Source organism: Entelurus aequoreus, linkage group LG05 (genome assembly GCF_033978785.1).
Source record: "Entelurus aequoreus isolate RoL-2023_Sb linkage group LG05, RoL_Eaeq_v1.1, whole genome shotgun sequence".
NCBI classification, from domain to species: Eukaryota; Metazoa; Chordata; class Actinopteri; order Syngnathiformes; family Syngnathidae; genus Entelurus; species Entelurus aequoreus.
The window spans coordinates 6,509,564-6,570,553 of record NC_084735.1 but is presented as its reverse complement, the minus strand read 5'-3'; the positions used below and the strand labels follow the sequence as shown (position 1 = coordinate 6,570,553).

Sequence of the window (60,990 nt, the reverse complement as noted above, 5' to 3'; positions counted from 1 at the left end):
ATTTCACAATTGACTTATTTCAGAATTTAACAATGTATTTACTTATGTCAGGATCTAATTAGTTATTCAATAATCCAACGCTTCAATTTTTAATATTTTAATTTAATGATCTGTATAATTATTATGTATTATTATTCAATGAGTTCACGATTTAATTCATTATTTCATCATTTAAATAATTATTTCATAAATCTATAATAATGTTTTTAATTTATATTTTTGTATAATTTCATGGTTGTATTAATTATTTCATAATTTGATCACGTATTGAATTATTTCACGATTTACTTATTTAATCATTTAACCATTTATTTAATTATGTCAGGATCTAATTAGTTATTCAATAATCCAATGCTTCAATTTTGTATTATTTTAATTAAATTATCTGTTTAATTTTTATTTATTATTATTCAATGATTTCATGATTCATTATTTCACCATTTGATTAATTATTTCATTTAATAACCTATAATAATGTTTTTTTTATCTATTTTATTATTTTAATAATTTCAGGGTTGTATTCATTATTTCATAATTGATGTATTTAATTGTTTCACGATTTAATTACTTCATAATTTAAGAATGTGTTCAATTATTTCACATTTTAATTATTTCTTAATTTCACCATGTCATTATTGACACTTTAATAATTGTATGTTTTTTAATAAAGTTATTTCTTTTTTATGTAATTATCGCAATTGAATTAATCCTTTCAGTGTTCATTTAAGGATTTCACCATTTAATGAATTATTTTCTCAATGTTTTTGAACGAACGTGTGTGTCATGAATTGAGTTCATCTGTCAAACTCAGCCGTCAAAGTCAGTGGGCGGGTCCTGACGCCTGATTGGTCACTCAGAACTTCCGGTTGTAGGCGGAACTAGGACCAGAGAAGATATTCTTGGTATGAAAGTGCTGGAAAATACTCAACAACTGTATTGAAATCGTCTCCTGTACCTTCTACACGGTCTGGGTCAGCAGGTGTCAAATATATCTACCAGCAACTCCCCCCAAAAAGTCCGAGTATATCTTCCTGAGCTGCGATATTCTCAAAGAGATATTTTTTTTAACGTCTTGTCCCTCGTCGGCCACTGTACCGCTGGACACCAACTTCCGGTATGACGTCACTACCGGATTCCAAAGTACAGAACTTGTCAACTGCGTGCCACACGGCGGCTTACAATGTTTTAACTTCGTTTCGACGAGGAAAATTGGTGCTAAATGGAGGAAGTGATATTCTTTTTTCTTCTCTGCTGCCGCCTCGCATCTCCTGGTAAGAGCAACGTCGAAGTCTTGTTTCGCTCCGTTGAACTTTAGCAACATGCTAACAATAACAGTAGCTTGTGACCAGGGTTGGTTCATTTTACTTCAAAAGTCATTTTTTATATTCTTATTCTACACACTATTACGTGCGATAATATCAAATATGTTGATATTACCTTTTTTTTATAATATAACGGCAACATGGATTGGTCAATATGTCAAGTAACTTCCGGTTCCGGTTTGTGGCGATGCTAACATGCTAACAATAATAGTAGCTTGTGACCAGGGTTGGTCAATTTTACTTCAAAAGTCATTTTTTATTTTACATGCTATTACGTGCGATAACATCAAATATGTTGATATTAAATGATAAATAAATAAATATTAACTTTTTTTATAATATAATGGCAACACGGATTGGTCAATATGTCAAGTAACTTCCGGTTCCGGTTTGTGTGGTCATCAGCGACGCACTCCCTGTGGCACGTCTACACGGTGACCACCGGCATCCCCACGCTGCCCACCACGGTGGCGGTAGTGGTGGTGGACGGGATCCAAACCGACCACTACGACAGCGTCAGCAACACCGCCGGGCCGTCCCAGGACTGGATGAAGCGGATGTCAGACCTGGACCCGGACTACTGGAAGACCCAGACCGACTTCTGGGAGCGCCAAGACCACTTTGGGAGGATCAACATCGACATTCTGAGGAAGCGCTTCAACCGCACCGAAGGTGACCATTCCTGCCCCGTTAGCATTAGCATTAGCATTCGTCAGTGACGTCATTGTGATAAGAAGAATATTTACCTTTAATGTTGTACACTAATCTGGGAATTGTTGGTTTGTGGTGAAAAGAAAGTAATCATAACAATGTGAGTGAGTGAGTCAATGACTCAGCCAGGGAGTGTGTTAATGAGTGAGTGAGTCAATGATTGAGTCAATGACTGAATGACTCAATGAGCATGTGAGTGTGAGTGAGTCAATGAGTCAAAGGCTCAATCAATGAGTGAGTATGTGAGTGTAAATGAGTAAGTAAGTCGGAGTGACGAGTGAGTGAGTGAGTCAATTAATTAGTCAATGAGTCAGTAAGTGAGTCAATGAGTGAATAAATCAATGAATCAGTCACTAAGTGAGTGATTGATTCAATGAGTGAGCGAGTGAGTCAATGAGTCAGCCAGTGTGTGTTTGACTGAGTGAGTGAGTCAATAAGTGAGTCAATGAGTCAGTAAGTGAGTCAATGAGTGAATAAATCAATGAATCAGTCACTAAGTGAGTGATTGATTCAATGAGTGAGCGAGTGAGTCAATGAGTCAGCCAGTGTGTGTTTGACTGAGTGAGTGAGTCAATAATTGAGTCAATGAGTGTGTTAATGAGTCAATGACTGAGTGTCTCAATGAGCAAGTGAGTGAGTCAATGGCTCAATCAATGAGTGAGTATGTGAGTGTAAATTAGTACGTCGGAGTGATTGAGTGAGGCATTGAATGAGTGAGTGAGCGAGTGAGTCAATGAATTATTCAATGAGTCATTAAGTGAGTCAAGGAGTGAATAAGTCACTGAATGAGTGAGTCAGCCAATGAGTGAGTAAGTGAGTCAATGAATCTGTCAATAACTGAGTGAGTGAGTCAGTCAATGAGTGAGAGAGTCAATGAGTGAGTAAGTGAGTCAACGAATCAGTCAATGACTGAGAGAGTGTCAGTGAGTGAGTAAATGAGTGAGAAGATAGATGATTGAGTGAGTGAGTGAGTGAGTGAGTCAGTCAATGAGTGAGTGAACAAAGCAGTTCTCCTGGTGTGCAGGTGTGCACGTGTTCCAGGTGTTGCACGGCTGTGAGTACGATGAGGACTTGGGTGTGTTCCGGGGTTTCAACCACCACAGCTACGACGGAGAGGACACCTTGTACCTGGACATGGAGCAGCGGCGCTGGATCTCCCTGAAGCCTCCCATGGACGCCACCCAGAGGAAGTGGAACGACAACCAGGGCTGGATGGAGTTCATGGTGCACCGCCTGCTGAAAGAGTGTCCTCAGCGCCTCAATCGCACCCTGGAACTCGGCCAAAGTGTCCTGCGCAGAATCGGTAACTAGTCTCAGTCCACCGGGTGGCGCCCTTAGTCTCGGTCCACCGGGGGGCGCCCTTAGTTTCGGTCCCCCGGGGGCGCCCACCGGTGGACACTGGCCTTCTTGTCCTCTGTCCATCCAGAGCGTCCCCGGGTGTCTCTGCTCCAGACCAGTCCGTCCTCGCCGGTCACGTGCCACGCCACGGGCTTCTACCCTGACGTGGCCAACATGTTCTGGACCCGGGACCGGGTGGAGCTCCACGAGCACGTGGAGCACGGCGAGCTCCTGCCCAACCACGACAACACCTTCCAGCTCAGCGTGAGTTTGGACGTCAGCGCGCTGCCGCCACACGACTGGTCCAGGTACGCCTGCGTCTTCCGACTGTCCGGACTCCAGGAGAACATCGTGGTCGGCTTGGACGCGTCCAAGATCTTGACCAACTATGGTGAGTGCACACCGGCGCTCTTCCAGCCACTTCCTGCCAACACGCTTCTTCCCGGCTCTCCTACAGTGGAGCCTCCCAACGTCCTCGTTCCCGTCGCCGCGCTCCTCGCCGCCCTTGTGGTCCTCGCCGCTGCCGCCGCCATCGGTTTTTTTGTTTGGAAGAAGAGACAAGGTGAGCGGTTTGAAAGTTGTCATAGCAGCGTGCAAACACCTCACCCTTGTGCTTTGTTTTCTTCTGGTTTCAGCTCCAACTTTGCAGCATGGTGAGTGTGATCAGCTAGCAGTCATCAGTTAGCAGTCAGCTGCTAGCAGACAGCTGCTAGCAGATGTCAGACAGCAGCTAGCAGACAGCAGTTAGCAGACATCAGCTACGATGGTGAAGATCCTGAAGGCATACAGTATTCCCCCGAACCTACTCCGAGCAATAGAGTCCATGTACGCAAGAACAAGGGCTGGGGTGGTGACCCCAGATGGCAACAGCGAGGAGTTTGACATCCTGGCGGGAGTTATACAAGGGGATACACTAGCCCCCTTCCTCTTCATCATAGTCCTTGATCATGCGCTCAGGAAGGCAATAAATGGGCGAGAGCAGGAACTTGGCTACACGCTGACCCCAAGGAAGTCGAGTCGACAACCGGCAGTGGTCCTGACAGACCTTGACCATGCGGATGACATCAGTCTGCTCTCCAACAACGTTGAACAAGCACAAGAACTACTACACAGGGTAGAGCTACAGTGCGTCAAGGTTGGCCTTAGGCTAAATGCCAAGAAAACTGAGGTCATGACCTACAACGTTCCACCAGAACAAAAACCTCTGATAACAGCAGGAGGCACTTTGCTGAAAGAAGTTGAGGACTTCAAATACCTGGGCGCATGGGTCAAGTCAACTGAGCAAGATCTAAAAGTGAGGAAGGCACTTGCCTGGAGGGCCCTGAACGGCATGACCAGAGTATGGAACTCCAACCTCCCCCGCCAAATCAAACTCAGCTTCTTCTACGCGACAGTTGAGTCCGTTCTCCTCTATGGCAGCGAATGCTGGACCCTGAAGCCAATCCTGGAGAAGTCTCCGGATGGATGCTACACCAGGATGCTGCGTGCAGTGCTTAACATCAACAAGAGTGCGCACGTAACCAACAGAATCCTCTACAAGGGAATACCATGGGTGAGCGAGAAAGATTGCTGTAAGGAGAATGAGACTAGCAGGACACTGCCAAAGGCTTCAGGAGCTGCCAGCCAGCAAATTGGTGCTGTGGGAACCAACACGTGGGTATCAGTCAAGAGGACGTCCCACACTAACATATGTGGACGTACTCAGGAAGGATGCAGGAGCTCAGAGTACCAAGGAACTGGCTAAATGTATGGAGAATCGGGATGACTGGAAGCAACGATGGAAGGCTCGTCTGAGGACGACCTAGAGAGCTAGCAAATATTAGCTATAAGACATTAGCTAACAGACGTCAGACAGCAGTTAGCAGACATCAGCTAGCAAATATTAGCTATAAGACATTAGTTAACAGATGGCAGACAGCAGCTAGCAGACAGCAGCTAGCAGACATCAGCTAGCAGACTGCAGCTAGCAAATATTAGCTATAAGACATTTGCTAGCATATATGAGCTATCAGTCATCAGCCAGCAGACAATTAGCTCGCAGACTTTAGGTCGCTAACATTAGCTGGCAGACTTTAGCAGCAGTTATTGTGTAATACTTGTGTAGTTTGTGTGAGAGATAATCAAGTATGATTTTGCAGGCACTGAGGAGGAAGGCCAGAAGATGGCGCCATGAGGCCAATCTTGGTCACGTGACTCAGCATGAGGCCAGTCTTGGTCTTGGTCCGGTGGACAAAGCAAAACTGAATAGAAGAATAAAGTTAGTGTGGTACAAGAAGAAGGGTTAGTGTGCAAAGAGTTAGTCTGGAACAAGAAGAAGGTTTAGTGTGCAAAGAAAGCATTCAGAAGACAAAATAATTAACTTAAACCCTTCAAAAGACAAAATATGTTGATCATTCACTTAAAAAGCCAACATTAGTTGATTGTACACGTGCTAAAGTATTATGTTTATTGTTCCAAGGATGAGGAAACTCTAAGTGTTTGGACGCTAAATCTTTAATTGATAAACATCTAAACTCATTAGACATGTAAAAGTTGTATTTCCTGTCATGCTAACATCACTGTGCTAACTTTTGTTTGTGTGCAAATTTCACGCTTTTTTTTTTTGTCTAATTCCGCAGCCATACAAACTACACTACAGTCATATAACTTGTTAACTGTTAGCGTGCTAAAGTTAGCATGCTTACATTCAAGTGCTAACTTTTTTTTTTTAAAGCTATTTTACACTATTTACTCTATTTCCCCAGCTGTACACCTTAGAGTCATAACTTGGTACGTGACACAAGCTAACTGCTAACTTTAGCGTGCTTACTTTTTGTGCTACGTTTACACCAGAGTCATATAACTTGGTATGTGACACCGTTAGCGTGCTAAAGTTAGCATGCTTACATTCAAGTGCTAACTTTTTTTTAAGCTATTTTTCACTTTTTACTGTAATTCCCCAGCCGTACACCTTAGACTCATATAACTTGGTATGTGACATTTTTTTACCCATTAGCATGCAAACTATAGCATGCTAGCAAGCTAACTTACGCTTGCTAACCTTTTTCATCTAATTTTACACTTTTTTTTTTTTTTCTCTCTATCCACAGCCATACACCTTAGAGTCTTATAACTTGGTATGTGACACCGTTAGCGTGCTAAAGTTAGCATGCTTACATTCAAGTGCTAACTTTTTTTTAAGCTATTTTTCACTTTTTACTGTAATTCCCCAGCCGTACACCTTAGAGTCATATAACTTGGTATGTGACATTTTTTTACCCATTAGCATGCAAACTATAGCATGCTAGCAAGCTAACTTACGCTTGCTAACCTTTTTCATCTAATTTTACACTTTTGGTGCTAGCGGGGCGTGTAGACTGGGAGAGTTAGGGCTGCATGGGATTCTGGGTATTTGTTGTGTTGTGTTTATGTTGTGTTACGGTGCGGAGGTTCTCGAGAAATGTATTTGTCATTCTTTTTTGGTGTGGGTTCACAGTGTGGCGCATATTTGTAACGTAACAGTGTTAAAGTTGTTTTATACGTCCGCCGTCAGTGTAAGCTGTGTGGCTGCTGAACAAGTAAGCTTTGCTGTCCAAGTAAGCTTTGCTGTCATTTTCGTGTGAAAGCAGAAGATGCATTCAGCATGTGTCCGAGCAGGTACGCTGTGTAAGCAGGCTGTAGAGGGCGCTAAGGCATACTCGCCAACCCTCCCGTTTTTAGTGGGAGAATCCCGATATTCAGCGCCTCTCCCGACAACCTCCCGTCAGAGATTTTCTCCCGACAAACTCCCGGTATTCAGCCGGAGCTGGAGGCCACGCCCCCTCCAGCTCAATGCGGAGCTGAGACTGAGTGGGGACAGCCTGTTCTCACGTCCGCTTTCCCACAATAAAACAGCTTGCCTGCCCAATGACGTCATAACATCTAGGGCTTTTAGAGAGTGGAGTGCACAACTGCGCACACAACAAGGAGAGGAAGCAGAAGAACGAGGAAATTACAGACATGGCGACGCCATCGACGAGCAAGATGAAGAAATACGCTTGCAAGTTGAACAGGACAATACTGCCATCTAATGGATAGCCACTGGAACACTGAAATTCAAGTATTTCTTTTATATGTAAATAAAATAAATATATATATATATAGCTAGAATTCACTGAAAGTCAAGTATTTCATACATATATATATATATGAAATGTATATGAAATACTCGAGTTGGTGAATTCTAGCTGTAAAAAACCACGCCCCCCACCCCCTGCCCCCCGATATTGGAGGTCTCAAGGTTGGCAAGTATGCGCTAAGGGCAGTGCCATCACGCCCAAATCTCGGGTGTCTCCCGGGAAAAGTGGGAGGATTGGCAACTATGACGCTGTTGAACGCCATTCATGTGAATCTCGCGAGCCGCACTAACTTTAAACTGGGGCGCGTGTCTGAGACCCCTGGTTTAAACATAGCACAAAGCAGTAAAAAGCTTTGTATACAGTGTTATTTCATTTTAAATTTCAAAAGAGTTTTGAGGCTCCCATTGTCTTCTTTCATTTGTGAAACTCGTCAAAATGGCTCTTTGAGTGATAAAGGTTGCCGACCCTAGACTCTAGGGTTAAGTTAAGAAGGGGTTAAACAAAACAAGCTGTGAAGTTGCGCACGCAGAAACATTGGTGAGGGAGGGGCAGAGACAGAGAGCGAGAGAGCTAGTGAGTGGAGAGACAGACATGAAAACAAGAAATGCCGAAAAGTAAATGCAACTTCACGGATGATTTGCGGAAAAAGTATTTGTGTTTTTGGTCCTGGCCGTGACACATGGGAAGCAGAATGCACTGTGTGCAAAGCAGGAACGTGTATATCTGTGGCAAATAAAGATCTACAAGCCCATATCCGCACTACAAAGCGCAAAACGGCTGTGCAGGGCGAGAGCTCGTTTATGACAACCTTTTTCCAAAACGCAACATAGAATGTGAGATACAACAGGATAATGCATACATTTGTTTTCAAAACGCTTACAAAAAAGTGGTACCCCAAAAATCTACTGTGGGACCCCATTTGTATGATTTGATGGGGTCCCTGGGACCCCATTTTGAACATTCCTAGCGCCAACACTACTGTCAACATAGGAGAAAAAATGCTTTATTTAAATAAATATATTACTTATGAAGCAAGTTGGAGTATCATTGGCAAATGTTCACCTAGTCCCGGCCTTGGCGTGCTGCCCGCCTTGGCACGCATATATGTGTCCTCTTTTTGGGATTTCACAATATGGTCAGCCTACCTTTGGGACGTTTGCTGAGCAAGATGTGGGTGATATGTAACGTCACAATGAACAAACGCTGACATCAATCAACTAAACGACATAAAAGTCGACCTGTACTTTGTTTTATTTGCATGGAGGCTTGTCACGTGGTGTTGTTAAGTTAAGAAGGGGTTAAACAAAACAAGCTGTGAAGGTGCGCACGCAGAAACATTGGTGAGGGAGGGGCAGAGACAGAGAGCGAGAGAGCTAGTGAGTGGAGAGACAGACATGAAAACAAGAAATGCCGAAAAGTAAATGCAACTTCACGGATGATTTGCGGAAAAAGTATTTGTGTTTTTGGTCCTGGCCGTGACACATGGGAAGCAGAATGCACTGTGTGCAAAGCAGGAACGTGTATGTCTGTGGCAAATAAAGATCTACAAGCCCATATCCGCACTACAAAGCGCAAAACGGCTGTGCAGGGCGAGAGCTCGTTTATGACAAACCTTTTTCCAAAACGCAACATAGAATGTGAGATATAACAGGATAATGCATACATTTGTCCTTTGTTTTCAAAACGCTTACAAAAAAGTGGGACCCCATTTGTATGATTTGATGGGGTCCCTGGGACCCCATTTTGAACATTCCTAGCGCCAACACTACTGTCAACATAGGAGAAAAAATGCTTTATTTAAATAAACATATTACTTATGAAGCAAGTTGGAGTATCATTGGCAAATGTTCACCTAGTCCCGCATATATGTGTCCTCTTTTTGGGATTTCACAATATGGTCAGCCTACCTTTGGGACGTTTGCTGAGCAAGATGTGGGTGATAAGTAACGTCACAATGAACAAACGCTGACATAAATCAACTAAACGACATAAAAGTCGACCTGTACTTTGTTTGATTTGCATGGAGGCTTGTCACGTGGTGTTGTTTCGCGAGCACCAGCACCTCCGCGCCAGCAGGGGGCGCCGAAACGAGCCACCGCCCGGAATTGGCGCGGCAGACGCCCGGAAGTGGTGCGTCCCAAGCGGCCCAGTGATTCATTTTGTGCGGCACACGGGACTTTTTTGTAGAAAATGGCCAAAGTGGACATGCTGCGTCTGCTCATCAACCAGCGCATGGCCGAGGTGGCGGAGGAGATCCTGGCCGTGTTCGGCAGCACCATCGCCGAGTTGGAGCGGGAGCTGTGCTGCTCCAGGCGGGAGATCCAGCGGCAGCGGCGGCTTCTGCAAGTCTCCTTCAGCGCAGGTCTAACATTGCTTTTTTACAACACTCCCGATACTTTTAAGTCCGACTTTAAGGCTCAGTCCGACCCGAACATGTTTGATATTCCAGCTAACTTTCAGCCGGATGAACACAAACAAACATGGCGGACTCAACTTAGTCCAGTTTGACTGACAAACACGTGCGTTTTTCTTTCTGGAATACATTCTAACCAGTGAATACATGCAATAGTCCGCCTATAACACTTTACACATGCTGGAAGTATATATGTAGTGTCTAGTAACATTCATAATAACATGTAATATACATATGTAATATCTAGTAACATTCATAATAACATGTAATATACATATGTAGTGTCTAGTAACATTCATAATAACATGTAATATACATATGTAGTGTCTAGTAACATTCATAATAACATGTAATATACATATGTAGTGTCTAGTAACATTCATAATAACATGTAATATACATATGTAGTGTCTAGTAACATTCATAATAACATGTAATATACATATGTAGTGTCTAGTAACATTCATAATAACATGTAATATACATATGTAGTGTCTAGTAACATTCATAATAACATGTAATATCTAGTAACATTCATAATAACATGTAATATACATATGTAGTGTCTAGTAACATTCATAATAACATGTAATATACATATGTAGTGTCTAGTAACATTCATAATAACATGTAATATATATGTATTATCTAGTAACATTCATAAAACATGTAATATACATATGTAGTGTCTAGTAACATTCATAATAACATGTAATATACATATGTAGTGTCTAGTAACATTCATAATAACATGTAATATACATATGTAGTGTCTAGTAACATTCATAATAACATGTAATATACATATGTAGTGTCTAGTAACATTCATAATAACATGTAATATAAATATGTAGTGTCTAGTAACATCCATAATAACATGTAATATATATGTATTATCTAGTAACATTCATAAAACATGTAATATGCATATGTAGTATCTAATAACATTCATAATAACATGTAATATACATATGTAGTGTCTAGTAACATTCATAATAACATGTAATATACATATGTAGTGTCTAGTAACATTCATAATAACATGTAATATACATATGTAGTGTCTAGTAACATTCATAATAACATGTAATATACATATGTAGTGTCTAGTAACATTCATAAAACATGTAATATACATATGTAGTGTCTAGTAACATTCATAATAACATGTAATATACATATGTAGTATCTAATAACATTCATAATAACATGTAATATACATATGCAGTGTCTAGTAACATTCATAATAACATGTAATATACATATGTAGTGTCTAGTAACATTCATAATAACATGTAATATACATATGTAGTGTCTAGTAAAATTCATAATAACATGTAATATACATATGTAGTGTCTAGTAACATTCATAATAACATGTAATATACATATGTAGTGTCTAGTAACATTCATAATAACATGTAATATACATATGTAGTGTCTAGTAACATTCATAATAACATGTAATATACATATGTAGTGTCTAGTAACATTCATAATAACATGTAATATACATACGTAGTGTCTAGTAACATTCATAATAACATGTAATATACATATGTAGTGTCTAGTAACATTCATAATAACATGTAATATACATACGTAGTGTCTAGTAACATTCATAATAACATGTATTATACATACGTAGTGTCTAGTAACATTCATAATAACATGTAATATACATACGTAGTGTCTAGTAACATTCATAATAACATGTAATATACATATGTAGTGTCTAGTAAAATTCATAATAACATGTAATATACATATGTAGTGTCTAGTAACATTCATAATAACATGTAATATACATACGTAGTGTCTAGTAACATTCATAATAACATGTAATATACATACGTAGTGTCTAGTAACATTCATAATAACATGTAATATACATATGTAGTGTCTAGTAAAATTCATAATAACATGTAATATACATATGTAGTGTCTAGTAACATTCATAATAACATGTAATATACATATGTAGTGTCTAGTAACATTCATAATAACATGTAATATACATATGTAGTGTCTAGTAACATTCATAATAACATGTAATATACATATGTAGTGTCTAGTAACATTCATAATAACATGTAATATACATACGTAGTGTCTAGTAACATTCATAATAACATGTAATATACATATGTAGTGTCTAGTAACATTCATAATAACATGTAATATACATACGTAGTGTCTAGTAACATTCATAATAACATGTAATATACATACGTAGTGTCTAGTAACATTCATAATAACATGTAATATACATATGTAGTGTCTAGTAAAATTCATAATAACATGTAATATACATATGTAGTGTCTAGTAACATTCATAATAACATGTAATATACATATGTAGTGTCTAGTAACATTCATAATAACATGTAATATACATATGTAGTGTCTAGTAACATTCATAATAACATGTAATATGCATATGTAGTGTCTAGTAACATTCATAATAACATGTAATATACATATGTAGTGTCTAGTAAAATTCATAATAACATGTAATATACATATGTAGTGTCTAGTAACATTCATAATAACATGTAATATACATATGTAGTGTCTAGTAACATTCATAATAACATGTAATATACATATGTAGTGTCTAGTAACATTCATAATAACATGTAATATACATATGTAGTGTCTAGTAACATTCATAATAACATGTAATATAAATATGTAGTGTCTAGTAACATTCATAATAACATGTAATATACATATGTAGTGTCTAGTAACATTCATAATAACATGTAATATACATATGTAGTGTCTACTAACATTCATAATAACATGTAATATACATATGTAGTGTCTAGTAACATTCATAATAACATGTAATATACATATGTAGTATCTAGTAAAATTCATAACATGTAATATACACATGATGTAAGTATATATGTCATGTAGTAACATTCATAATAACATGTAATATACATATGTAGTATCTAGTAAAATTCATAACATGTAATATACACATGATGTAAGTATATATGTCATGTAGTAACATTCATAATAACATGTAATATATACATGATGTAAGTATATAAGTCATGTAGTAACATTCATAATAACATGTAATATACACATGATGTAAGTATATATGTCATGTAGTAACATTCATAATAACATGTAATATATACATGATGTAAGTATATATGTCATGTAGTAACATTCATAATAACATGTAATATACACATGATGTAAGTATATATGTCATGTAGTAACATTCATAATAACATGACATATATACATGATGTAAGTATATATGTCATGTAGTAACATTCATAATAACATGTAATATATACATGATGTAAGTATATAAGTCATGTAGTAACATTCATAATAACATGTAATATACACATGATGTAAGTATATATGTCATGTAGTAACATTCATAATAACATGTAATATATACATGATGTAAGTATATATGTCATGTAGTAACATTCATAATAACATGTAATATACACATGATTTAAGTATATGTCATGTAGTAACATTCATAACAACATGCAATATACACATGATGTAAGTACATATGTCATGTAGTAACATTCATAATAACATGTAATATACACATGATGTAAGTATATATGTCATGTAGTAACATTCATAATAACATGTAATATACACATGATGTAAGTATATATGTAGTATCTAGTAACATTCATAATAACATGTAATGTATACATAATGTAAGTATATATGTCATGTAGTAACATTCATAATAACATGTAATATATACATGATGTAAGTATATATGTCATGTAGTAACATTCATAATAACATGTAATATACACATGATGTAAGTATATATGTCATGTAGTAACATTCATAATAACATGTAATATATACATGATGTAAGTATATATGTCATGTAGTAACATTCATAATAACATGTAATATATACATGATGTAAGTATATATGTCATGTAGTAACATTCATAATAACATGTAATATATACATGATGTAAGTATATATGTCATGTAGTAACATTCATAATAACATGTAATATACACATGATGTAAGTATATATGTCATGTAGTAACATTCATAATAACATGTAATATATACATAATGTAAGTATATATGTCATGTAGTAACATTCATAATAACATGTAATGTATACATGATGTAAGTATATATGTCATGTAGTAACATTCATAATAACATGTAATATATACATGATGTAAGTATATATGTCATGTAGTAACATTCATAATAACATGTAATATACACATGATGTAAGTATATATGTCATGTAGTAACATTCATAATAACATGTAATATATACATAATGTAAGTATATATGTCATGTAGTAACATTCATAATAACATGTAATGTATACATAATGTAAGTATATATGTCATGTAGTAACATTCATAATAACATGTAATATATACATAATGTAAGTATATATGTCATGTAGTAACATTCATAATAACATGTAATGTATACATAATGTAAGTATATATGTCATGTAGTAACATTCATAATAACATGTAATATACACATGATGTAAGTATATATGTCATGTAGTAACATTCATAATAACATGTAATATACACATGATGTAAGTATATATGTAGTATCTAGTAACATTCATAATAACATGTAATGTATACATTATGTAAGTATATATGTCATGTAGTAACATTCATAATAACATGTAATGTATACATTATGTAAGTATATATGTCATGTAGTAACATTCATAATAACATGTAATATACACATGATGTAAGTATATATGTAGTATCTAGTAACATTCATAATAACATGTAATGTATACATAATGTAAGTATATATGTCATGTAGTAACATTCATAATAACATGTAATATATACATAATGTAAGTATATATGTCATGTAGTAACATTCATAATAACATGTAATGTATACATAATGTAAGTATATATGTCATGTAGTAACATTCATAATAACATGTAATATATACATAATGTAAGTATATATGTCATGTAGTAACATTCATAATAACATGTAATGTATACATAATGTAAGTATATATGTCATGTAGTAACATTCATAATAACATGTAATATATACATGATGTAAGTATATATGTCATGTAGTAACATTCATAATAACGTGTAATATACACATGATGTAAGTATATATGTCATGTAGTAACATTCATAATAACATGTAATATATACATAATGTAAGTATATATGTCATGTAGTAACATTCATAATAACATGTAATGTATACATAATGTAAGTATATATGTCATGTAGTAACATTCATAATAACATGTAATATATACATAATGTAAGTATATATGTCATGTAGTAACATTCATAATAACATGTAATGTATACATAATATAAGTATATATGTCATGTAGTAACATTCATAATAACATGTAATATATACATGATGTAAGTATATATGTCATGTAGTAACTATCATAATAACATGTAATATATACATGATGTAAGTATATATGTCATGTAGTAACATTCATAATAACATGTAATATATACATGATGTAAGTATATATGTCATGTAGTAACATTCATAATAACATGTAATATACACATGATGTAAGTATATATGTCATGTAGTAACATTCATAATAACATGTAATATATACATGATGTAAGTATATATGTCATGTAGTAACATTCATAATAACATGTAATATACACATGATGTAAGTATATAAGTCATGTAGTAACATTCATAATAACATGTAATATACACATGATGTAAGTATATATGTCATGTAGTAACATTCATAATAACATGTAATATATACATGATGTAAGTATATATGTCATGTAGTAACATTCATAATAACATGTAATATACACATGATGTAAGTATATATGTCATGTAGTAACATTCATAATAACATGTAATATATACATGATGTAAGTATATATGTCATGTAGTAACATTCATAATAACATGTAATATATACATGATGTAAGTATATATGTCATGTAGTAACATTCATAATAACATGTAATATATACATGATGTAAGTATATATGTCATGTAGTAACATTCATAATAACATGTAATATACACATGATGTAAGTATATATGTCATGTAGTAACATTCATAATAACATGTAATATATACATAATGTAAGTATATATGTCATGTAGTAACATTCATAATAACATGTAATGTATACATAATGTAAGTATATATGTCATGTAGTAACATTCATAATAACATGTAATATATACATGATGTAAGTATATATGTCATGTAGTAACATTCATAATAACATGTAATATACACATGATGTAAGTATATATGTCATGTAGTAACATTCATAATAACATGTAATATATACATAATGTAAGTATATATGTCATGTAGTAACATTCATAATAACATGTAATGTATACATAATGTAAGTATATATGTCATGTAGTAACATTCATAATAACATGTAATATATACATAATGTAAGTATATATGTCATGTAGTAACATTCATAATAACATGTAATGTATACATAATGTAAGTATATATGTCATGTAGTAACTATCATAATAACATGTAATATATACATGATGTAAGTATATATGTCATGTAGTAACATTCATAATAACATGTAATATACACATGATGTAAGTATATATGTCATGTAGTAACATTCATAATAACATGTAATATACACATGATGTAAGTATATATGTCATGTAGTAACATTCATAATAACATGTAATATACACATGATGTAAGTATATATGTAGTATCTAGTAACATTCATAATAACATGTAATGTATACATAATGTAAGTATATATGTCATGTAGTAACATTCATAATAACATGTAATATACACATGATGTAAGTATATATGTAGTATCTAGTAACATTCATAATAACATGTAATGTATACATAATGTAAGTATATATGTCATGTAGTAACATTCATATTAAAAGCGAGCACTTTAACAGCTGGTTGTAACAAAAAAAGCTGAATTAAAAAGTTCACATTGTGATGTCACTTCCTGTCAGCGCCCAGCGAGCCACATGATTGGACGGCCGGTCTGAACCTGGAAGTTCATGTCCCGCCGGCCGTCAAAGAGGAGGAGCCCCAGCAGGAAGACACTCCTCCGGGTTCCGAGCCCGAAGTCGCCGTGTTCCTGAGTGGCGACTTAGAGGAGTGGCCTGACGACGTCTGCGGTGCGTCGCCGCTCTCCGACCGCCACAACGCGGAGGACTCCGACTCAGACCCCCAGCCGGGGACATCGATGCAGGCCGCCCGCGCACGTGCCGGTCCACGCGGGCGGCGAAAACCTCGGTCCAAGGCCGTGCGGGACCACAGCATGAAGGACAAAGCTGACAAGTCGTACACGTGCGGCATCTGCGGCAAGAGACTGACCCGCTTCGACGGCTACCAGAAACACCTGCGCGTGCACACGGGGGAAAAACCGTACGGCTGTGATGATTGCGGGCGGCGCTTCAGCGACAACTCCAACTACAAGCGACACATTCGGAGACACAAAAGTCAGACGCCTCAAGACGGCGTCCTCACACACCTGCGCTACAACAAGTGACCACTAGATGGGGCTGGGTCCTCATCGTGCTACCTCAGTGACCGCCCACCTCAGACCGCACCCGGTCCGGACGCCAGGAACCCCAAATCTGCCTCCGCACCAAAATATTCAGATGCGTGCAACCTTCCCGCAATTTGGGGTGGAACCCCGCCTCACGTCACGCCCCCCACTTGACCTTATAAGGTAACGTCGCTCAGGAACCGCTAACGGAAACTGTCGGAATCATGGTGTGCTGGGACTGCACGATTCAGAGACAAGACCTAACTACCACTTTTCTCTCCAGCATTGCGATTCCATTTGGGGTTTTTGTATATTTTTTACATAGGAGTCAAGTAGTCGCCATCCAGTGGACAACATGAGTAACTCAGTTGGAAGTGTGTTTACTTGAAAATATGTGCACAGCATTAACTTATATGACCCAATCTAAACAACCTACCCTAGTCATGGCGCAGGAAAGAAAAATCAACTAATCTGGTCACACAACCTGCCCACTGAACTTTGTGGATTATAAAAATGTGACAACATGAGTAACTTAGTTTGAAGTATGTTTTCTTGAAAATGTGTGCACAGCATTTACCTATATGACCCAATCTAAACAACCTTCCCTAGTCATGGCGCAGGGAAGAAAATGAACTAATCTGGTCACACAAAACACAACCTGCCCACTGAACTTTGTGGATTATTGAGAGAAAAAAACATAACATGAGTAACTCAGTTTAAAGTGTGTTTACTTGAAAATGTGTGCACAGCATTAACTTATGTGACCCAATCCAAACAACCTTCCTTAGTCATGGCGCAGGAAAGAAAAATCAATTAATCTGGTCACACAACCTGCCCACTGAACTTTGTGGATTATAAAAAACGTGACACCATGAGTAACTTAGTTTGAAGTATGTTTTCTTGAAAATGTGTGCACAGCATTTACTTGTATGACCCAATCCAAACAACCTACCCTAGTCATGGCGCAGGAAAGAAAAATCAACTAATCTGGTCACACAACCTGCCCACTGAACTTTGTGGATTATAAAAAACGTGACAACATGAGTAACTCAGTTTGAAGTATGTTTACTTGAAAATGTGTGCACAGCATTAACTTATATGACCCAATCCAAACAACCTTCCTTAGTCATGGTGCAGGAAAGAAAAATCAATTAATCTGGTCACACAACCTGCCCACTGAACTTTGTGTATTATTGAGAGAAAAAACATAACATGAGTAACTCAGTTTAAAGTGAGTTTACTTGAAAATGTGTGCACAGCATTCACTTATATGACCCAATCCAAACAACCTTCCCGAGTCATGGCGCAGGGAAGAAAATGAACTAATCTGGTCACACAAAACACAACCTGCCCACTGAACTTTGTGTATTATTGAGAGAAAAAAACATAACATGAGTAACTCAGTTTAAAGTGTGTTTACTTGAAAATGTGTGCACAGCATTAATTTATATGACCCAATCCAAACAACCTTCCTTAGTCATGGCGCAGGAAAGAAAAATCAATTAATCTGGTCACACAGCCTGCCCACTGAACTTTGTGGATTATAAAAAACGTGACACCATGAGTAACTCAGTTTGAAGTATGTTTTCTTGAAAATGTGTGCACAGCATTTACCTGTATGACCCAATCCAAACAACCTTCCCTAGTCATGGCGCAGGGAAGAAAATGAACTAATCTGGCCACACAAAACACAACCTGCCCCCTGAACTTTGTGTATTATTGAGAGAGAAAAACATAACATGAGTAACTCAGTTTAAAGTGTGTTTACTTGAAAATGTGTGCACAGCATTAACTTATACGACCCAATCCAAACAACCTTCCTTAGTCATGTTGCAGGAAAGAAAAATCAATTAATCTGGTCACACAACCTGCCCACTGAACATTGTGGATTATAAAAAACGTGACACCATGAGTAACTTAGTTTGAAGTATGTTTTCTTGAAAATGTGTGCACAGCATTTACTTGTATGACCCAATCCAAACAACCTACCCTAGTCATGGCGCAGGAAAGAAAAATCAACTAATCTGGTCACACAACCTGCCCACTGAACTTTGTGGATTATAAAAATGTGACAACATGAGTAACATAGTTTGAAGTATGTTTTCTTGAAAATGTGTGCACAGCATTTACCTATATGACCCAATCCAAACAACCTTCCCTAGTCATGGCGCAGGGAAGAAAATGAACTAATCTGGTCACACAAAACACAACCTGCCCACTGAACTTTGTGTATTATTGAGAGAAAAAACATAACATGAGTAACTCAGTTTAAAGTGTGTTTACTTGAAAATGTGTGAACAGCATTCACTTATATGACCCAATCCAAACAACCTTCCCTAGTCATGGCGCAGGAAAGAAAAATCAACTAATCTGGTCACACAACCTGCCCACTGAACTTTGTGGATTATAAAAAACGTGACAACATGAGTAACTTAGTTTGAAGTATGTTTTCTTGAAAATGTGTGCACAGCATTTACCTGTATGACCCAATCCAAACAACCTTCCCTAGTCATGGCGCGGGGGAAAAAATCTACTAATCTGGTCATACAACCTGCCCACTGAATTTTGTGGATTATAAAAAAACATAACATGAGTAACTCAGTTTGAAGTATGTTTTCTTGAAAATGTGTGCACAGCATTTACCCATATGACCCAATCCAAACAACCTTCCCTAGTCATGGCGGAGAAAGAAAAATCAACTAATCTGGTCATACATAACACAACCTGCCCACTGAACTTTGGGGATGATTAAAAAAAATGTAACAAAGTGAGTATCTCAGTTTGAAGTATGTTTTCTTAAAAATGTGTGCACAGCATTTACTTAAATGACCCAATCCAAACAACATTCCCTAGTCATGGCGCAGGAAAGAAAAATCTACTAATCTGGTCACACAACCTTGCCCACTGAACTTTGTGGATGATAACAAAAAAAAATGGTAACAAAGGGAGTATCTCAGTTTGAAGTATGTTTTCTTGAAAATGTGTGCACAGCATTTACGTATATGACCTAATCCAAACAAGCTTCCCTAGTCATGGCGTAGGGAAAAAAATCTACTAATCTGGTCACACACAACACAACCTGCCCACTGAACTTTGTGGATTATAAAAAACGTGACAACATGAGTAACTCAGTTTGAAATATGTTTTCTTGAAAATGTGTGCACAGCATTCACTTATATGACCCAATCCAAACAACCTTCCCTAGTCATGGCGCAGGAAAGACAAATCAACTAATCTGGTCACACAACCTGCCCACTGAACTTTGTGGATTATAAAAAACGTGACAACATGAGTAACTCAGTTTGAAGTATGTTTTCTTCAAAATGTGTGCACAGCATTTACCTATATGACCCAATCCAAACAACCTTCCGTAGTCATGGTGCAGTGGGAAAAAATTTACTAATCTGGTCACAAATAACACAACCTGCTCACTGAATTTTGTGGATTATTAAAAAAACATAACATGAGTAACTCAGTTTGAAGTATGTTTTCTTGAAAATGTGTGCACAGCATTTACCTATATGACCCAATCCAAACAACCTTCCCTAGTCATGGTGCAGGAAGAAAAATCTACTAATCTGGTCACACATAAAACAACCTGCCCACTGAACTTTGATGATGATTTAAAAAAATGTAACAAAGCGAGTATCTTAGTTTGAAGTATGTTTTCTTGAAAATGTCTGCACAGCATTTACCTATATGACCCAATCCAAACAACCTTCCCTAGTCATGGCGCAGGAAAGAAAAATCTACTAATCTGGTCACACATAACAACCTGCCCACTGAACTTTGTGGATTATAAAAAACGTGACAACATGAGTAACTCAGTTTGAAGTATGTTTTCTTGAAAATGTGTGCACAGCATTTACCTATATGACCCAATCCAAACAACCTTCCCTAGTCATGGTGCAGTGGGAAAAAATCTACTAATCTGGTCACAAATAACACAACCTGCTCACTGAATTTTGTGGATAATAAAAAACATCCAATCAGCATAAAACCTTAAAATTACACCCATTTAAATCCGTTGCAAGGCATGATGGGAAAAAATGCAAAACACTGTTTAGTTATCCAAAACTTTAAGGAGGTCGTCACGGACGTAAACAAGGTAGGAGTCAAACTTTTAATATTCAATCATAATTATGTACACATAATATTTATATATTTGTAGGCTATATATATATATTTATACGTTTTACAATATAACAAACAATTCTGACTTACTAAAGCGTCCCATGTGTGATGTCTATAGGAGTGTTTTCATGCATATTTCTACGTGCTATTGCAATGTTAGCGTTCGCTAATATGCTAACACATTTACGAGTGTCTGGTAATAAAATTAACTTACAATGGCATTGTTTCACTTTCACTAATTACCGTGAGTCCTTTTAGCTGATTGGAGAGCTAGCTTGCGCAGCTAGTGGGTCCGTGGCCATGACTTCTGTTTTGTTTGATCAGCCGTTTTACCGCCCTGTTTGGAAACAAAAGTATGTAAATAAACATTTACAAAATCTTTCTGTGTAAATAAGTCATTATATGTGTGTGTGTATATATATATATATATACGGTGTATACTGATGTGCTCTATAGTTCGGAAAATACGGTAAATAAGAAAAAAAGTTTTGTGTGTCGTTTTGTGACGCCGTGTACTTTGTTGTTGTTCTGAACAGCCCAAAATAAAATGTATCCCAATAATCCCAACATTTATGATTCTTAAAGATAAAAGTTCAAAATGGCCCCTAAAGCTCTCGACCCTTGAATGAGCGCAAACAGAAAATACTTTCACTTTCTGTTAGCAGAGTTGCGGTACAAACCTGAAAGGACTCTGAGGTCGTTCATTTTCCTGGTCAGGATTTCAGTTAAAAGGCCTCAATTAAAAAACTGCCTTTTTTTTGGTTTGAAAACTTTATTTAAAATCCAGATCCAAAAGTGGGAAAGTTCCTAGCCACATGCTAACCTCGTCTGTTAGCCTGTGTTATTGCTCTTGCAAGAAGCCCCGCCCCCTTAGTCGGGTGACACATACCAATATGGTACAAAAGGTTCTGGTGAGAGGTACCTCAGCCTGAGGGTCATGTGATGCAAAGTGGGAGGGGCTATCTCTCAATGCTACCGTTGTCTGCGTCCCGATCATAATGATGCCCAAAGAAGACGCTCTCTTTTCTTCTTCTTGAGCTCTGCTCTCGCTCCGCCTCAGTAGTGGTCCTTTGGCGCCTCGTAGAGCGCGGATGTGGCCACGTTGGGAAGGAACAAAGGTTTGGGTGGGACTTTGGGTTTCAGAGACACCGTTCGCCGCACAATGGCCGCCCGTCGGGCATGCGGTCCTTCACTGTAGCTGTGTTGCCGCGTCAGACAGGCGCTGGCGGCGGGCGGCCCGTTGCTGCTACTGTTGGTGTTCATCCTGGCCAGGAAGGGTGGCGCCGCACGCTGGTTGAAGCTGTGGTGACGCGGTAGGCCGCTGCCCATCTTGATGAGGGCATGCCGCTGCAAGTGTGCGGGCATCTCTAGGATGACCCGCGAGGACGGGATCCCCGCCGCAGCCTTGGCGGAGTTTGGACTAGGCATATCCGGCCTTTCCCAGAGTAGCGCGGGGGCGCCGGGGTATGAAGTTGGTTCCGTCTTAGGGATTCCCTGCAGGTGATGTTGGCCGCTGTCGTGGTGCTGGTTGCCTTGGCGATGATGATGCTCTGCTGAGGAAGAGGACGCGGACGTCAAGACTTTGATGCCTCCACTTCCTGAGGCGCTGACCTCTTGGATGTGCTTGAGCAGTTCGTCCAGCGCCGACACGTTGACCGGTGCCGGGGTGCAGGACTCGTGGCAGTGATGAAAGTCCCCTGTGGCACGCTCATCGCGCCAAACCTTGTGGTCCTCGCTACGGCTGTTGCCGTGGCGCCTGGAGAGGGGGAAGGTGGGTTGAGACTTCCCCGAAACCGCCTCGATGGCGTCTGTAGCCTCATAGGGATGTTGCCGTCCATCCTTGCTCATCGGCTTTGGGAATTCTGGGCTGGCGTCTGGCGTGGGAAGACCCGACATCTCACCGTCCTCCTAAGACGGAACACAAGTTAGAGACCACTAGACCTGGGTTCAGGTTCTGAGCGGTAAACACATTGGGACAGTCGTAGGGAGTGAAAATGTCTTTGGAGAACACCGTCCACTCTTCTGAAAGTGTGAGGTCGAACCTCGTCTAGTTCTTCCACGGCAAACTCACCCGATGGACCTTTCTTTGTGCACGGAGAACAGAAATGAACCTTCCTCAAAGTGTTCCCACAAATTGTTCAAAAATCCCAGTACTTAATGTCGGACAAGGTAGTGGGCGGTACCTGGCAAAGGCTGAGTCGAGCTTCTCCCAGAGGAAGGTTGTGGTGCGCAGCGATGAAAAGGTGCGACTCTGTGCCTGCGCCGGGGATGAAGGAGGTGTACGCCTTTGGACAGGTGGACATGTCTGTCTTCTCGTCCTGAGGGTGACAAACGCTCTGTGAAAATAAAAGCTCACTTCCTGTATTGATACACCCCCCAGGAAACATGTACCTCGTGCTGTCCATCCAGGAGGCTGTTCAGCTTGGCGAGAGAGTGCAGAGACAGGGCAGGTGGCAGCGCCACTTCAGGGTCCTTAGACAACTTCCTCTTGCGGTGGTTGGAGCTGCGGTCGCAGTAACACGACGCCAGGAAGGCAGACAAGATGGCGCCCAAGAAGAAGGCTAGCAGCGCGCAGGCGAGCAGCAGCGTGTAATGAACGTGAGCGGCTGAGTGCTGGTCCACGTCAGGAAGACGCTGGACCCCTGCAAGACACACCCAAGACGCCTGCTGGTGAGGAAGTGCTACTGTATCCATCCTGGATACTGAAGGTTGTGTGTGCATGCAGTGGCGCTGGTGGCATCAACCGGTGGCAGGCCTTACCGTATGCGGAGTCAGCGGGTGACTCCTGGTCACGCGAGTTCTCCAAGATGTCAGCTGCAAAACCACAAAGGAGACTTTGAAGTTGTGCACTCGTCGTCATGGCAATAGCCATGGCGCGTCTCACCGTTACAGCCGGCAGCAGTTGAGTGGTCGCCCCCGATGTCTTGTTCGAACCCCGCCCTGCAGTGAGGGGGAGGTGACGTGTCAGCAGAAGTATTTTTCAGAGCTTAACGCCCACACGGATGATGAGACCTCAGATGATCATCACACCGAAAATCCATCCATCAATCTTCTTCCGCCTATCCGAGGTCGGGTTGCGGGGGCAGCAGCCTAAGCAGGGAAGCCCAGACTTCCCTCTCCCCAGCCACTTCGTCCGGCTCTTCCCGGGGGATCCCGAGGCGTTCCCAGGCCAGCCGGGAGACATAGTCTTCCCAACGTGTCCTGGGTCTTCCCTGTGGCCTCCTACCGGTCGGACGTGCCCTAAACACCTCCCTAGGGAGGCGTTCGGGTGGCATCCTGACCAGGTTCCCGAACCACCTCATCTGGCTCCTCTCCATGTGGAGGAGCAGCGGCTTTACTTTGAGCTCCTTCCGGATGACAGAGCTTCTCACCCTATCTCTAAGGGAGAGCCCCGCCACCCGGCGGAGGAAACTCATTTCGGCCGCTTGTACCCGTGATCTTGTCCTTTCGGTCATAACCCAAAGCTCATGACCATAGGTGAGGATGGGAACGTAGATCGACCGGTAAATTGAGAGCTTTGCTTTCCAGCTCAGCTCCTTTTTCACCACAACGGATCGATACTGAAGATGCCACACCGATCCGAGATCCTGTCGATCTCATGATCCACTCTTCCCTCACTCGTGAACAAGACTCCGAGGTACTTGAACTCCTCCACTTGGGGCAGGGTCTCCTCCGCAACCCGGAGATGGCACTCCACCCTTTTCCGGGCGAGAACCATGGACTCGGACTTGGAGGTGCTGATTATCATCCCAGTCGCTTCACACTCGGCTGCGAACCGATCCAGCGAGAGCTGAAGATCCTGGCCAGATGAAGCCATCAGGACCACATCATCTGCAAAAAGCAGAGACCTAATCCTGCAGCCACCAAACCAGATCCCCTCAACGCCCTGACTGCGCCTAGAAATTCTGTCCATAAAAGTTCAGAACAGAATGGGTGACAAAGGGCAGCCTTGGCAGAGTCCAACCCTCACTGGAAACGTGTCCGACTTACCGCCGGCAATGTGGACCAAGCTCTGACACTGATCATACAGGGAGCGGACCCCCACAATCAGACAGTCCGATACCCCATACTCTCTGAGCACTCCCCACAGGACTTCCCGAGGGACACGGTCGAATGCCTTCTCCAAGTCCACAAAGCACATGTAGACTGGTTGGGCAAACTCCCATGCACCCTCAAGGACCGAAATCACACCGAAAATTGAAAAGTAAAAGAAGCTCCAAGTCTAAATGGACGGCAAACCATGAAGTTCTGAACGTCAACTCCAACAAACCAAAAAGATTGATACGTTTCAAGGAAAGAGACAGGAAGTGACCCGTACTTGAAACCTGGTGCCATGTTAGTGCAGCTCCCCGTGCGCAGCCAGATGCAGTACGGGTCATGAGAGGACAAACATGCCCTGCAAGAAAGAAGACACGTTATTGTGAAAATCTCCATGCACTGTTTACCATTGTTTACATGACAACTAGTAGCTATAAAAAGGCTTTTAATTTGAAATGACTGCGCTGAGAGAAGAGTTTTTCATTGATTCTCAGCTTCCACGTAGGCTGAACGCAGACTAGATATGACCTGATCGTAGACCGGATATGGACTGTATGCAGACAGGATATGGACGGAACCTGGCCAGGATACAGACTGAATGTGGACTTGATATGAACCGAACACGGACAGCATAAGGACTAAACACCGACTGGATACAAACTGGATGCAGATTAGATACAAACTGAAGGTGGATTGGATACGGACTGAATGCAGGCGGTATACGCACTTGACGCGGACTGGGTACGGACAGGATAGGGACTGTGGCCTTATGTGTTTGATTCGTACTTTTTGCAGGCACCATGTCTGCTGCAGCGGCTAAGCGGCACTCGGATGACACAGCTGCTGAAGGCCACAAACAAGGCGTGATGGTCCTTGTCCAGCTCCAGGCCCAGAACCTTCCTGTCTTGTTGGTCCTGAATATCACACCTGCAGGTAGGCGACAGGTAAATACAAGTACTACAATGGGATACCTTCGGGACAAAAGAAGCTTTTTACCTAGACGGATCATAGGCGTCTATGTCCTCCAGAAGTTTGGACCCAATAGTGTCATTGGGAAGCATGCCGGTCAAAACCTTCAGGACTCTCCCCTCGTCCGAGCCTAGGAACATGACGGTCCAATCCTTGTTGGGGCCGGCTGCCACATCCACCACAATCTGGGTCAGCTTGAACCTGCGAGGAAGACAACACGATGTCCAGTTTGTCCTGTTTAGAGTCTACTAACGGCAAACAATCTAATGCCTTGTCTTCCTTTGTCCGAGCCTACCGATGGTCGGTGCGGGGGAAGGTGAAGGATTTCAAATTAAAGGCATGAATAAGCCATCACTGATGAATGAGGATGTGATAGGACAACAAGGTGCAAGATTTGGGAGCCAAGCCTCCTTCCAACTCCAGAATGCTATTAGGTATTACTGAACAGTCCACTTCATCTTTTTAGTACGCAGTTATGCAACTGCCATTTTGTTTACGATGCAAGTAGACAACAGAAGTCCCAGACTAGAAGACCTCGACTACCTGTCGGACGTCCTGGTGAAAAAAGGCCGGTGGTTGACGGAGGGAACAGCTTCGTCCATCAGAGGGTACGACTTGATAAACATCAGCGTCTCGTCCGGGAACTGAACGGAAGACTTGAAGTCGGCGGCCGGGCCGTCGCCAGCACACGACCCGGGTCTGCGACACGTTTAGAGAATGTGCGGCGTTAAGCGATACTGTGACCTCCAGCAGTAGGAAAGAGTTGACTCTGTAAGCTCTCACCTGGGTTTGGGAACCTGCTCATCAGGTACTGGAGTCCACGATGAGTCGCTGTTCCGCTGCTCTTTGAACCTTCCGTTGAACACCTTCTCAATGTCATCCATGTAGAACGCACAAACTGCAGAGCCGGGGATGCTGCCGACACGCAAGCGACAACGTTTTCAACACCTTGCTAGCACCAAATATTAGCAGGCGAGCATCAACATCAAACTGCCAGTTCTCTCTTTGTCACTAACCTGTTGGCCTGCGTGGTGAAGACACCGACCACGGTGGGCCTGCCGTTGATCTGCAGCACATTGGTGATTGACTGCAGCGCGTCAAAATAGAAGAAAGAATCTCCCGGAACCGAACAGTTCAGACGGGCCTGCGCCAAAACCAAAAGGTGGGTGGAACAACAGGTCTTTTTATTTTTAAAAAGTGACTACAGTCATGTGTCCTGCCTCACTTCCCCTCGAGGCTCATCCCACTTCCCTTTGTATTAACAGACTGACAGTAAGAGATGTAGGGGTCACCTTCAGAAAGGAAGTCCAGTACTTGTCCAGAACTCTTGGAGAGCCGCCATTATCATTCTTACACACTCGCGCCACCCGAGAAAACACAACCTGCCGACAGACAAGAGTCCGGTCCCAATTGGATTGCCATCTTTGCATACTAATGACAGCGCCCGCGTACCTTCCCCAAGGTGGTGTACTCCACTGCTATCTCACGCAGGAAGAAGTAGACGTAGCTTCCGTAGTCAATGGCGTGCAGAAAGTGCGGCTCTGTGGGAACCCATCAGGGTTGGTATTTTTAAGTGGGAGGCATCTTCAAAACCAATCCCCGTGTCATGTGACCCACCTCGGAGCCACTTGGAGTCGTACTTGACAGTCCTCAAGACGGGCCGCCCGTCTCCGAGGCTCCGGTAGATCACGGCGTCACTGGCAAGGAAGTCGGTCATGGTGGCCGAGTAGAAGTCTCCGCCTATTGCAAAGGTCACATGATCAGTTTGGCACGACAAAAGAGCGGCAGTGATAAAATAATCTTCTTCTGCGAGCGACTTCACCAGCAAACAGTCCCGCGATGGACTGACCCGACTCGAAAGGACAACGAGCCTGGCCCACCAGGTCCGGTCCCACCTGCTCCAGCGTGGTCATCTGTCACCAAAAAAAGAGTGAAGTGTCTGTCCGGTCACATCAAGAAGGTCAGAGGTTTTGCTCACCTTGTAGTTCCGACAGGTGGGGTTGAAGGCGTTGGTCCCGCAGGCAAACAGGGTCTCATCGTCTCGGGCCACCAGAACTTTGACGTAGTTGAAACACTCGTCCTAAACCAATGGAGTCACGTTCAGCATGAGAAACACTCATGGCAGGAAGACTAGGTCTGCTAGAAGACTAGGTCTACTAGAAGACTAGGTCTACTAGAAGACTAGGTCTCCCAGAAGACTAGGTCTACTAGAAGACTAGGTCTCCCAGAAGACTAGGTCTACTAGAAGACTAGGTCTGCTAGAAGACTAGATCTACTAGAAGACTAGGTCTACTAGAAGACTAGGTCTGCTAGAAGACTAGGTCTACTAGAAGACTAGGTCTCCCAGAAGACTAGGTCTACTAGAAGACTACGTCTCCCAGAAGACTAGGTCTACTAGAAGACTACGTCTACTAGAAGACTAGGTCTACAAGAAGACTAGGTCTACTAGAAGACTAGGTCTACTAGAAGACTAGGTCTGCTAGAAGACTAGGTCTACTAGAAGACTAGGTCTGCTAGAAGACTAGGTCTCCCAGAAGACTAGGTCTACTAGAAGACTAGGTCTGCTAGAAGACTAGATCTACTAGAAGACTAGGTCTACTAGAAGACTAGGTCTGCTAGAAGACTAGGTCTACTAGAAGACTAGGTCTCCCAGAAGACTAGGTCTACTAGAAGACTACGTCTACTAGAAGACTAGGTCTACAAGAAGACTAGGTCTACTAGAAGACTATGTCTACTAGAAGACTAGGTCTACAAGAAGACTAGGTCTACTAGAAGACTATGTCTACTAGAAGACTAGGTCTACAAGAAGACTAGGTCTACTAGAAGACTAGGTCTGCTAGAAGACTAGGTCTACAAGAAGACTAGGTCTGCTGGAAGACTAGGTCTGCTAGAAGACTAGGTCTGCTGGAAGACTAGGTCTGCTAGAAGACTAGGTCTACTAGAAGACTAGGTCTGCTAGAAGACTAGGTCTACAAGAAGACTAGGTCTGCTGGAAGACTAGGTCTGCTAGAAGACTAGGTCTGCTGGAAGACTAGGTCTGCTAGAAGACTAGGTCTACTAGAAGACTAGGTCTGCTAGAAGACTAGGTCTACAAGAAGACTAGGTCTGCTGGAAGACTAGGTCTGCTAGAAGACTAGGTCTGCTGGAAGACTAGGTCTGCTAGAAGACTAGGTCTACTAGAAGACTAGGTCTGCTAGAAGACTAGGTCTACAAGAAGACTAGGTCTGCTGGAAGACTAGGTCTGCTAGAAGACTAGGTCTGCTGGAAGACTAGGTCTGCTAGAAGACTACCGGTAGGTCGACTAGAAGACTAGGTCTGCTAACTCACGCTGTTCTTTCCCCGGACCGCACACTTGCTGACATCTTTGGAACGCCACGTCAGCGTCTGAAACAAATAGTCATTATGTCTTCATAGGAACAGGAAGTACTTCAGCAGTCCACTTCTCAACACGCTCTTGGAAGGAAGTAGTCCACAGTTTGCTGGTCATGTTGTCTGCGTCGACGCAGGGAAGAAAGCTACACTACCACTACCACTACTACTACTACTACTACTACTACGTTACTACGACTACTACTACGGTTAATACGACTACTACTACTACTATTAACAGACTGCTACTACTACTACTATTACCAGACTGCTACTACTATTACCAGACTACTACTACTACTATTACCAGACTGCTACTACTACTATTACCAGGCTGCTACTACTACTACTATTACCAGACTGTTACTACTACTATTACCAGACTACTACTACTACTACTACTATTACCAGACTGTTACTACTATTACCAGACTGCTACTACTACTACTATTACCAGACTGCTACTACTACTATTACCAGACTGCTACTACTACTATTACCATTACCAGACTGCTACTACTACTATTACCAGACTACTACTACTAAGACTATTACCAGACTGCTACTACTACTACTATTACCAGATTGCTACGACTACTATTACCATACTGCTACTACTACTACTATTACCAGACTGCTACTACTACTATTACCAGACTGCTACTACTACTATTACCATTACCAGACTGCTACTACTACTATTACCAGACTACTACTACTAAGACTATTACCAGACTGCTACTACTACTACTATTACCAGATTGCTACTAAGACTATTAACAGACTGCTACTACTACTACTACTATTACCAGACTACTACTACTAAGACTATTACCAGCCTGCTACTACTACTACTATTACCAGACTACTACTACTAAGACTATTACCAGACTGCTACTACTACTACTATTACCAGATTGCTACTACTACTACTATTACCAGACTGCTACTACTACTATTACCAGACTGCTACTACTACTACTATTACCAGACTACTACTACTAAGACTATTACCAGACTGCTACTACTACTACTATTACCAGACTGCTACTACTAAGACTATTACCAGACTGCTACTACTACTACTATTACCAGACTGCTGCTACTACTACTATTACCAGACTGCTACTACTACTACTATTACCAGACTGCTACTACTACTATTACCAGACTGCTACTACTACTACTATTGCCAGACTACTACTACTACTATTACCAGACTGCTACTACTACTATTACCAGACTGCTACTACTACTATTACCAGACTGCTACAACTATTACCAGACTACTACTACTACTACTACTATTACCAGACTGCTACTACTACTATTACCAGACTACTACTACTAAGACTATTACCAGACTGCTACTACTACTATTACCAGACTACTACTACTAATACTTTTACCAGACTGCTACTACTACTATTACCAGACTGCTACTACTACTACTATTACCAGACTGCTACTACTACTACTATTACCAGACTGCTACTACTACTATTACCAGACTGCTACTACTATTACCAGACTGCTACTACTACTATTACCAGGCTGCTACTACTACTACTATTACCAGACTGTTACTACTACTATTACCAGACTACTACTACTACTACTACTATTACCAGACTGTTACTACTATTACCAGACTGCTACTACTACTACTATTACCAGACTGCTACTACTACTATTACCAGACTGCTACTACTACTATTACCATTACCAGACTGCTACTACTACTATTACCATTACCAGACTGCTACTACTACTATTACCAGACTACTACTACTAAGACTATTACCAGACTGCTACTACTACTACTATTACCAGATTGCTACTACTACTATTACCATACTGCTACTACTACTACTATTACCAGACTGCTACTACTACTATTACCAGACTGCTACTACTACTATTACCATTACCAGACTGCTACTACTACTATTACCAGACTACTACTACTAAGACTATTACCAGACTGCTACTACTACTACTATTACCAGATTGCTACTAAGACTATTACCAGACTGCTACTACTACTACTACTATTACCAGACTACTACTACTAAGACTATTACCAGCCTGCTACTACTACTACTATTACCAGACTACTACTACTAAGACTATTACCAGACTGCTACTACTACTACTATTACCAGATTGCTACTACTACTACTATTACCAGACTGCTACTACTACTATTACCAGACTGCTGCTACTACTACTACTATTACCAGACTACTACTACTAAGACTATTACCAGACTGCTACTACTACTACTATTACCAGACTGCTACTACTAAGACTATTACCAGACTGCTACTACTACTACTATTACCAGACTGCTGCTACTACTACTATTACCAGACTGCTACTACTACTACTATTACCAGACTGCTACTACTACTATTACCAGACTGCTACTACTACTACTATTGCCAGACTATACTACTACTATTACCAGACTGCTACTACTACTATTACCAGACTGCTACTACTACTACTATTACCAGACTGCTACAACTATTACCAGACTACTACTACTACTACTACTATTACCAGACTGCTACTACTAAGACTATTACCAGACTGCTACTACTACTACTATTACCAGACTGCTGCTACTACTACTATTACCAGACTGCTACTACTACTACTATTACCAGACTGCTACTACTACTATTACCAGACTGCTACTACTACTACTATTGCCAGACTACTACTACTACTATTACCAGACTGCTACTACTACTATTACCAGACTGCTACTACTACTACTATTACCAGACTGCTACAACTATTACCAGACTACTACTACTACTACTACTATTACCAGACTGCTACAACTATTACCAGACTACTACTACTAAGACTATTACCAGACTGCTACTACTACTATTACCAGACTACTACTACTACTACTATTACCAGACTGCTACTACTACTACTATTACCAGACTACTACTACTACTATTACCAGACTGCTACTACTACTATTACCAGACTGCTACTACTACTATTACTAGACTGCTACTACTACTATTACCAGACTACTACTACTACTATTACCAGACTGCTACTACTACTATTACCAGACTGCTACTACTACTATTACCAGACTGCTACTACTACTACTACCAGACTGCTACTACTACTATTACCAGACTGCTACTACTACTATTACCAGACTACTACTACTACTACTATTACCAGACTACTACTACTACTATTACCAGACTGCTACTACTACTATTACCAGACTAATACTACTACTATTACCAGACTGCTACTACTACTATTACCAGACTGCTACTACTACTATTACCAGACTACTACTACTACTATTACCAGACTGCTACTCCTACTATTACCAGACTGCTACTACTACTATTACCAGACTGCTACTACTACTATTACCAGACTGCTACTACTACTACTACCAGACTGCTACTACTACTATTACCAGGCTGCTACTACTACTATTACCAGACTGCTACTACTACTATTACCAGACTGCTACTACTACTACTACCAGACTGCTACTACTACTATTACCAGACTGCTACTACTACTATTACCAGACTGCTACTACTACTACTACCAGACTGCTACTACTACTATTACCAGACTGCTACTACTACTACCAGACTGCTACTACTACTACTACTATTACCAGACTGCTACTACTATTACTATGGCAACTACTTATACTACTACTATACTACTACTACTACTACTAGTACTACTATACTACTACTACTACTATACTACTACTACTTCTCCTATACTACTACTAGTACTATACTACTACTACTACTACTACTATGCTACTACTATTATACTACTACTACTTCTCCTATACTACTACTAGTACTATACTACTTCTACTATACTTCTACTACTACTATACTACTTTTACTACTACTACTTCTACTACTACTACTATACTACTACTTCTACTATACTACTACTACTACTTCTACTACTACTACTATACTACTTATTCTACTACTACTACTTCTACTACTACTACAGTACTACTATACTACTACTACTACTATAGTACTAGTATACTGCTACTACTACAGTACTAGTATACTAGTAGTAGTAGCAGTCTGGCAGAGTAGAGTTGTGGAGTAAAGTGAAGAAGAAGAAGAAGAAGAAGAAGAAGAAGAAGAAGAAGAAGAAGAAGAAGAACAAGAAGAAGAAGAAGAAGAAGAAGGAAGTGACTCACCAGTTGAGGGATGAAGTTCTCTGCTGCTGTGCTCAAGTTGACTGCAAACACCTGATCCCTGATACACACACACACACACACACACACACACACACACACACACACACACACACACACACACACACACACACACACACACACACACATTCACTACCTTGTCCCTGTGTGTGTGTGTGTGTGTGTGTGTGTGTGTGTGTGTGTGTGTGTGTGTGTGTGTGTGTGTGTGTGTGTGTGTGTGTGTGTGTGTGTGTGTGTGTGTGTGTGTGTGTGTGTGTGTGTGTGTGTGCACCTGGCAGTGATGAAGAGCACGTGGTTGACACGCAACATGGCCTGGAAGTCCAGAGTGAGAGTGTGGTTGTCCAGCGCTGCTCTGAAGGCGGCGTAGTGACGCGACTCTGCGGCGAGACGACACAGTGAGTGAGCAGACAGCGGGGACACGCCCACACACCCACCTACTCACGCTCCCGCTCCACCACGCTGATTGGCTGCAGGTCCGCCGGGAAAGAGTCCAGGCAGGAACACCAGGAGGCCAGCAGCAGCAAGGTCAGCGTCCACGTTGGCCGCCCGGCAGCCATCTTGCAGGAGAGGGGGCGGGCCTCAGCGGGTCATAGTGGGCGTCGGCTAGGCGAGGAGACAAGGAGCATGGACTTAGTGTGTGTGTACCACGCCAGGAACATGGACTTAGTGTGTGTGTACCACGCCAGGAACATGGACACCAGTCTGGAATGTGGACTTAGTGTGTGTGTACCACGCCAGGAACATGGACACCAGTCTAGAACGTGGACTTAGTGTGTGTGTACCACGCCAGGAACATGGACACCAGTCTGGAACGTGGACTTAGTGTGTGTGTACCACGCCAGGAACATGGACACCAGTCTAGAACGTGGACTTAGTGTGTGTGTACCACGCCAGGAACATGGACACCAGTCTGGAACGTGGACTTAGTGTGTGTGTGCCACGCCAGGAACATGGACACCAGTCTGGAACGTGGACTTAGTGTGTGTGCGCCACGCCAGGAACATGGACACCAGTCTGGAACGTGGACTTAGTGTGTGTCTACCACGCCAGGAACATGGACACCAGTCTGGAACGTGGACTTAGTGTGTGTGTACCACGCCAGTAACATGGACACCAGTCTGGAACGTGGACTTAGTGTGTGTGTACCACGCCAGGAACATGGACACCTGTCTGGAACGTGGACTTAGTGTGTGTGTACCACGCCAGGAACATGGACACCAGTCTGGAACGTGGACTTAGTGTGTGTGTACCACGCCAGGAACATGGACACCAGTCTGGAACGTGGACTTGGTGTGTTTGTACTACACCAGGAACATGGACACCAGTCTGGAACGTGGACTTAGTGTGTGTGTACCACGCCAGGAACATGGACACCAGTCTGGAACGTGGACTTAGTGTGTGTGTACCACGCCAGGAACATGGACACCAGTCTGGAACGTGGACTTAGTGTGTGTGTACCACGCCAGGAACATGGACACCAGTCTGGAACGTGGACTTAGTGTGTGTGTACCACGCCAGGAACATGGACACCAGTCTGGAATGTGGACTTAGTGTGTGTGTGTACCAAATATAAATAATATATATTATATAAAATAATAGTCCAGTGCAAGACAAAAGTAAAGATAGGAAAAGACAAAGCAAGATCAACAACAATAAAGAGCCTAAATGGATTAATCTGCTTTGGAACTTTATTAGACGTCTAGGATTGTTTGTTAGCTGTCTGCCTGTGTGTGTAGTTAGTATGTTCCAATAGCAGCAGAAGTGCACTTTAAGGAGAGCTGTATTATTTTCAGTTTTGTGCCCAAGGGACTGATTTTATTTAACACTATATTATTATTTATACACCTATAGTGATCACAGAGACAGCTTGTTTTTGTGTTACTGTATATATTTGGTTTTCTGAAAAATCCCACTTAATATACTTTGGGTAACAACAGTCAATATGTATTTATTTATTTTATTTTATTTTTTTCTTATAAAATAAAAGTGAGCTTTTGTTGAACCAAATATTGTGTTTTTTTCCATATGCAACAACCTATCTGGATTCGATAAGTGAATCGATAAGGAATCGGTTCGATAAGAGGATTCGATAATGGGCTCGAACTCGATAATTTCTTATCAAACATCATCCCTAATCGGGCGGAAGGCGGGGTACACCCTGGACAAGTAGCCACCTCATTGCAGGGCCGAGGATTCAAACCCACGACCACATATTATTATTATTATCAACATTGTTGTTATATTATTGTTTCCATTATTATTACTATTGTTATCATTATTATTATCAATATTATGACTACAATCATTATTATTTTCATTATTATGACTACTATCATTATTATGACTACTATCATTATTATTATCATTATTATGACTACTATCATTATTATTATTATTTTCATTATTATGACTACTATCATTATTATGACTACTATCATTATCATTATTATCCTGAATCCCTGGGAACCACCATGCTGCCGTTATGTTGATCAACTCAACTCCTCCACAAACATGACCTATGACACATTTTATTATTATTATTATTATCATTATTATTATTATTATTATTAGGATGTTCTGGACTCACCGTCAGCTGACAGGAAGTGGCGAGGACGGTGGCAGGTGGGGGTTGACCCCCTCAGTGGAGCTGCAACACACAAACCTTCAATTCATCAACAATGTCTCCATGGTAACCACAGTGCAGTTTGTCATCATCATCATCATCGTCATCGTCATGACGAAGGCCCATCTTTTTGCTGAGTGATCACGTGACGTGTCCTGTCACCATAGTAACGCCAATGTTGTTTCAAATCTAATGTTCCTGCTCCTTGTCATGACATCATCATCATCATCATCATATGAATGTCATGACATCATCTTCATATGAATGTCATGACATCATCATCATATGAATGTCATGACATCATCGTCATATGAATGCCATGACATCATCATCATATGAATGTCATGACATCATCTTCATATGAATGTCACGACATAATCTTCATATGAATGCCATGACATCATTGTCATATGAATGTCATGACATAATCTTCATATGAATGCCATGACATCATCTTCATATGAATGTCATGACATCATTGTCATATGAATGTCATGACATCATCTTCATATGAATGTCATGACGTCATCGTCATATGAATGTCATGACATCATCATTATATGAATGGCATCGCATCATTGTCATATGAATGTCATGACATCATCATCATCATATGAATGTCATGACATCATCATCATCATCATATGAATGTCATGACATCATCGTCATATGAATGTCATGACATCATCGTCGTATGAATGTCATTCATATGATGATGATGTCGTGACATCATCATCATATGAATGTCATGACATCCTCGTCGTAGGAATGTCATGACATCATTGTCATATGAATGTCATGACATCATCATCATATGAATGTCACGACATCATCATCATATGAATGTCATGACATCATTGCCGTATGAATGTCATGACATCATCGTCATATGAATGTCATGACATCACCATCATATGAATGTCATGACATCCCCATCATATGAATGTCATGACATCATCATCATATGAATGTCATGACATCATCATCATATGAATGTCATGACATCATCGTCATATGAATGTCATGACATCATCGTCGTATGAATGTCATGACATTCATATGATGATGATATCGTGACATCATCATCATATGAATGTCATGACATCATTGTCATATGAATGTCATGACATCACCATCATATGAATGTCATGACATCACCATCATATGAATGTCATGACATCATCGTCATATGAATGTCATGACATCATCGTCATATGAATGTCATGACATCGCCATCATGTGAATTTCATGACATCATCATATGAATTTCATGACATCATCATCATATGAATAGAAATCCATCTGTTAACTCGTTTGACCTGTTAGAACAACTATTATTTATGTTGATTTATTATACACACTTATATTATTATATATGTTTATTTATTCTACACACTTATATTATTATTTATGTTGATTTATTATACACACTTATATTATTATATATGTTTATTTATTCTACACACTTATATTATTATTTATGTTGATTTATTATACACACTTATATTATTATATATGTTTATTTATTCTACACACTTATATTATTATTTATGTTGATTTATTATACACACTTATATTATTATATATGTTTATTTATTCTACACACTTATATTATTTATGTTGATTTATTATACACACTTATATTATTATATATGTTTATTTATTCTACACACTTATATTATTATTTATGTTGATTTTTTAAACACACTTATATTATCATATATGTTTATATATTCTACACACTTATCTTATTATATATGTTTATTTATTCTACACACTTATATTATCATATATGTTTATTTATTCTACACACTTATATTATTATATATGTTTATTTATTCTACACACTTATATTATTATATATGTTTATTTATTCTACACACTTATATTATCATATATGTTTATTTATTCTACACACTTATATTATTATATATGTTTATTTATTCTACACACTTATATTATTATATATGTTTATTTATTCTACACACTTATATTATTATATATGTTTATTTATTCTACACACTTATATTATTATATATGTTTATTTATTCTACACACTTATATTATCATATATGTTTATTTATTCTACACACTTATATTATTATATATGTTTATTTATTCTACACACTTATATTATCATATATGTTTATTTATTCTACACACTTATATTATTATATATGTTTATTTATTCTACACACTTATATTATTATTTATGTTTATTATACACACTTATATTATTATATATGTTTATTTATTCTACACACTTATATTATTATTTATGTTGATTTATTATACACACTTATATTATTATATATGTTTATTTATTCTACACACTTATATTATTATTTATGTTGATTTATTATACACACTTATATTATTATATATGTTTATTTATTCTACACACTTATATTATTATTTATGTTGATTTATTATACACACTTATATTATTATATATGTTTATTTATTCTACACACTTATATTATTATTTATGTTGATTTATTATACACACTTATATTATTATATATGTTTATTTATTCTACACACTTATATTAATATTTATGTTGATTTATTATACACACTTATATTATCATATATGTTTATATATTCTACACACTTATATTATTATATATGTTTATTTATTCTACACACTTATATTATCATATATGTTTATTTATTGTACACACTTATATTATTATATATGTTTATTTATTCTACACACTTATATTATTATATATGTTTATTTATTCTACACACTTATATTATCATATATGTTTATTTATTCTACACACTTATATTATTATTTATGTTGATTTATTATACACACTTATATTATCATATATGTTTATTTATTCTACACACTTATATTATTATATATGTTTATTTATTCTACACACTTATATTATTATATATGTTTATTTATTCTACACACTTATATTATCATATATGTTTATTTATTCTACACACTTATATTATTATATGTTTATTTATTCTACACACTTATATTATCATATATGTTTATTTATTCTACACACTTATATTATTATTTATGTTTATTATACACACTTATATTATTATATATGTTTATTTATTATACACACTTATATTATTATATATGTTTATTTATTCTACACACTTATATTATTATTTATGTTTATTATACACACTTATATTATTATTTATGTTTATTTTACACACTTATATTATTATTTATGTTTATTTATTCTACACACTTATATTATTATTTATGTTTATTTTACACACTTATATTATTATTTATGTGTATTTATTCTACACACTTATATTATTATTTATGTTTATTTATTCTACACACTTATATTATTATTTATTTTACACACTTATATGATGTATTTATGTTTGTTTATGATAGAATCTCACCCACTTAAGCGTTCACATCTTAAATCTCTGAAAGCTCCTTTGATCCGCTAGCAGGACTAACCAGCAGCCGCCATCTGCTCGCGCTCACTCAGGTCACATGACACATGGGTGGGGGGGTGCACTTGCCCCTTGACTGACAGGACTCAAACACACCTGAGGACAGGTGAACATCATCACACACACACACACACACACACACACACACACACACACACACACACACACACACACACACACACACACACACACACACACACACACACACACACACACACACACACACCCCGCCTAGCATGCTGGGAAGGAAACATGACAGATGAGACGCTAAAACATCTAAACAGGATCCGATTAGCGGTGATTTGACGGCACAGCAGGACCCCTGAGACACACACACACACACACACACACACACACACACACACACACCACACACACACACACAACACACACACACACACACACACACACACACACACACACACTAATCACTAATCTTCCGTCGGCAATGTCTGAGATTTGAGCTTCTTTGAGGCCCAGAAAGGTTTCAGGGTTCACTTCCTGTTGCTCCAGGAAGCTCCGCCTCCTCACGCCGCCATGACAAAGACCAACTGAGCGCCACATCAGGAACAAAAGTTCCGCTTTGTTCTCCTTTTCAAAATAAAAGCACAGCCGCCGACCTACTTACCTACTGACGCACGACGACGACACCGAGCACAAAAATGCGACTTGGGTAGAAATATTGTGTGAATGCTGAAGATGCTAACAGTTAGCACAATGGCCAGATAGCATTAAGTAACAAAAATATGAGCTAACTTAGCTAAAAAAAAAGAAAAAAAAGCTACCATGCTAACAATAACATGCTTACAGTTAGCATTAGTGAAATAACAAAATATATGATACGGAGGTGTATACCTGTTGAATTAGTTTAAAAAAAAATGTACATGCTAATGTTAGCATGGTAAAATGCTAACTGTAACATGTGTCAAGTACCAAAATATAGTACTCTGTTTTTTTTCATGCTCGCATGCTAATGTTAGCATGCATCAAGGACTAAACTATAACTAAGGTGCTTACATACAAAGTTAGCACCAAAAAAAAAACCTTGCTTAGCAATGTTAGCATGCTAACAGGTATCATTTGTCAAGCAATAAATATTTGACACTGAGGCGTATACCTGCAAAAATACCACCAAAAAAAAAACGCTAGCATGCTAACAGTACTATGCAAACATGATAACAATAACATGCTTACAGTTAGCATGGTGAAATACTCCAAATAAATGACACCGAGGTGTATACCTGTTAAATTAGCTAAAACATAGAGCGTGCTAAAATATTATATATACCTAAATTTATTACGCTGAAAACTGTGTTTAAAATGCTAGCATGCGTCAAGTACCAAAATATGGTTGGTGTATACGTTCAAAATTAGCTTTATAAAAGCTAGTATACTCATATTAGAATGCTAAAGTGCCAACTGTAGGTATCAACATACATTACTCTTAGGTGTGTACCTGAAAAATGTGTTTAAAACGCTAGCATGCTAACGTTAGCATGCATCAAGTACCAAAATATGGTTGGTGTATACCTACACATTTAGCTTAAAAAAAAGCTAACACACTCATATTAGAATGCTAAAATGCCAACTGTAAGTATCAACATATATTACTCTTACGTGTGTACCTGAAAAATGTGTTTAAAACGCTAGCATGCTAACGTTAGCACACATCAACTACCAAAATATGTATACACACTTATGTATACACTGAAGTGTATACCTGTTAAATTAGCTAAAAATAAATAAATAAATAGCATGCTAATGTTAGCATGGTAAAATGCTAACAGTTACTTGTGTCAAGTACCAAAATACAGCACTCTGCTAGCATGCTAACGTTAACTTGCATCCAGTATCCAAATATGGTTGGTGTATACCTACAACATTAGTTTGAAAAAAGCTAGCGTACTCATATTAGAATGCTAAAATGCTAACTGTAAGTACCAACATATATTTGTGGACTTGAAAAAGCATGCTAACGTTAGCACGCATCAAGTACAAAAATATGGTATACACACTTTCAAAAAGGTGCATACATACAAAATTAGCTAAAAAAAAAAAGTTAGCATGCTAACAGGTAGCATTTGTCATGTAACAAAATAGTTACCTGCAAAATTAGCCAAAAAGCTAGCATGCTAGTATCCGAATGCTAACGAATGTGCCGCGGCTAGCACCCAACTTGGAGAGGGCGGAGCCACAAAAGGGGGCGGGGCGGCCGTCCAGGTGGGTTTTGAATAAATCCGCGCTCGCTCGCCGCTGAGCCGCTTTTAAGGGATCAAGCGCGGGAATTAGGAAGGAAAGCTCCGGAAAAAGCTGCCCGGAAACCACTCGGGCGTGAGGGGGCGGGGCTTGTTGTCAGAGGAAGTTTACGATGGCGAGGAGAAAGTCCATCAGCAAAGAGAGGCAGCGACAACAGGAAGTAGAATTGATGGTTTGAGGAGGAGGGGGGGGGTTAGCACTTAAGCTAATTAGCGTATCAACGAGATTATGTCCTCGACCAATCAGCGCTCAGCGAGGAAGGAAACAAGGACTTCCTTGCTAGGCCACGCCCACACGTTGGTCGGGGGGGGGGGGCGCCCTCATTTTGGGGGATTTAATCCCCAAAAGCGGACGAGATTAAAACTCTTTTCGCACAAAGGAAACTACTTCCTGTCTTCAAAAACGCCCGCTTTTATTTTGACAGGCACTTCCTCTTACACACAGTACTGCATATAGTACTACGGGAAGCCCCGCCCCTTCGGCCGCTATTTAGCATAACGTTTTATATTCCAGGGGGGCGGGGTCACGCCGCGCAGACAGGAAGTGACCTCTGACTCCTTCCTCATCAACAAATGACTGATGACGTCAGCCTCACCTCTCCGGTGGGGGAGGGGCCGGAGCGTTTGATTGACAGCTGATTGGCGACGCCGACATTTGGAGGCTCCAATCGACACACACACACACACACGCGCGCGCGCGCGCGCACCGGTCAGGTACTCACCTATGCGCGTGCACGTCCGCGCTGACGGCGGCATGAGACGGAAGTCTTCTTTGACGTCCGCGAAGAGCGCAGGAGAAGAAGAAGGAAGGAAGGAAGACGTCGTGCTGCTCGCGCACACAATGACCAGCCCGGCGTCTGCAGGTCACGCCCTCTTTATTGCAGCCAATCAGCACAGAGCTTTCGCAACAAGCGTCTACTATTTCTTTATTTTACACACTTTTATTATTATTTATTTTACATACTTGTAATATTATTTCTACACACTTATATTATTATTTATTTATTTTACATACTTTAATATTATTTATGTGTATTTCTTCTACACACTAACATTATTATTTATGTTTATTTATTCTACACACTTATATTATTATTTATGTGTATTTATTTTACACACTTATATTATTATTTATGTGTATTTATTTTACACACTTATATTATTATTTATGTGTATTTATTTTACACACTTATATTATTATTTATGTGTATTTATTCTACACACTTATATTATTATTTATGTGTATTTATTTTACACACTTATATTATTATTTTTGTGTATTTATTCTACACACTTATATTATTATTTATTTATTTTACATACTTTAATATTATTTATGTGCATTTATTTTACACACTTATGTTATTATTTATGTGTATTTATTCTACACACTTATATTATTATTTATGTGTATTTATTTTACACACTTATATTATTATTTATGTGTATTTATTTTACACACTTATATTATTATTTTTGTGTATTTATTCTACACACGTATATTATTATTTATTTATTTTACATACTTTAATATTATTTATGTGCATTTATTTTACACACTTATATTATTATTTATGTGTATTTATTCTACACACTTATATTATTATTTATGTGTATTTATTCTACACACTTACATTATTATTTATGTGTATTTATTCTACACACTTACATTATTATTTATGTTTATTTATTTTGCACACTTATATTATTATTTATGTGTATTTATTCTACACACTTATATTATTATTTATGTGTATTTATTTTACACACTTATATTATTATTTATGTGTATTTATTCTACACATTTATATTATTATTTATGTGTATTTATTCTACACACTTATATTATTATTTTTGTGTATTTATTCTACACACTTATATTATTATTTTTGTGTATTTATTCTACACACTTATATTATTATTTATGTGTATTTATTCTACACACTTATATTATTCTTTTTGTGTATTTATTCTACACACTTATATTATTATTTATTTATTTTACATACTTTAATATTATTTATGTGCATTTATTTTACACACTTATATTATTATTTATGTGTATTTATTCTACACACTTATATTATTATTTATGTTTATTTATTCTACACACTTATATTATTATTTATGTTTAGTTATTTTACACACTTAAAAATATTATTCATTTATTTATTTTACACACTTATGTTATTATTTATGTTTTTTATTTTACACTATTATATCATTATTTATTTATATAATTATTATTTTATATATTTATTATTTCCAAATTTTATACTAATATTCGTTAACGTGTGTGTGTGTGTGTGTGCGTGTGTGTGCGTGTGTGTGTGTGTGTGTGTGTGTGCGTGTGTGTGTGTGTGTGTGTGTGTGTGTGTGTGTGTGTGTGTGTGTGTGTGTGTGTGTGTGTGTGTGTGTGTGTGTGTGTGTGTCACCTTGACACGATGCTGAGTCATCATTCTCATCAGCAGCATACTAATGCTAATGCTAATGCTAATGCTAATCAGGACAGGTTGGGCGGGGCTTGCTGACGCTGTGTTGCCATGGAAACTGCCGCCAGCACGTGTGGTGAATATTCTTCATCTTCCACCTGTGACAACCTGCCGCTCTTGTTGCTACGGCAACGGCAAAAATGATGAGACTCTCCACCTTGTCTCCGCCCCCAAACCTTCATCTACTTCCTGCTGCAATGCATCCTGGGGAAAAAAATCACCTGTTGAGTTGACGTCAACTTAGCTCTTATCTATTAAAAACAATATTTACATCAAAATATAATATTATTATTTCATTGTAAATAAATACTCACATAAATATAACATTTACTTATTAATAAATATTCACACAAAAATATAACATAAATATACTTTTATATTATACAGCTGGGATAGGCTCCGCCCCCAAATGAATATTAAAATGTAAATATAACATATGCGACAAACACTGCTAGTTAGTGGTAGTAGCTAACAACAGACACTACTGGTTAGTGGTATTAGCTAACAACCCCCACTACTAGTCAGTGGTAGTAGCTAACAAAAAGCAGTACTAGTTAGTGATAGTAGCTAACAAAAAGCAACACTAGTCAGTGGCATTATCCAACAACAACCACTACTAGTCAGTGGTTCTAGCTAACACCACACTTTACTAGTAAGTGGCATTAGCTAACAACACAATAGTAGTTAGTGATACTAGTTCACAAGAAGCACTATTAGTTAGGGGTACTAGCTAACAACCTGTATTACTAGTTAGTAGTACGAGCTAATTACAAACACTACTAGTCAGCAGTACTAGATAACCACACACTGTTGGTAAGTGGTACTAGTTAACAACACACACTACTAGTCAGTGGCACTAACTAACAACACAATATCAGTTAGTGGTACTAGTTAGCAGGAAGCACTAGTAATAAGTGGTACTAGCTAACACAATACATCACTAGTTAGTGGTACTAGTTAATAACAAACACTACTTGTCAGTGGTACTAGCTAACAACACACATTGTTAGTCAGTGGTACTTGTTAACACGAAGCTCTACTAGTCAGTGGGTTTAGCTAACAAGAAGCACTACTAGTTAGTAGTATTAGCTAACAAGACACACTACTGGTTAGTGGTAGTAGCCAACAAGAAACACTACCAGTCAGTGGTACTATCTAACAACATGCACAACTAGTTAGTGGTAGTAGATAACAATAAATACTACTAGTTAGTGGTAAATAAGCAGTACTACTCACACTACTGGTTAGTGGTACTAGTTAACAGGAAACACTAATATTCAGTTATTTTAGCTAACAAGAAGCACTACTAGCTGGTGGTACTAGCTAACAAGACACACTACTAGTTAATGGCAGTAGCTAACAAGAAACACTACCAGTTAGCAATACTATCCAAAAACATGCACTACTAGTTAGTGGTAGCAGATAAAAATAAATACTACTAGTTAGTGGTAGCAAATGACAATACATACTACTAGTTAGTGGTCTTACCTAAAAATACACACTACTAGTTAGTCATAGTAAATAACACACTCCATATCTAGCTAGTGGTATTAGTTAGCACATAACTAGTTAGGGTTGGTAACCAATAAGTCACATCACTGGCCAGTGGTACTAGTTAATATATACTACTAGTTAGTGGTAGTGGACAACAATAAGTACTACTAGTTAGTGGTACTACCTAACAACATGTACTACTAGTTAGTGGTAGTAGATAACAACAAATACTAATAGTTAGTTGTAGTATATAACAATAAATACTACCAATTGGTGGTACTAGCTAACAATACATACTACTAGTTAGCGGTAGTAACTAACACTGTACATGTCTAGTTATTCGGTACTAGTTAACATGTCACACTACCAGTTAGTGGCGGTAATTGACAAGTCACACTACTGGTTAGTGGTACCAGTTAACAATAAACACTACTAGTCAGAGTTTTAGCTAACAAGAAGCACTGCTAGCTAGTGGTACTAGCTAACAATACACACTACTAGTTAATGGTAGTAGCCAACAAGAAACACTACCAGTTAGCAGTATTATCCAGCAACATGCACTACTAGTTAGTGGTAGCATATAACAACACATACCACTAGTTAGTGGTAGTAGATAAACATAAATACTACTAGTTAGTGGTACTAGCTAACAATACATACTACTAGTTAGTGGTACTAGCTGACACTATTGGTAGAAAATGGATGGATATACATGAACATTGAAATGTAAATATAACATATGCAACAAACACTGCTAGTTAGCGGTAGTAACTACCAACACAATACTAGTCAGTTGTACTAGTTAACACCAACCACTACTAGTGAGGATAACAGTTGGGCCTGTTGCATCAGTCTGATGTGTCGAGGAGGATGTGTTACCATGGCAACAGTGTGCTGACACCGCCTTGGCGGAGGGGGAAGATGATTGGCTGTTGCTTGTTGCCCGTAGCAACCACAGCACCATTAAACTGGACAATGACCTCATGCTGCTTCCTGGACAAGAAGGAATCACTTCCTGCCTGAGGAAATGTACTTTTGTCTAATCATCATTATTACTACTATTATTATTTTTAACAATATTATTATCAATATTATTATTATATTATTATTATTATTAATAATAATTTTAACAATATTGTATTCAATGATATTATTTTTAGTATTATTTTTAACAAAATTATTATCAATATTATTATTATTATTATTATTATTATCATCATTATTATTATTATTATTGTTATTATTATTATTAGTAGTTTTATTACTTTTAACCAATATTGCATTCAATGTTATTTTTAGTATTATTTTTAACAAAATTATTATCATTATTATTATTATTATTAACGATATTATTATTATGATTAATATTATTATCATCATTATTGTTAGTATTATCAATATTATTATTGTTATTGCTTTTATTAGTATTATTATTATTATTATTATTATCTCTATTAGTATTATTGTTTTTATTATCATTATTATTATCATCATTATCATTGTTATCATTAGTAGTAGTAGTAGTATCATTATTATTATTATTATTCATATTTTTTTATTATGAATATTATTATTATAATCATTGTTAGTATTATAATTATTATCATTATTATTATTATTACTATCAATACTATTATTATTATTATTATTGTTATTATCGATTTTATTACTATTATTATTATATTACCAATATTATTATTATTATCATTATTACTATAATTGTTTTTATCATCAATATTAATATTATAATTATCATCAATATTAATATTAGTAGTAACATTAGTGTTATCAATGTTATTATTATTGTTTACATTATCAACATTATTATTATCATTATCATTTGTATTATAATTATTATCAATACTATTATTATCATTATTAAATATTATCGATATTACTATTATTATACTGTCAATATAATAATAATTATTTTTATTATCATCAATATTATTATTAATGTTAATATAATAATAATGATTATTATTAATACTGTTATTTATATCATCATTATTATTATTATTATCATTATCATTGTTACTATAATTATTATTTATATTATTAACATTGTTATCATTATGATTGTAATTATGAGTGTTTCCTATGTTAGCATTGACACACAACACATTTGTTATTGTGACATTTATTTTAATGACATATATTATTATGACATGTATTATTATGACAATTATTATTGTGACATTTATTACTGTGACATTTATTATTATGACAATTATTATTGTGACATTTATTACTATGACATTTATTATTGTGACAATTATTATTGTGACATTTATTACTGTGACATTTATTATTGTGACATTTATTATTATGACAATTATTATTGTGACATTTATTATTGTGACAATTATTATTATGACATTTTCTTCAACAGATTTAAGTCACGTGACTTCCTGGAAGTGTGTGTGTGTGTGTGTGTGTGTGTGTGTGTGTGTGTGTGTGTGTGTGTGTGTGTGTGTGTGTGTGTGTGTGTGTGTGTGTGTGTGTGTGTGTGTGTGTGTGTGTGTGTGTGTGTGTGTGTGTGTGTGTGTGTGTGTGTGTGTGTGTGTGTGTGTGTGTGTGTGTGTGTGAAGAACGTTTGAAGGTTACTTCCTAAATCACCTTTGTGTCAAAGTAATCTATTACTTTTCTCCGCAGGACTGATGATTATGATGATGATGATGATGATGATGAAGAAGTAGACGCATGACCTTCACATGTTCCACTCAGCTGATCGGCTTTGGTTGTCATGGCAACAGCAGGCCGCTGACTCAGCTTGTTTCATCATCAATGTCGGCCATAAAAGTCAGTTTGTCAAGAGGAGGTCGCCCCCCAGTGGTCAACTCTTGTCACTGCATTATGTTTTATTCTTTATTCAGTGATAAATATATATTTATACATATTTTATTCTTTATTCAATGTTAACTATATATTTATACATGTTTTATTTTTTGTTCAATGATAAATATATATTTATACATGTTTCTTATACATGTTTTATTGTTTATTTATATGATACATATATATTTATACATGTTTTATTTATTTAAATGATATATATATATATATATATATATATATATATATATATATATATATATATATATATACACATGTTTTATTGTTTATTTAAATGATACATATATACATAAATATAGTTATACATGTTTTATTGCTTATTTAAGGATAAATAAATATATATTCATTACATGTCTTATTTATTTACATTATAAATATATATATTCATACATGTTTTATTGTTTATTTAAATGATACATATATATATCTATACATGTTTTATTTATTTAAATTAGTATATATATATATGTATTTTTACTTTTACACTACTTTTTAACTAGTATGTTTACTTTTACACTACTTTTTACTAGTATTTTTTACTTTTAGACTACTTTTAACTAGTATTTTACTTTTACACTACTTTTTAACTAGTTTTTTTTACTCTACTTTTTTAACTAGTTGTTTACTTTTACTCTACTTTTAACTAGTATTTTAACTTTTACACTACTTTTTAACTAGTTTTTTAACTTTTACTCTACTTTTAAACTAGTTGTTTACTTTTACTCTACTTTTAACTAGTTTTTTTACTCTACTTTTTAACTAGTTTTTTTTAACTTTTACTCTACTTTTAAGTAGTTTTTAAAATTTTAAACAACTTTTTAACTCCTTTTTTTTTCTTCTACACTACTTTTTAACTTGTTTATTATTTTTACACTACTTTTTAACTAGTTTATTACTTTTACTCTACTTTTTAAATAGTTTATTACTTTTACTCTACTTTTTAAACTACTTATTTACTTTTACTCTACTTTTTAACTAGTTTTTTTACTCTACTTTTTAACTAGTTTTTTTTAACTTTTAGTCTACTTTTAACTAGTTTTAAAAAATTCACACAACTTTTTAACTTGTTTATTATTTTTACACTACTTTTTAAATAGTTTATTATTTTTACTCTACTTTTTAACTAGTTTTTTTTTAAATTTTACACTACTTTTTAACTTGTTTTTTTACTTTTACACTACTTTTTAACTAGTTTATTACTTTTACACTACTTTTCAACTTGTTTTTTTACTTTTTCACTACTTTTTAACTAGTTTATTAATTTTACTCTACTTTTTAACTAGTTTTTTTGTTTGTACACTACTTTTTAACTAGTTTATTACTTTGACACTACTTTTTAAGTAGTTTATTACTTTTACTCTAGTTTTTAACTAGTTGTTTTTACTTTTACACTACTTTTTAACTAGTTTATTACTTGTACTCTACTTTTTAACTCATTTTTTTACTTTTACACTACTTTTTAATTCGTTTTTTTTACTTTTACACTACTTTTTAATTCGTTTTTTTATTTTTACACTACTTTTTAACTCATTTTTTTTACTTTTACACTACTTTTGAACTTTTTTTTTTACTTTTACACTACTTTTTAACTAATTTTTTTTACTTTCACACTACTTTTTAAACTAGTTGTTTACTTTTACTCTACTTTTAACTAGTTTTTTTACTCTACTTTTTAACTAGTTTTTTTTACTTTTAATATACTTTTAACTAGTTTTTAAAATTTTACACACCTTTTTAACTCGTTTTTTTTACTTTTTATTATTTTTTTACTTTTACACAACTTCTCACTACATTTTAACAAGTTATTTTTTACTTTTACAAACTTTCAATACTGTCTAACAAGTTGTTTTTTTTTACTTTTACACAACTTTTCACTACTTTTACACAACTTCTCACTACTTTTTAACAAGTGCGTTTTACTTTTACAGACTTTTCAATACTTTAACAAGTTGTTTTTTTTAAATTTTACACAACTTCTCGCTACTTTTTAACTTTTTTTTTGTATTTTTTTAGAGACTTTTTAAAACTATTTATTTTTTACAGACCTTTTCACAACTTTTCAATTGCTTTTTTCAACTTTTATTTACTCTTACAGACTTTCAAAATTTTTCAAAATTTGTTTTTTTCAACATTTTAACATATTTTTCATTTTTTACTTTTACAGTTTTTTCACAACTTTTTCCATGTCTTCCCCTCTAACTTTTAAAAATGTTCACAACTTTTACAGACTTTTTTCACTACAATGTTTCCACGTTTTTTTAACATGTTTTTACAACTTTTAGAGTTTGTATTTTTTACAATATTTTCCATGACTTCTCTCATAACTTTAAGGCTTTTTTTCTTACGACTTTTTCAGGTTTTTCTTTTACCATTTGTAAAATTATTTTACAACTTTTAGAGACTTTTGATGAAGTTTATGTGAACATTCAACCTTTGCTTTCTGTTTCAAACTTCAACTATGACTAAAAACATCTTGTTTTTGAATCAAAAGTCAAACATGGAGTTTGTCCTTATGTTTCTTCTGCTGCTGCAAGTCAGCAAACATCAACTTCAGCTGACCTCAACAACTTTTACTCAACTTCTCACTACTAAAGTTGTGTAAAAGTAAAAAAAAAAAACAGGTTAAAAAAGTATGTAAAAGTAAAACAAAACTTGTCAAAAACTAGTTAAAAAGTTGTGTAACATTTTTTAAAACTAATTTAAAAGTTGTGTAAAAGTTTAAAAAAAATGTTAAAAACTAATTAAAAAGTTGTGTAAAAAAAACTATGTTAAAAAGTTGTGTGAAAGTAAAAAAAAACAGCTTAAAAAATTATGTAAAAGTAAAACAAAACTTGTTAAAAAATAGTTAAAAGGTTGTGTAACATTTTTTTAAACTAATTAAAAAGTTGTGTAAAAGTCAAACAAAATGTTAAAAACTAATTAAGAAGTTCTGTAAATTTAAAAAAAGTAGTTATGAAGTGTGTAAAAGTAAACAAACTGATTAAAAGTTGTGTAAAAGTATAAAAAAAAAGTGTTAAAAAATAGTTAAAAAGTAATGTAAAATTGAAAAAAAACTAGGTAAAAGTTGTGTAAAAGTAAAAAAAAAAAAAGTTAAAAAGTAGTGTAAAAGTAAAAAAAATATTTAAAAGTTGCGTAAAATGAAAAAAAAAAGTTAAAAAGTAGTGTAAAATAATTTAAAAAACGAGTTAAAAAGTTGTGTATGAGTAATAAAAACAAGTTAAAAAGTAGTGTAAAATAAAAAGTAGTTAAAACATATTTATGTGGCAAAAATATTGTTCCACCTGGAGCGACCATCAAAGTCTTCGTTTTTCTTTGAGGAAATCCACCATAGCCTTTAGCTTGCTAACGCTAGCGCGCAGGTCGGCTAGCTTGCTATTGTTAGCACTAGCAGCATGCTCCAAAATGATCAAAAAATGCACTTAAAATAACTAAAAGGTCTCATTTCTGCAGGACAGGTCTCACATGGTCCTTGGTCCAAAGGACAAGACCCGCTGTCAGGACTCCTACACAGTTCTCAAAACTTTTACAAATAACTTTGACACAATTTTTCACAATTTCTTTACAACTTTTACGGTTTTTCGCAACTTTTCTTGGCAAATTTTTGCAACCTTTACAGTTTTTCACAACTTTTTTTTTCAATTCACAATTTTTTGGAGACTTTTTAAAAAATAAATTATTGTTTTTTAGAACTTTTACAGTTTTTCACAACTTTTTCCATGACTTCTCCTATAACTTTTAGCCCATTTTAGACCTTCACATTTATTACAAGTTTACACAACTTTTACAGAGTTTTTCGAAACTTATTTTTTAAAATGCTCAACTTTTACAGAATTTTTCACATCATTTTTACACATTTTTACAATTTTTGCGTTTTTTTACAACTTTTTGGAAATTAACAGTTTTTCCAAAACTTTTTTCAAGACTCTTCCCAAAACTTTCAGACTTTTTTTTACGACTTCTCTAGAGCTTCACAACTTTTTTACAAGTTTACAAAACTTTTTTTACAAATCGTTTTTCAAAATACTTAACAAGTTTTCACAACTTTACAGTTTTTAACTCCTTTTCAATGCTTTCTCCCATAACTTTCAAACTCATTTAGACATTCACATTTTTACACGTTTTCACGACTTTTACAGCTTTCAAAACTTTTACAAAAAAGTTCACAACTTTAACAGACTTTTTTATAACTTTTTTTTACGACTTCTCTAGAGCTTCACAACTTTTTTACAAGTTAACGAAACTTTTTTTTTACAAAAAGTTTTTCAAAAAACGTTACAAGTTTTCACAACTTTACAGTTTTCACAACTTTTTCCATGCCTTCTGCCATAACTTTCACTTATAATTTTATTTTTTTCTACAAGTTTTCAAAAGTTTAAAAACGACTTTGCAAAAGTAGTTTTAAAACATAATTTTTTTTTTACTAATTTTAAAGAATTTTTCCCTAATTTTTATAACGTTTACAGTTTTTAACACATTTTCCATGGTTTCTCCCATAACAGTTTCATACAACTTTTATCATAACTTTTCCAATAACTTTCAGACTATTTTATGACTTTAAGAAATGTTTTTACAAATTCTCCAAGTTTTCCACAACACGTTTTTGCAACTTTTACAGTTTTTCCACACTTTTTTTTTTTTAATTCACAACTTTTTCAGGATTTTTCAAAAATTTTTATAAAAGTTTTTGAACTTTTCCGTTTTTTTACATAATTTTGCAAGACTTTTCCCTAACATTTAGACTTTTTCATGACTTTTCTGAAAATTCTCCAGACTTTAACAGTTATTTACAAAACTTTTTCACAAGTCTTTACAACTATTGTATGGGTTTTTAACATGTAAAGCGACTTTGGGTACTTAGAAAAGCGCTATATAAATCCCAGGTATTATTATTATTATTATTATTAGTTTTTCATAACCTTTTCATGGCTTCTCTCATAACTTTCAGACATTTTTTACAACTTTTTCCAGCCATTGACATTTTTTCCAAACTTTTATAAGTTTTATTTAATTAGAAAAATTGTTTTTACAACTTTTACATTTTTTGAAACTTTTTTCCATGACTTTTCCATTATTTTCAAAAAAAATTTAAAAAGTTTTTCCAGACATTCACATTTTTTCTAAACTTGTATAAGTTTTATTTACTTAAACAATTGGTTTTTTTTACAACTTTTAAATTTGTTGCAACTTTTTTAATGACTTTTCCATAACTTTTAAAAAAATTTACAGGTTTTTCCAGACATTCACATTTTTTCTAAACTTGTATAAGTTTTATTTACTTTTTAATATTTTTTTTTACAACTTTTACATTTTTCACAACTTTTTTCATAACTTTAATACATTGTTTTACAACTTTTTCCAGACATCCACTTTTTTTCGTTTACTTTTATTTCCTTTTATTTCTTTTTTTTTTTTAACAAATTTTTACATTTTTCACAACTTTTTTCATGACTTTTCCATAACTTTAAGATTATTTTTTTTTCAAGTTTTTCCAGACATTCACTTTTTTCTAAACTTTTACAAGTTTTATTTACTTTAAAAATATATATATTTTCCAAACTTTTATGTTTTTCACAACTTTTTCCATGACTTTTCCATAACTTTCAAACAATTTTTACAACATTTTCCAGCCATTCACAATTTTTTAAAACTTTTACAAGTTTTTCTTACTTTAAAAAATAGTTTTTACAACTTTTAAATGACTCCCCCCAGGGCTGCGTCCTGAGTCCGCTGCTGTTCACGTTGATGACTCATGACTGCTGCGCCAGGTCCACTACTAACCACATTGTGAAGTACACAACAGTAGTGGGCCTCATCCGTGACAACAATGACATGGACTACAGGGAGGAGGTGAAACATCTGGTCGACTGGTGCAGAACCAACAACCTGGTCCTGAACGTCGACAAGACCGAGGAGATCATCGTTGACTTCAGGAAGCACCAGTCCAGCCACACTCCACTCTTCATCAACGGCACAGCGGTGGAGATGGTAAGCAGCACCAAGTTACAGAGGCACTATAGAGACCACCTGCTGACCACCAGCATCTCTGTCTGGACTGGAGCCTGCAGTGCCTCAGACTGGAAGTCTCTCCAGAGAGTGGTGAGGACGGCGGAAAAGATCATCAGGACTCCTCTTCCTCCTATCCAAGAGATGGCAAAAAGCCGCTGCCTGACCAGGGCTCAGAAAATCTGCAACGACTCCTCCCACCCCCACCAAGTACTCTTTTCACTGCTGGACTCTAGAAAGAGGTTCCGCAGCCTCCGAAGCAGAACCTCCAGGTTCTGTAACAGCTTCTTCCCTCAGGCCGTAAGACTCTTGAACGCATCATAATTAAAACTCCCCCCAAGATGGATTAACTCGCTGGAATAAAAAAGACAATATAACATACATCCATAAACGTGGACGCATGTGGAAAAAGTGCAATAAATTTATCGGTACAGTAATCTATTTATTTATTTATATATATTTATTTATTTTATATATATATTATTTATATATATTTATTTATTTATATATGCACCTTATTGCTTTTTTATCCTGCACTACCATGAGTTTATGTAACCAAATTTCATTCTTATCTGTAATGTAAAATTCAAATTATATTAAAAAAATTAAAATCAAATCAAATAAAATAAAAAAATAAAAATAAAAATAAAAATTCAAATTTGAATGACAATAAAAAGGAAGTCTAGTCTAGTCTATCAATTGATTATTTTCAGACTTTTCACATTTTTGTGAAAAGTCACACACACACACACACACACACACACACACACACACACACACACACACACACACACACACACACACACACACACACACACACACACACATGTCTTGCCTACTTTGTGTGGACCCACGTTTAGTTAGTAGGTTGTGAGGGCCCCCCTTTCCACTATAGCTAGAATGATGAAAAAATATATATCTAGCCCTAGATGGGAGTAGAGAGTTGCAACTAGGGATGTCCGATAATGGCTTTTCGCCGATATCCGATATTCCGATATTGTCCAACTCTTTAATTACCGATACCGATATCAACCGATATATGCAGTCGTGGAATTAACACATTATTATGCCTAATTTGGACAACCAGGTATGGTGAAGATAAGGTACTTTTTTTAAAAATTAATAAAATAAGATAAATAAATTAAAAACATTTTCTTGAATAAAAAAGAAAGTAAAACAATATAAAAACAGTTGCATAGAAACTAGTAATGAATGAAAATGAGTAACATTAACTGTTAAAGGTTAGTACTATTAGTGGAGCAGCAGCACGCACAATCATGTGTGCTTACGGACTGTATCCCTTGCAGACTGTATTGATATATATTGATATATAATGTAGGAAGCAGAATATTAATAACAGAAAGAAACAACCCTTTTGTGTGAATGAGTGTAAATGGGGGAGGGAGGTTTTTTTGGGTTGGAGCAATAATTGTAAGTGTATCTTGTGTTTTTTATGTTTATTTAAAAATTTAAAAAAAATAATAATAATTTAAAAAAAAAACGATACCGATAATATTTGTTTTGGGTTGGTGCACTAATCGTAAGTGTATCTTGTGTTTTTTATGTTGATTGAATAAAAAAACTTTAAAAAATAATTTAAAAAAAACGATACCGATAATATTTTTTTGGGGTTGGTGCACTAATCGTAAGTGTATCTTGTGTTTTTTATGTTGATTTAATTATTTTTTTTTTGAATAATAAAAAAACCCGATACCGATAATATTTTTTTTGGGTTGGTGCACTAATCGTAAGTGTATCTTGTGTTTTTTATGTTGATTTAATTTTTAAAAAAAAAAAATAATAATAAAAAAATGATACCGATAATATTTTTTTTGGATTGGTGCACTAATCGTAAGTGTATCTTGTGTTTTTTATGTTTATTTAAAAATTAAAAAAAACAAAAAAAAAAAAAAAAAAAAAAAACGATACCGATATTTGTTTTGGGTTGGTGCACTAATCGTAAGTGTATCTTGTGTTTTTTATGTTGATTTAATAAAAAAAAAATTAAAAATAATTTTAAAAAAACGATACCGATAATATTTTTTTTGGGTTGGTGCACTAATCGTAAGTGTATCTTGTGTTTTTTATGTTGATTTAATTTTAAAAAATAATAATAATTAAAAAAAAATGATACCGATAATATTTTTTTTGGGTTGGTGCACTAATCGTAAGTGTATCTTGTGTTTTTTATGTTGATTTAATTTAAAAAAAAAATAATAATAAAAAAAAATGATACCGATAATATTTTTTTTGGGTTGGTGCACTAATCGTAAGTGTATCTTGTGTTTTTTATGTTGATTTAATTTTAAAAAATAATAATAATTTAAAAAAATGATACCGATAATATTTTTTTTGGGTTGGTGCACTAATCGTAAGTGTATCTTGTGTTTTTTATGTTGATTTAATTTAAAAAAAAATTTTTTTTTTTAAAAACCGTTACCGATAATATTTTTTTTGGGTTGGTGCACTAATCGTAAGTGTATCTTGTGTTTTTTATGTTGATTTAATTTTTTTTTAAAATAAAAAATAAAAAAAAACGATACCGATAATATTTTTTTTGGGTTGGTGCACTAATCGTAAGTGTATCTTGTGTTTTTTATGTTGATTTAATTTAAAAAAAAAATAATAATAAAAAAAAATGATACCGATAATATTTTTTTTGGGTTGGTGCACTAATCGTAAGTGTATCTTGTGTTTTTTATGTTGATTTAATTTTAAAAAATAATAATAATTTAAAAAAAATGATACCGATAATATTTTTTTTGGGTTGGTGCACTAATCGTAAGTGTATCTTGTGTTTTTTATGTTGATTTAATTTAAAAAAAAAATAATAATAAAAAAAAATGATACCGATAATATTTTTTTTGGGTTGGTGCACTAATCGTAAGTGTATCTTGTGTTTTTTATGTTGATTTAATTTTAAAAAATAATAATAATTTAAAAAAAATGATACCGATAATATTTTTTTTGGGTTGGTGCACTAATCGTAAGTGTATCTTGTGTTTTTTATGTTGATTTAATTTTAAAAAAAAATAATAATAAAAAAAAATGATACCGATAATATTTTTTTTGGGTTGGTGCACTAATCGTAAGTGTATCTTGTGTTTTTTATGTTGATTTAATTTAAAAAAATAATAATAATTAAAAAAAATGATACCGATAATATTTTTTTTGGGTTGGTGCACTAATCGTAAGTGTATCTTGTGTTTTTTATGTTGATTTAATTTAAAAAAAAAATAATAATAAAAAAAAATGATACCGATAATATTTTTTTTGGGTTGGTGCACTAATCGTAAGTGTATCTTGTGTTTTTTATGTTGATTTAATTTAAAAAAATAATAATAATTTAAAAAAATGATACCGATAATATTTTTTTTGGGTTGGTGCACTAATCGTAAGTGTATCTTGTGTTTTTTATGTTGATTTAATTTTTAAAAAAAATTTTTTTTTTAAAAACCGTTACCGATAATATTTTTTTTGGGTTGGTGCACTAATCGTAAGTGTATCTTGTGTTTTTTATGTTGATTTAATTTTTTAAAAAAATAAAAAATAAAAAAAAACGATACCGATAATATTTTTTTTGGGTTGGTGCACTAATCGTAAGTGTATCTTGTGTTTTTTATGTTGATTTAATTTTTAAAAAAAATAATAATAAAAAAAAATGATACCGATAATATTTTTTTTGGGTTGGTGCACTAATCGTAAGTGTATCTTGTGTTTTTTATGTTGATTTAATTTTTAAAAATTTTTTTTTTTTTAAAAACCGATACCGATAATATTTTTTTTGGGTCGGTGCACTAATCGTAAGTGTATCTTGTGTTTTTTATGTTGATTTAATTTAAAAAAATAAAATAAAATAAAAAAAAAACGATACCGATAATATTTTTTTTGGGTTGGTGCACTAATCGTAAGTGTATCTTGTGTTTTTTATGTTGATTCAATTTTTTAAAAAAGATTATAATAAAAAAAAATGATACCGATAATATTTTTTTTGGGTTGGTGCACTAATCGTAAGTGTATCTTGTGTTTTTTATGTTTATTTAAAAATTTAAAAAAAAAATAAAAAAAAATAAAAAAAAACGATACCGATAATATTTGTTTTTGGTTGGTGCACTAATCGTAAGTGTATCTTGTGTTTTTTATGTTGATTTAATTTTAAAAAAATAAAAAAATAAAAAAAAACGATACCGATAATATTTTTTTTGGGTTGGTGCACTAATCGTAAGTGTATCTTGTGTTTTTTATGTTGATTTAATTTAAAAAAATAATAATAATAAAAAAAAATGATACCGATAATATTTTTTTTGGGTTGGTGCACTAATCGTAAGTGTATCTTGTGTTTTTTATGTTGATTTAATTTTTAAATAAAAAATAAAAAAATAAAAATGATACCGATAATATTTCTTTTGGGTTGGTGCACTAACCGTAAGTGTATCTTGTGTTTTTTATGTTGATTTAATTAAAAAATTAAAAATAAATTTAAAAAAACGATACCGATAATATTTTTTTTGGGTTGGTGCACTAATCGTAAGTGTATCTTGTGTTTTTTATGTTGATTTAATATTTTAAAAAAATAATAATAAAAAAAAACCGATACCGATAATATTTTTTTTGGGTTGGTGCACTAATCGTAAGTGTATCTTGTGTTTTTTATGTTGATTTAATTAAAAAATTAAAAATAAATTAAAAAAAACCATACCGATAATATTTTTTTTGGGTTGGTGCACCAATCGTAAGTGTATCTTGTGTTTTTTATGTTGATTTAATATTTTAAAAAAATAATAATAAAAAAAAACCGATACCGATAATATTTTTTTTGGGTTGGTGCACTAATCGTAAGTGTATCTTGTGTTTTTTATGTTGATTTAATTTTAAAAAAAATAAATAATCAAAAAAAACGATACCGATACTATTTTTTTTGGGTTGGTGCACTAATCGTAAGTGTATCTTGTGTTTTTTATGTTTATTTAAAAATTTAAAAAAAAATTAAAAAAAAAAAAAAAAAAACGATACCGATAATATTTGTTTTGGGTTGGTGCACTAATCGTAAGTGTATCTTGTGTTTTTTATGTTGATTTAATAAAAAAAATTTAAAAAATAATTTTAAAAAAACGATACCGATAATATTTTTTTTGGGTTGGTGCACTAATCGTAAGTGTATCTTGTGTTTTTTATGTTGATTTAATATTTAAAAAAAATAATAATAAAAAAAACCGATACCGATAATATTTTTTTTGGGTTGGTGCACTAATCGTAAGTGTATCTTGTGTTTTTTATGTTGATTTAATATTTAAAAAAAATAATAATAAAAAAAACCGATACCGATAATATTTTTTTTGGGTTGGTGCACTAATCGTAAGTGTATCTTGTGTTTTTTATGTTTATTTAAAAATTTTAAAAAAAATTAAAAAAAAAAAAAAAAAAACGATACCGATAATATTTGTTTTGGGTTGGTGCACTAATCGTAAGTGTATCTTGTGTTTTTTATGTTGATTTAATAAAAAAAAATTAAAAAATAATTTAAAAAAACCGATACCGATAATATTTTTTTTGGGTTGGTGCACTAACCGTAAGTGTATCTTGTGTTTTTTATGTTGA

The 60,990-nt window shown here is 35.7% G+C and overlaps 3 protein-coding genes across 3 annotated transcripts; 2 read left to right on the top strand and 1 right to left on the bottom strand.

Annotated features, from left to right (window-relative positions):
- Positions 1–1,096: 1,096 nt before the first annotated feature.
- LOC133650075 (major histocompatibility complex class I-related gene protein-like) lies at positions 1,097–5,852 on the top strand. The gene is made up of 7 exons (XM_062046886.1): positions 1,097–1,271; positions 1,728–1,994; positions 3,058–3,336; positions 3,460–3,762; positions 3,829–3,933; positions 4,007–4,024; positions 5,510–5,852. Exons 1-7 carry the CDS (start codon positions 1,220–1,222, stop codon positions 5,542–5,544), a joined length of 1,059 nt encoding a protein of 352 aa, XP_061902870.1. The 5' UTR covers positions 1,097–1,219; the 3' UTR covers positions 5,545–5,852.
- Positions 5,853–9,604: 3,752 nt separating this feature from the next.
- LOC133650084 (zinc finger and BTB domain-containing protein 17-like) lies at positions 9,605–21,930 on the top strand. Its single transcript, XM_062046900.1, has 2 exons — positions 9,605–9,830; positions 16,907–21,930. The coding sequence occupies exons 1-2, from the start codon at positions 9,659–9,661 to the stop codon at positions 17,446–17,448; spliced, it is 714 nt and encodes a 237-aa protein (XP_061902884.1). The 5' UTR covers positions 9,605–9,658; the 3' UTR covers positions 17,449–21,930.
- A 415-nt stretch (positions 21,931–22,345) lies between these two features.
- LOC133650066 (semaphorin-6D-like) lies at positions 22,346–43,415 on the bottom strand. Its single transcript, XM_062046865.1, has 22 exons — positions 43,270–43,415; positions 36,804–36,863; positions 34,659–34,819; positions 34,488–34,593; positions 34,199–34,256; positions 29,917–29,973; positions 28,568–28,669; positions 28,412–28,502; positions 28,207–28,329; positions 28,042–28,130; positions 27,882–27,971; positions 27,606–27,733; positions 27,373–27,504; positions 27,133–27,288; positions 26,617–26,790; positions 26,407–26,547; positions 25,901–25,978; positions 24,467–24,522; positions 24,343–24,396; positions 23,974–24,224; positions 23,766–23,900; positions 22,346–23,490 (listed from the first exon to the last, which is right to left on the bottom strand). Exons 3-22 carry the CDS (start codon positions 34,771–34,773, stop codon positions 22,639–22,641), a joined length of 2,988 nt encoding a protein of 995 aa, XP_061902849.1. The 5' UTR covers positions 34,774–34,819; positions 36,804–36,863; positions 43,270–43,415; the 3' UTR covers positions 22,346–22,638.
- Positions 43,416–60,990: the final 17,575 nt, after the last annotated feature.

What these genes read in the sequence shown, in the direction of transcription:
- LOC133650066 (XM_062046865.1), bottom strand. Translation starts at nt 34,773, where the DNA reads ATGGCTGCCGGGCGGCCAACGTGGACGCTGACCTTGCTGCTGCTGGCC. An exon ending in CCACCTGTCGGAACTACAAG is followed by an intron (nt 28,503 to 28,567) that starts GTGAGCAAAACC and finishes TTTTGGTGACAG; the next exon opens with ATGACCACGCTGGAGCAGGT. An exon ending in ACTGGACTTCCTTTCTGAAG is followed by an intron (nt 27,734 to 27,881) that starts GTGACCCCTACA and finishes GTTTTGGCGCAG; the next exon opens with GCCCGTCTGAACTGTTCGGT.
- LOC133650084 (XM_062046900.1), top strand. Translation starts at nt 9,659, where the DNA reads ATGGCCAAAGTGGACATGCTGCGTCTGCTCATCAACCAGCGCATGGCC. An exon ending in GCAAGTCTCCTTCAGCGCAG is followed by an intron (nt 9,831 to 16,906) that starts GTCTAACATTGC and finishes ACTTCCTGTCAG; the next exon opens with CGCCCAGCGAGCCACATGAT.
- LOC133650075 (XM_062046886.1), top strand. Translation starts at nt 1,220, where the DNA reads ATGGAGGAAGTGATATTCTTTTTTCTTCTCTGCTGCCGCCTCGCATCT. An exon ending in CTGCCGCCTCGCATCTCCTG is followed by an intron (nt 1,272 to 1,727) that starts GTAAGAGCAACG and finishes TGTGGTCATCAG; the next exon opens with CGACGCACTCCCTGTGGCAC. An exon ending in CAAGATCTTGACCAACTATG is followed by an intron (nt 3,763 to 3,828) that starts GTGAGTGCACAC and finishes GCTCTCCTACAG; the next exon opens with TGGAGCCTCCCAACGTCCTC.